The sequence below is a fragment of the Vanellus vanellus genome (genome assembly GCF_965231255.1).
Source record: "Vanellus vanellus genome assembly, chromosome: 5".
NCBI classification, from domain to species: Eukaryota; Metazoa; Chordata; class Aves; order Charadriiformes; family Charadriidae; genus Vanellus; species Vanellus vanellus.
Window position 1 is genome coordinate 24,679,250 of NC_138910.1, and position 72,089 is coordinate 24,751,338.

At 40.6% G+C, this 72,089-nt stretch overlaps 1 protein-coding gene across 1 annotated transcript; it reads right to left on the reverse strand.

Moving 5' to 3' along the window:
• Positions 1-20,178: 20,178 nt before the first annotated feature.
• SP3 (Sp3 transcription factor) lies at positions 20,179-57,176 on the reverse strand. Its single transcript, XM_082484191.1, has 7 exons — positions 57,015-57,176; positions 56,557-56,681; positions 56,262-56,378; positions 44,594-45,956; positions 31,894-32,086; positions 24,196-24,392; positions 20,179-21,942 (listed from the first exon to the last, which is right to left on the reverse strand). Exons 1-7 carry the CDS (start codon positions 57,019-57,021, stop codon positions 21,626-21,628), a joined length of 2,319 nt encoding a protein of 772 aa, XP_082340317.1. The 5' UTR covers positions 57,022-57,176; the 3' UTR covers positions 20,179-21,625.
• Between the last annotated feature and the right edge of the window lie 14,913 nt (positions 57,177-72,089).

Here is a 72,089-nt window from a genome sequence, read left to right on the forward strand (position 1 = left end):
CACAGCTGTGCTCTACAGAGCTTCAACAGCAGCGACGCTGGCATGGGAAGGAAAAAAACAGGGAAAGATGACCATTCAGACCATGCTTTTGAGGCTATTATTTTATCTGCCATGCAGCATATCTCCTACTACAAGGACACCCTACATGCAAAGGGTAGTTCGTCACACACAGACTCTTCATGGAACAAGCGTATTCACCCAGGTTTGCAGAGGCAGTAAGATGGCAATCACTGGCGCTAATTGCCCTCCAGCCACCACTTCCCCTTGGGATTTGGCATGATGATGGTCTAAGCACTGCCAGAAACAACAGAACCATGAGATAAATCTGATGCTACAGACGAATCATTTCTCAGATTATTTGGGAAAGTAAAAGTCTACAAAAACAACTAGTATTGGTAAACATTTTGCATTTGTTACAAGTACTGTGCACCAGATTTCCCCCTCTCCAAGTATCTCTACCCAAATCTCAAAAAAAAAAGACCAAAACATTTTAAAATAAATTACATGCATAAGCCTATTTTTAGCAATCAAGTTATGTGCCTACAAGAACGGGGCTCAGGGTCAACAGTGCTAATCAAAAAAATACTGCTTGCATTTTAACATCACAATCCTATTCTATTTCCACATTCTGGTCAGTAAGACTGTATTCTGCCACATTCATGTAATTAAATAACAGTGGATCTCTAATTAAATACGAGGTCTGATTCTCATCTCACAGGAATTGATGGCAAAGTTGCTAGCTGAAGTTTGGAACTGATCACACTCTATTCATATCTGACATACTAAGTTTTTTGGGTTGGGTTGGTTTTTGTTTTTGTTTTGTTTTGTTTTGCTTTTTTTTCCACAGGAAAAAGATCTGGCAGCGTACATCTGTTTCACAGTAAAAACAAGATATTAATATTACCCAGAAATTCAGCTGCTTCCCAGCCTTTGGGCAAACTTTGGTGAAGTGAGCAGACTCCCTGTTTTCATACTTGTTAATTCTGCTAGCTTCCTCTTGAGGAATTTACATGAGAATATGTTCATTTTCATGTGAGTTAGTCTGGGTTGGTTTTTTTTCCAAATAGATTTCCAGAGTAATAAATATAATCTAGTTGCAGTGCAGGGTGTAGCTTTACAAGTTGGGTGCTGAGTGCCTGTTTAGTAAAGAAAATATAGTAAACCAATATCATAATTGCACAAAATGGAATCGAGATACAATTCCAGCAGGTTATATTAAATGCTGATCACTGGGGAAAAAAAATAAGACTTTCAGATAGTGTATTAATAACTCACAGCAACACCGGAAAAAATAATAGTCTGTAAATTGCTTTTTGTACTGAATATGTTCACCACCAAAACAGGAGGAAGAACTTTCTTGTTATAGAAACTTACACTCGTGCAGGAAATATACCTTCTGGAATTCCAGCTGAAAAACAGAAAATGAATGATATTGTCTATTTCTTGTGGGAGACCTCTTTAAATTATCAAGGTAGACTCTCAGTAGGAAGCTATTTAACATACGAGTTTTATCGATCATATCTGTCTTTGGAGTGAAATTGCTGTCCTCAGCTGCCTTGATTTCAGCCATTCCTGGCTCTCCTTTTGCCACTTACCAACCATTCTTCCAGTGTATCAGCACAGGTTAAAAGAGGAACATAGGCTTACATGCACTATTTCCGCAATTCCAGTTCAGAACAGGCTAAGTAAATGCAACATTCGTGCTGCCAGGGCACTGGAAAAGGGCCTTTGTGTAAATTAAATGCAAGTCTTCAAGTTATGGCCTAAGGAAGACTTAAATAGTGCTGACACCTTTGAGTTACCCTCCATGTGTACTCTCAAACTACTGACAGAACTCCCGATGTCTTTTCCCAGCACGTACAGGATTCAGAGTTAACCCTGGAGCTGGCTGCCTGAGAAGACAGTTGTTTCAAGCTCCTAGTCAAGAATTTGGAAGTGACTCTGAGACAGTGACAGATCCTGAGAGCCAAAGGTTCACTCTTTCAGTTGAATGGATGAAAATCCCTTCTTGAAACCAGGACTGCAGATAACCTAAAACATTCATCTCTCAAAGCAAAAAAGAGTAGTGTTCTTCCCTTAAATATGAGAGTGCATACAATACCAAAAAAAAAAAAAAAAAAAAAAAAAGGAGAGAGAAAGATTGTGAAAGATTGTGAGAGAGAGATTCTGGGATATGCAGAGTTAATTGTTCAACAAGAAATTCTATCACTATTCAGAGATGATCTACATAGTTCAGCGTATAATGTAATATGCTCCTCTTAAAGGAAGTTGTCAGTGTCTGATGGGTTTTTATTACAATTGCTCACTATAAAACGCACTATTTAATTACTAGCATGAAAGTGATTCTAGCATAAAGGAAGAAGGGGAAATGAGACCTCTCCACCTTTTCAACAGTTAATGCACTTGTGCACCTAAAAATACAATGCTTTTTCATATGTATTTTTAATGATGCGTTGCATTTTCTTAGATCTATGGGATGTAATTTCTCTGTTGATGTCCTTAGATATGATGCAATACCTAAAGCAATATATTACCACAATATATAATTTAAATAAATCTAAAAATCGTAAGATCTTGGTCAAGAAGAGATTAGAGATTTTGTGCCCAACTTGACAGTCCATTAAATGGCACATGGCTAAGTGCTCAGCTTCTAAAATATGCTATCTTTCCTAAGACATTTCATATTGAACTTCTAAGACACCTAGTTCCAAAATGTTGAATTAACACTTCTGCAATGCTGTGTCTAATCTGGAACCTGGCATTTTTTTTAACCAGCCAACCACATTTCAAAACATCCATTCTTGAAGATTATACAAATACTGTAATAACGTAATTGTCAAAATAAACAAACTAACGCAGAACATAATGACAGAAAACACAAATATTTTTAACAGTTTTTTTTTAACAAATCAGAGCACAAGTCAGAGTTTCTGACAGAGTTTTTTGATGTGCATCTTAGAATCTACAAACTGTAAGTGTACATGGCCATTCAATATTTATATGCACTATCAAAGAAACAACTGAACATAATGGGAATTTTCCTTACCCTGACTGAAAACTCTTGTAGCAGGACAACCATATCCATTGGGAAAGCAGTATTATTTGGAAAGAGGCCAGCTCAGACAGATGGCAGAGAAAAGGGGATCAGTGAAATGTTCAGTGTTGGAAAGTTTCAGTAGCAATGTAACATTTTAAAGGACAACAAAATTGGTCAATCTCTTCAGCTTCTGATATTACTAAAAACAAAGACAGGTATGGCATAAACAAAACACATTATTGGGTTTAATTTAGAAAAAATATAATCACCTATGGTTTAGAGAAAAAGATCTGAAATATTCAGTGAAACAAGGTATCAAAATATATACATGCTCTTCATATATAATCCAGAATATTTTCTTGTGCTTTCCAAATGAGTACACAGTGTATAAAAAAAAAAAAAAAAAACAACAAACAAAAAACAAGCCTCTTAGCTTCCTTAATTTTTAAGATAAAATTTTGAAACTAAGATAATCTGATTCTTATTATTTCTATGATCTGTATGACAATCTAACTTTCAACTTTTTAAATATGATAAAAATGTGACAGATTCAGTTCAGGCGTGTGATCAATAGACTATGCACTTCAAGTCACTGCTTTTTATATGATGTCGTGCTGCTTACAAAAACCTGAGATAAACAAAAAGACACTGTCTGTTTTCATGTTTCATGCACTGAGTTTACGGATGCCCAGTGAAACCCTAAAGTAAAGATTTAACCAGATCTAATCAAGCTATCAAACAACGATTCAAGCAGATCTGTTTCTGTTGCCAACAACACACAAAATGTTGATGTGGCTCCATCATCCATCCACTTTGACTCCCCACCTGACTGACTCCAGGAGACTGATAAATTTGGGAATGAAGTTCTGACTCATATAACAGCATCCATAGTGCGCAGAGAGATATGTGGCAGTTAATAATGCAACAAGCATCTGCTGAGACATTGGGGGGAATCCTGGTGAAATCAGTTATCTTTTTCAGCCTCTCTGAACTGTTCAGAGGAAATATTTTAGGTAGCCACACTACCAGGGCTCCTGCAAACATTTTCGTAGTAAACCCAAGTCATGTATATGTACATATTCTCTGTATTCTCTGGCTCCTATCCAGCTCAAGCACATGGGCAATATTGATCCCACTGTGCCAGTCATCATGCTATACAATTATTTTCATTTGTGCTGCCACAAATAAAGAATTAAAGATATGGTACCCCTTGTATGAAATCTAGCTTTTGTTGTTATATTATTTCCTTGCCCAGTGACATAAAAGTGATCAGTATGCCATTATGTGGATAAAACAATTAAAAAGTTTCTCGGAACTAACTCTGTCATCTTGGACAGCAAAATAACTGCTGCAAGGAGCCACCAGCACATTTGTTTTCATTACAACCAAATTCACTATCCTCATAAAAATGATAATTTGACAGGGGGTTTTTTTGTTCAACTCATGACAATTTATCCACGTCAGTGTTTATTACCTTACTGTCATGAAAGCTCCTATGCAGACTGCCAGTTCATTGTCTATGCATGAGTTTAAGGGAGTATTTTGCTTGATCAGAAAAGCCAAGCTACTTATCATTTTGCATTTGCCAAAATTATTTTGTAATAGGTCACTGTTTTTTTTTTCTTTGAAAGCAATATGTACTGACTCTTTTCTTAAAATAGTAGATAGGCAATTCATCTACTGGGTTAGTATATTTTCACTGGAGTACTGTGCCATAGTTTCAATGCAATGTATAGTGGAACAAAACTTTTAGCTAGTTGTAATGAAAATAAGTATCAATTATTAACTGTATTTTCTATTAAACACGTGTATAAATTCTTAGATGTCAGTCCTTTGTCCACTTACAAGAATATAAGGCTAGGAAAAAAGTGTGTTTATTATTAGCAAAACACCAAGATTCACAAATCTGAACATTCTACATACTACTATGGGAAAGTAGCAAAGACACAGCAAAACATAACAACAAGGATATAGCTGTGTAAAGAAATACAGGAGACTATACTAGTGACCAGTGTTTCAGTTATGAGGGAATTGGATTTCTGTCTGCAGCTTTTTCTTTCAAATTTTAAGATCTCCTATCTTCAAAAAACCCTCTCATCATCATCTCTGTTGAATACTTTCCTAACTACTACCAACCCTCAGTATGTTCACCTTCATATGATGTTGGTATGTACTTTCTAAAGTTGATTTCATCTTTCTTTTCTGCCTGAAATTTTTCTGAGGTACACCAGCCCCTAAGTCATTCACTCAGCCTCAACAGTCAGAAACACTCTTCTTGATGTCCCGTTCTTTCTTGACTTGAGGTTTAACACTTTCTTTTACTTCTGATATCTGCTTGCCTTTGTGGGGGGTCTATGAAGAAATCCCTGTAGTTGTGCCCTCCAGCTTGCCAGCTCTCTGCCAGGTATTTTGTTTCCCTGTGCTCCCCTGTCTGCATCTGAATTCTCTAATCTTATACCTACACTGCACCTTCTATAGGCCTCTCTCCTTGGTTAGTCTTCCTGCACTGCCAAACGTTACCTCTTTTGACTTCAAACACAGATCCCTCTAGTGCACACACGCCAACACAAACTAATTCGGTTCCCCATCACCTGCTTCTTTCTGGACACGCATCCTCATCCACTCTCTGACACCTCCCTCTGGATCACTAGCTGATGATCAGTGTGGCTGAAATATTGTTTCTACTCTCCCCACACTTCTCTCTCTCCAAGTTAACCTTGCACAAGGTCTCCTGTCATAGCCACGATGGGTAATACTGCCATGCTGCCCAATGCTCAAAGACATAATCCAGACATCGTCTGCATCTTAGACTTCCCTATAGGTCCTCTTCTAACAGCTATACACAACTATTACAGATTGTTGCTGCTTAGTGCATGAGATAACTTTTTCCCAACCATCCATATAGATAAAAGTCTTCTCCAAGCTCTCATCATCTCACGTCTCGGTTATTCAAGTACTGTTTCTTCCAATCCCACCAAATGCCACCTTGTTAGATTGTCAAATAAGAACACATACACTTTATCCTACACTGCCCTTCACAGCTGGAAGGAACTTTTCAGAAATACTGCACGGGACCCAGTTATCTTCAAGTCCTTCCTTCAAACTCTCTTTTATCCCTGTGCCAATTAAAAGCTGAGAAAACTGCTATGCTGTGCTTCCAGATCCACACTGTCATTGGGTCCTTCTGCTTCCCTGTCTCCACCTCCACTCTGCTGTCACCTCTTGTTTTACACTTACGCTGCAAGGTCTTTGGACCTGGCACAGCTTCTTGTATTTGTATAATGCCATCCAGAGCAAAGTCCACTTTATGACTAGGACTTCTGGAGAACATAGATCAGTACTGCAAACCACAGCAAAGCATTACTGTGGTAAGAGCAGCTGTCTCTGTTAGCGTAGCTTTCCTTACTGCAGAAGGGAGAGAAACCCCAGCAGACCTTTCTTCCCACGCTTGTCTGCTTGCAGCTTCTCTTAACAAAACAGTGTCTGCTTGACTTGGAGGCAGTCTCTCCGAGGGACCCATCAGTGTCACACACTTGAAGCCTGTCTAGCAGTCAACCAGCCCTCTTTCCCTCCTCAGAGAAAGAATAAGGTAAAGCTTTAAGAGATACAACAAACAAAAATAGTGTCAAAACAAACAGGAGCCAGATCCAGAATCTATTATATTTAAAGGAAATGCTAAATTTACTTTAATGGGCTTTGACAAATGTCCGCTGTTATAAAGAAAAACAGGCCTTTGCTGAAATTGGTCAAGTCATCACAGTAAGAGGCAGAGCTCTCTTCCAGTCCCACCACTGAGTTATTCAGCCATTCCCAGCCACCTGCTGGCAGTTCACACTCCCTCTCCAGGCTGTCTTCCTATAAAACTAACATATTCCAGCTGTTCTTTGGTCCCAAGCCTTAACCCTTGCCTCCCCTTGCTAAGTACTTACCATCTTCTTCTGTCTTCCCTTTTCTCAAGCAACGTCATGTCACACTCTTTATGCAACTTTGATGAGGCCTAAGAGAAAGGTGAACTGTTTAGATTGCAGAGTAAAACAAACAAACAAACATACAAGACCTAAATTGGGATGTTCTTCCTTTGAATTCAAGCATGGGAATTTTGGAGGGGTGAATAAGATAAAAATAATGATCCGTTCTGGATCTGAATATTTTGCAACTACTTTGTATTCTAATTCTAATTAATTCTAATGAGACCATAAAAATAAGAGGTCTTCAGCATTGCCCTTTCAAATTTATATCTCAGGAAACAAAATTAGTCCTTGCCACCCAAGTTTTATATATCTACTGTATATATACTTTTCATGCATATATGGATATACACTTCCTTATTCTAGTTCTATAGGAAAATTGCTGCCTTGGTATATTTATAATATGATATAGCAGATATACGTTAGTACCGTTGCCATGCGTTACTGGTCATCACGAGAATAAAGTTGAGGAAAAAACTCTACAGTTTCTTTATGAAAAGAAAAAAAAAGTCTATTTTGATTTCACTAAACTAAACAAAAAAGTATTATGAGAAATTCATATGTGTCTTCCTGTCATCCTCTTCTGTTCCCAGACACTGCAGTTTATACTGATAGTCAGATACAGCACACAAAATGAATACTTCAGCTCCATCCATGGTTCTCACCTATTAGGGGAAGGGTAAGCTCCTACTGCCATTAATTCTTCAAGAAGATTGCTTTACTTTGCTGCTTTTCAATACACACATTCACATCCTCAGGCACTGCATGTGGCCAGCCATTGTAACTGTTTCAGTTGGAAAGAACATCAAGTAGAATCTGTCAATAAGTCAAACGCAGAGAAATAACTGAGGTTCTAAAATGTGAATCTGGGAGATGGTGGAGGGACGATACTTACACTTCTGAAAGAAACCTCTCAGCAATAAGAGGTCTACAATGACTGTACAGAGACCAAGATAACATTGTATCATACACTTAAACCCCACCTCACATTCCAGCTGTTCACATATAAAGAGTCAATTTATATTCTGCCTATATATATAATGTCTGTTTTGTGAGAGGATATACACAGTTCCTATTCCAAAGTCATTAGCTGATAAACCTTATTGCAGGAGTAATGTAGTCTATTAAATTCCTACACGCGGAAGCACTTTGGGCTGAAAGTAAAATATCCATGAGCGATAACATTGACTCGCATCTTACTGGAGGTATTTACATACGGCAAGCCAGCTGTTAAAAAGAGAAAGCTGATTCAGTGTTCTCTATAAAGAGTTAAGACAGTTTGAGAAACAGCCTTAGTTATTAGGAACAGCAAGGTTTTGGTGATCATCTAACATGCTAACAGAAGGCTAAAGCACACCTGGGCCTACTTCTGAACTTTCATGTAGTTGAGAGTCCTTATCAATAAAGGAAAAAGGATTGGAATATCATTTTTTACTATAGAGAAATAGAGCAACAAATAAAATTAGTTTCAGTTTTGAATTTTTTGCTTGTATACAGTGATCTATATCTACATTCTCAATCTTTGAAAATACTCCTAAGTGCATCAGGAACTGTACAGCATGGGAAGTAATTAAAGCATTGTGTATCCATAGGAAGTACTTCAACAGATAGATGTAGAAAAACAGGGATGAGACAGATTACCCTAAAGCATGCAGGAATAGGTTGAGAAATCTTTCAAAATTTTGCAATTGAATTTTGAAAGAAACAATGAGCAAACTGGAAAATCCTATGCAAACCACACAAAAAAAGAAAAATTCCTGTGGATGAGGACTCATCTTCACTTCTGAGCCAATACCCAGAGGCTTTTTCCCTGCCCCTAAGGAAGGCAATCAGTGAGATATGGAATCTAATTTGGGTATTTATTTCTAGATCAAGTATAAGTTATTCCTTGGTTCCTTTTACCTTTTTTAATTTGGGGGGTTTAGGTCCTGCCTCTTAAGCTCTCTAAACTCAGTAAAAAAATTAAAATGGACTCTATCATCAGAGTATCTTGTGAAAGAAGGGAGCCAGAAGTGTCTACCAACCCAGACTACAACTGACTCTCAAGACAGCTAGGATGGCAGTTACATGGGTTTTGGTATATGCTTCATTTGAAGATGCTAAATTACATGTCTGAAAAGCGGGAATTTAAGACATATTAATTTTAACCCTGAGCTATAAATCTTGCCAATTTATTTTTCTATTTGATTCTTTAGGGAGATTTATAGGGAAAGTGAAAACATGAATTTCCTACCCAAACTACTTCTTTTTATGGAAAATGGTATGCTAGTAAAATAGCCTTTAATTGCCACACTCTTAAAATGGTTGCAGGAAGTCCAATGTATGGGAACACAGGGCAAGAGGCATAACTTTGTCTGTCTTCTCGTTACCATTTTGAGTAATTGGTGCCCTTACTATAAGTTAGGTTTATGGTGATGATTATAACCTTCCAATATACTGTAAAACAATGAAGTTTAACAGAGATGCTTTAGCAAGCTCTTGCAAAGCAATGTATCTGCTTCCAAAAGCAAAAGCCAATCAGTCTTTAAAAGCATAGCAATTTACAATAGCAATCACTAAGTAAGGTGTTTAGAAGTATTTAAAAGACCTGATCTTTGGGCTAGCTGGCATTTTTCTGAAGATATTTTCTAATTTTTTTCTTACTCAGATGGCTTCAAATGGTGATTTGGGCATCTGGAACCTGGGGGCATATTTGCTTCATTACATACGTTATTTTGTCAGCTGGAGCTGATTTTTTGTTAATATACAGATGGACACAGAAAACCTTTAAAGACCTTACAAATATATTTTGTTTTAAATGTAAATACCACCCTGGTATCATTAATAGCCAAGCTAGCTTGTTTCTCTTAGCATTCTATGCCTTATATGCCAATAATCTCAGGGCTTTATTTTGCCTCATATAAATTTTCATTAAGCCTGAGGAGGGCTCTTTCTGTCTTTCCTGACTGATTCAGGTTTAATTGGCCTCTAAGGATAGTAAGCTGCTTGAGGATTCTTTCAGAATCTGTGTTCCTCTGCTTCTTTGCCAAATATTTTTTTATTTCATCTAGCAATTTGTTTCTATCAGCTTCTTTTCCCCATTTGCCCTGCCAGAGACAAAGCTGCTACATTTTTTCTCTCATTATGTTTATAAGCATTCCCCCCCCACCAGTGTTCTCAGAAAAACATTGTTTCTCAGGTAGCTCAACCTTTTCTTTCAAAGAAAAAGGTCCTAAAAAAGGTTTAGTTGGAAGATTTTTGCTATTTGTCTCCACTCCTGTCTAACTGAATCTCCATAATAGATGTGTGGGCTGACCATGCCATTTAACCTCTTTCCAGCAAGGCCAAACTGAGTGTAAGGAAGTCAGCACATAATTGAATCTAAGATAGAAACATCGTGCAAAAAAAATTAAATAAATAAATTCAAACCCCCCTCTTATATAAGGAATTCAAAATTATACAGAAAAGTACTTTCCTGTCAACTTTCTCTTTCTTAATAATTGTATAGAATTCTTGGAGCTTCTTCACTTCTTTCTATCAGGGAAGACTAGGATTCTTACGTGATTTCCTTTAAACTGAATTAAGAGTTTTGATATCATTGTGCATTTTCCTGATTTTTCATTCTCTTCTGTGTGGGTACAGAAGCCTCCATTTCAGCAATATATTATTTCCATAAGCAGTGCTGAATCTATTATTTGCTTGCCATACCTCTAATTGTGCTTTCAGGGTTTCAGAAATAGTCCCATTCTGCAACAGCAATTAGCAGATTTCTAAGCCAGTAGCTCAGTTTGCTTTTTTAGGCTGCCTTTGTAGCCAGCACTCCTCTGTTCCTCTATGCAGCTTTATTTACTTAACAAATTTCCAACCATAAAGTTTGTGACAGTCTAAGCCATCTCTCTTTTCATAGATGATCATAACATCCAAATTAATGGCCTTTTCGTATGGCTGAGTACTTGGAGAGCCAAGCTTAGCCTGAGATGGATTCTGATCTCCCACAGATGATACTTGGGTTTTGAGTAGTGTAAACCACAAATTTTGAACCATGACATTCTCAAATATGCTCTCATGTTCACATCATATTCTGATGTTCAAGAGCTTTTAAAAACAGAAGAAACACCTATTCCAGAATTTGGTGAAGTTCTGGATAGTAACAGCAGAAATTGTATCAAGAGGAGTCTAGCAAAAGTTCGTAATCTACTGTACAACATTTTTTATGTCTAAGAAAAAATGCACAGAAAGGCTAAAAATGTATACTTTGTACTTTCTATAACAGGGAGTGAGGACAGAGGAAAGACTCCAGAGAGATAAAAAGAATAGTAGAGAAATAATAGGGAGGGGATACAGAAATAAAATGCTAAGACAGAGAGATGACTGACAGAAGCAGTCTGTTTCTGACTCAAATGTGGTGGATGCTTCCCATTAAAGCAGCTGTCTCAGATTAACACCTTGAATGAACTTCTGCATTGAATGAACATCAAGGGGGACAAGATTCCACCACAATCTTTGAGATAAAACTACATAACCGGATAGATGTTTAAGATTGCCGTTAGAATGCTTTCTGTAGTCTTTCTTGAAATGAAGAGAGTGAGAGAGAATAGCATGGAAGTAAATAATTGAACGGTTTCATGCAAGTATTTATGCTTACCTGGCTGAAGAGAAGCAGGAAAGCATGTTCTCCTAGCTCAGATGCTTGCTTGTAACTAGTCTCGGACCCTTTCACTACCTTTGTCTTCCTCTGAATGTGCAAAATTTTCTTGCTCCAAGAAATAGGAGTCTAAGATAATAAGCAATAATATTTCTGTCTTAAGAAGTTTGCATGTACAAAGGATATATATCAAAGGATACAAGGTCTCTTTTATAATCAATGAAGTCCCACATTGCCCGATAAGCATCAAATACTGTACCTGTTTCTCAGCCTGTTTTTGAAGTCTTGGGATTGCAGGACCACATTTCACTTGTCTGCTATGCACAAATCTTCTGCATACACTAAATTGACAGATCACAAACTGTGCTGCCAAAAATAGAAACTAAACAACAAAAGTGTAGAAAACTTTTGGCCTCTGTGGTCTTTTCCATTTATTGCTACTTCAAGTGTTCTTTAAATTAAGCACAGGTCAAAATATATACTCAAAGAGAAATGTCATTTTAAATTGCAGGGACCGCTAATATGTACGGAACAGTGTACTTGAAAATCAAATCACATTTTGCATGAACACACCAGTCTTTAAACATTCAGGTTGCAAACTGTTTATATTTGGCATATCAAATGTGTGTGTGTGTGGGGGGGGGGGGGTTGGTGTTGTGTTTTTTGTTTTTTTTTTTTAACTTATGTAACTTTATTAATTTTTTAAAAACAATTGTTCTAATATTTTACAGCTCCTTACATGATTTTGTCCCGGAATCTGCAATCTTCTTACAGTATCTGGTGCTGAATTTCAAAAATAGTATGTTGCTGAAGTATGAAAGAATTCACGAACATTGGGAGACAATTTGTTTACTCAAAATAAGGGAAGTGTTTCACTTGACTCATTTTTTATAGCATAGCACTGAACATTTACTGTGGCAATCCCTCACTTTTGTTATAAAAGTAAATGTGAGCCTTACCAAAACAAAAGCATAAAACTTATTTGTATTTATGACTTTGTATATTTAATTATATTTTTTATAAAAGTGAGATAGAGGGTTTTTTCCTAACTGTATAGGCTTCATGGTATGAATTTATATAGATGGGATAATACAATCCTGCATAGATTTTAAAATCTATGCGATGACTGGACAAGAGACATTCACAAATAGCTTTTTTACCTTACTTAACATTCACAAATGTAAAGGTCCCTTGCAGTGACATCAGGCCACAATTAACTCTTTGCCCCCTTTTTACATGTTCAACATTCAAGAACATTTTTTTCACACAATCTCTCTCATAAGCAGGACAGAACAAAGCTTTTACCATTTCTACGCCAAAGCTTTCTGCCTCCCACAAATAAGCAGACAGGAAACATCTGTTGCTCTTGCTCAAAGAGGCAAGAGAAGCAAAGGGGCTTCTAAGAAATTTGGAGAGCTGCGGAAGAGGTGTGCGTTAAGTGAGGCTGAAAACAAAGGTGGTGAGAGGATTAACGTTGGGTTAAGTTCAGGTCCCTTACTCTGCTCCTGAAGCTGGAGCTCATCCATGACTGTTCTGTATTCCCATTCACTAGTGTTTGGTATCGTACATGTACTGAGAGGGAAAATTGTAAAATATGCCAGATCCTCCAATCCTCAGAAATATTTCTTATAGCTGTTCCTTTCTCTGAGGACTGTTAAGACTTCCAGGGAAGACAGAAAACACCTCCTGCTCCAAATCTCAGATGAGCAAATACATAACTGGACATATTAAAAAAGCCAATTAGCACAACTGAAAATGGTACTATTTTAATTCTTCAGGCAAATCCTGATTGGGGGGGTGGTCATTTTTTTTTAAAGGAAATAAGAGAAATCCCAAAATGATATTAAATATTGATATAATTTTTAAAGGTGCATTATTTAGAGAAAAGACTTGAATAGCTCCTTTGGAAGCATTTCAAGCTGTTAAATAATTATGTATTTAGGACACATTACATTTAGTAAACACATCTACAAACGTACATGGAAAAAAACTACGACTAAATCCCGTTATCTCAGACGGCAGCTTTGGCACAAATAACCCCAGATGGAATTACAGATTTAAGCCAAGAACATAAGGCACTGCCCTGCATAGGACACCCCCTCGCAGCCGCAGTGACCCTCCTCACTTCTCACTCAGAACACTGACTGAAAGTCACTTAAAAACAAAGCCCAACACTGACCAAACGTCACTTAAAAATGAAGCCCAACACCACACCCCAGCCACGCTCGGCCTCCAGGCGCCCTGGGTGAAGGAGCCAGGGGAAGCTTGAGGCCATAGTGCCTGCCCTGCTGCTAGGCCCTGGATCCCCCCCACTGCCAGGAGGACCCAGGGCCAGCTCTTTGGACTGGCCTCCAAAATAAATAATATTACTTGTATTGTGCTCTGTGCCTGTGTGTGCGTGCAGGCCTGTGAAGGTGGGCACAGCAGAGCCATGGCCAGGGAGCCACAGGGCTGTGGCAGTGTGTGGAGGTCTGTGGGTCTTCTGCCCAGCACAAGTGTCCCTGTGGGGCCTGGGTCTGCACTGCCATCACAAGCTGGCTGCAGCCTTCTTACGTGGCAAGAGACCGGTGTAGACCAGCTCTAACCACAGCACACAAAAATCATAACCTTTTTTTCAGGCAATAAATAAAGCTAACATGCAAAAGTGCCATGGAGGCAGAGAGGCAAACAAGCTTGATTTTGCCACAGGACCAAGCCACCCCCCGCCCAATTTCATTTCCAATTCAATTCCTAAATTGTGGCATCCCTGTGTTTAAAATTAAAGGACAAGGTTCAGCCAAAACACCACTCAAGCAGCAATCCACAGTTCAATCTTTAATGCATATCTAATTTTCCCCATGGTAAATCACCTTCAATAGTGCATATTGCCAGATACAAGCTTTATTAGTCCTCAAACAGTAATGCCTGTTTATGGTAAACCTCAGTCTAGCGTGTGCTCTCTTGCTGGGTTTATGGTATCTGGTGACCTGGCAGGAGAATTATGACAGGAAAAAGGGGTGCACAAACTAGTAAAGAACCAAAAGGCAGTAAGGGCCGCTATGAAAGTATAATGAATGCCAGAAAGCTCTATGAAGCACTCAAAAGTAGCCTTTGGCCCCCTTTCCTCACTTTATCACATTTCATCTGATCCATCTACAGCCCCCCTGAACGGCTGCATTCACGCTTCTCTGGAACCTGGACCCTAGAAGGTTTCAGTGGGGGGACCAGGGATTAGGACCCATAAATTATATTAACACTTACTGTTGCGCGTCTCCACAGCTTTCTGCACCCTGCTCTAAGTCACTTGTCAAGCCCATCTGTCCCTACCTCTTTCCCACCATGCTCACTTTGTTCTCTTGTTCACAAGTCTTCCTACCAGCCCATAAGCTGTGCCACCCAAGCACTCTTAATAATTAACTGCTTCTTCAGCGTCTGATACGAAGAAGCTGCTTGTTACCAGCTCACTTACCTCAGTGCTTCTCATCCACTCCCCAGCGCTGCTCTTGAAAAACATGGCGAAATGCTGCCGCACAGCCCCGCATCTGCTCCAAGCCCACTTGAACATTAAATGTTTCTTTACATAAGGCTGTAGCAGAGGTCCCAACAGGGGTCCAAGGCTTACATAGTGAAGGATACAACTGTGCCAGATTAGCCTGTGCTCAACACCTCCAAAACAGGCAGAGTGTGACCAGAAATATCAGGAGCTCAGAGAAGTGGAAGGGCTGGTGGAAGGTCCCAGACCAGGTCACAGCCGAGCTAGCAATACAAGACATGGCTTCTTCCCTTTCAGAAGCATTGTTTTCACCACTAAACCTTCCAGCAGTACTATTTGTAGTACCAGAACTGGACTTAAGTACCAGGGAAAAGAATGGTTTACAGAATAAAAAAAAAAGTCTCCAAAACCCACAGTGAGCAGAAGCAATAGTAATTTTTTGTATTCAACTACCTTCCCTATGTACTGATAATGACTCATGCAGTGGCCTAGACAGAGATGATACAAATCAGGACTCAATTTAACCAGTAAATGTAGATCAGTCCTATCAGAAACATCATCATGATGTCTCCACCATGGGGTGAACACGTGCATAGAATCCCAGCGATTTTTCCCTGCAAACCTCTACTATGGTGTCATTTCTTAACACAGCAGCAATGGTTACCTGCAACATAATGGAGTAGACTGTTATTCTCCTAAGTGTTTGTCTGTCAAATCAAAACACAACCTGATGGAAGAAAAAAAATCCAGTTCGGAAGCATCTGTGATGAAGTAGCCATTTGTGGGGTTTTTGCATAAATTATGAATAAAATTCTGTGAATACTTTGCACAGGGGAGTAAGTTCTGTAGAAACAGAAGGAAAAACTTAAGAATGTGGGTGGGTGGCCCAGCACACACTGTGAAAATCAGGGACTCCTTTGGATAACATGAGATTTCAGGGATATTTTGTCCATGCCTGGAACTCAGCTCAGTCATCTCTCTGGTGGTCCTTTTCTTGTCAGGGGCCAAGAGGTCCTTACTTGAAAGGCCTTTCTGGAGAAAGGTGTGTTGGATTACAAGACACTACTTATCAACTAATCGTCAGTGCTTGAAAATTACTTGCTACGGTGATCTAGCAGCCTATAATCCTTGCAAAGGTATTGTTCTTCAAGTAGTTTCGTGAAAAATGCAAATACGCTTCAAGGTATATAGAGAAGTAAATCTTGTTCTAGCTGTAGGCATGCCACTAGCATGCCCAAGATTTGAGCTTTCAGAGGGAACAGGAAAGCTGTGCACAAACAATAAATAGTTCTGAGTCTTGCTTTCGAACCTTTTCCTGGTGGCATCCATCTCACGTTGAGTTCAAAACCTGGGCAACCGGGCTTTTTGAATAAAGAGAAAGCATAGCAGGGTACATCCTCGCAGATAATTTTCAGAGCGTTCTTCTGCAAACTTAGCAAGGATAGAGCTTGAGAATGTGTTCCAACTTGTCCAGATAGGGGGCTTGGTCAGTGTCAAGATGTGAAACTGAGCTCTGGGGTTACATAGAGACTCTCTGGTTTGAGTCAGAAATGGCTTGGCTTTTCTTTTCTTACTTTCAAGATTAAAGAAGGAAAGGTGTGTAGAACCCCTTGTATAAAATGTTTCCTTTTGATACGATCTTTCAGATACTAGAGAAGAGAACAATCTGATGCAAACCACCAGTACCCTACTGTTGTGGAAAATGGATACAATTCCTTCCTGGTAGACACACTAAGGGTAGCACAGGGTCTTTCTCTGCTGGGTGATCAGAGAAGAGCAGCTGCGTATTATTACTTTAGAGACTATGTTATGTTTTCCTTAATTTCAAAATATGCAAACTTTAAACTTTCCTTCTATGGGTAATTTTAGGTACCAATGACCACCCGACTACGGGATTTACTATACATAGTTTATAGCTAGATATGACTGTCAGAGATAGCAGACTCACCACTGAAGAGAAAGGCAGGTTTTCACTGGCAGGAACATTTATGGTTCTGGGTGAAAATGAAGACTCTTCAAATAACCTTCCTACACACAGATATACAGAAAAATGTACGCAAATCTTACATACAACACAGTACATCATGTATTGTGTACCTAAAAATTAAATTATGTACACATTTTATAAATGCTTATTTTCCAAGCACAAAGGCAGAGACGCTGTGCGAAAAAGACACACAGCTCAATTCTAAACAGAGACGACTTGAATCTTTGGACTGCTGCAAAATCTCTTTTTACTCTTACCTCTTTTTTTTTTTTTTTTCTTGCCTGTGGCCTCTTGGACAACTCAGGAATTGGGAAGGACTGACAGTGACACATATGGACAAGAGAGGTGGAAGGCTCCCACAGGCCACTGTTTCATTGCCAGGAAGAGATGCAGTCAGAAGTTCTTGTGATAAATTACTGAATCCCATTTGGAGCAATACACGAGACTGTATAAAGCACCTACACATCTGACTAAGATTCTAGCAGACATCCTACAGACACAGATTATAGGAAAGATGTACCAGAATATACTGAAGTAGTAATGAATGGCAATTCTGGAGCATCAAATGGAGGTGGTCTTGTTATAGAAAATACCATCTGCCAGGTAAGATCTGAGTCAGCCACATCAGCTTCTTCTGCTGTGTTCTACAGTGCATGCTCCGCACTTCTGGTGGTAATGGTGGTGGTAAAAAGTTGGAGGAAAAACAGCCACCGGCTCATTACTTTTTTACTTAAAGGAACTAAGAACCACTTGACAGGTGACTATTAGCTCCATTCCCTCATTCCCCAACACCCAGAACAACTTGTTAAAGAACATATCAGAGCTTTCCTGAAGCCATTGGGAAGGCTTATCTTACCGATTCCAGCATCTGAAAATGCCTCAAACCAAAGCCTGTTATTTCTTGTTCAGACAAGCTGAAAGAAGAGCTCTGTGGAGTCCCTTCCCAGAGTGAAATCTGAATCTTCAAAACAAAAATCCTGCTCCTCACAAGTGTTTCAGTGATTATATCATTCTCCTTAGTCATATTGCCCCTCGGCCTGGTAAGTAGGAATGATTAAAACCTCTTGTTCTCAGCAAGAATTGATAGTTGTTTGTAACGTGCAAGGATTAAGCCATTAGTTCAGTCAAGAACGAGCCCAAGAATACTTAGATTACAGCAAGTGTATGTACAGGCCTTATACTTACTGAAAATAAGTTCCCTGACTGTTGAAATTGATAACATGGGCTGCTCTCAAGCTCATGCTCTCTTGCAGAACCAGTTTTAAGGTCTTCTTAATTAGGGATTACATAAGACTGCAAGAGACACAAACCATCCAAAGATCTAAAGGCTAACATACCAAGAAACTATACAAGCAAGGAAGCCTGACACGAAAATAAATATGTAAAATGCTCCAGATTGCACCAATAAGAAGCAAGAAGCACACCGAGCAACCATCGTCAGGAACCCATGAAGAACTGCTTCACAGCTAAACTCAGAAAACCTACAGAGCGCAAAATTTTGTCTTGGTATCACATGAGTTGCTAGAGTGACCACAAAAGCAAGCCACGAGGTAGCAACAGTCCTAGACATACCAGAGAACTCATAGTCGGGCTCGTGAACCTTGGCCCTGGAGGTGAGCAGAGATCTTTCAAAAATCACTGTCACTCAACATGTGAACACATGCGGCAGCATTCTCAAATACCACAAACACTGTGGCTGTGAGCCATTAGACAGACAGCCCTTAAACTGCAGGCTTTCCATCAGACTTTTTCCTACAAAACTTCTACCTTCTGAAGCTTCTTAACCACAAAATATGCTTTTGAAAAAGTGTGCCACCTAAACATTCATTAAAGTAACCACTTGATGTACTGAGCATTAAAGTTCTGAGGAATAAAGCAATCTCATCTTCAGCAGCGAGGCATCAAAACCTTTGGCACCAAAGCACCTTCATTCACAGATGCACAGCAGTGAAATGGTTATGCCATAAAACTTTTGTATTGAAAACCAGTTTCATTAAGAAAGTAACCTTCTTCCCTTCCTCTTAAACTAATGCACTAATACAGCTACAAATGGCTGGAAAGATGACAAACAGAACCTAAGTATTACAAACGGAAGTAATTTACACAAACGTGCTCTATGAACTAAAACAGCTTTTTGGAAACCATGCCCACTCACCTGTCCAAAGGAAGTGGATTCAGAGTATGTTAAAATATTGACAACATCCATGGAATGGTGCACGTACAAGCAGAACTGTCTTCTCTCTCAAGCTGCTGTTCTTGTGCTTACCAACCAATTTCACTCTCTTATTTTATTAAATAGAAGATTATGCTGACGGAGAATTAACTCCCTTTTCTCTGTACCTGTCAATTCCTGTTGCTCTGAATCTAAAAAGATTTGCCTTAATTTTTTTTCCATCAAACTGCAAATGCAGAAAATCTTCCCTTCATGACTTTTTCCAGTTCTCTTTTTTCTAGGCTGAACTCTACCTGGTTTATCCTAAATTATCCTGGTTTGACTTCTGGCCATTTGAGACTCCCAAGACTTTAGACTTCACAAATATAAGCTTTTCATTTTCATTATAGTATCATATACAATCATCAGTCTCTAATTTCACAGTTTTCACTTGTCTTTCTTACCGCATCTAAAACCATCACCTCACTCTTGCAGTCATATTTTCCAAGTTCACAGCTTTTTCCCACTTGTACCTGTTATTTCTTCCAATGCTTTAAGCAAAAGTCCATTATCCCTTTTAGCCACAGTTCCCTATCAAGACTGTCTGCATTATAGCATCTAAATGTCAGGGGACACGCAACTTCATTTTCATATTCTATAGGATAAGTTTCCTTTGTGCCCTGCTCAGCATAAGGTCAAAAAAATTACCACTACACCAACATAGTATGTAGTACATGCCCATCTGTGCACATATAGATAGGGGTTTTTTTGAGAGCAAGGACGTGGTGTATTACCATCTCCTTGCCCATAAGGAAAGGAAACACCATTTCTACTTCCCACCATCTAGTGGAAAATAATAAAACATTCCAGGCTATCAAGATGTATTATGACATTACACCTGTTTAGTTAACAAGAAGTACAGTAAACTCATGTCAAAAGAAAAAAAAAAAATAGTGTTTTATTAACTACCACACTGTTATAATACACTTTAAACGTACAATAAGGTAGCCTTTAAATTTGAGGTGGTTTTAAGAATAACAAATGAACAGATTTCCAAATGTTTTGTAAATAGGTGAACTGCAGTAATTATTGTTGTACATTTTTTGAAAATGGTATAGCACTTACAGACTGGCTATATAACTTCATTTTGTACATTTTTCTATAATTGAAAATATAAACAGTAATTAAAAAATAAAAAGAAAATTCAGCATAATAAAAAACATATATGTTTATCAGTTAAATGTACTGGATACATACAATTTTTAAGGGAAGAAGCAAAAAAGGAAAGATGGCTGATATTTAAATGCAGATTGACTAACCAAAAACTAAACAACAAACAAATAAAAACCTCATAAAACCCCTAGTTCACTATGACTATATCCATATGTTTGGGAGTACTGTCAATATGGAAGTGATTTTTCTGTTGTATTTGCATATGTTATATTTTACTGGTAATTTACATGATGGCTTTTAAGGCCCTGGCAGACAGATGTTTTTTGGAAAAAGATTTGATAAAAATCACTGCTGAGACGCAATACACCTTATTTTTGGTCCTCCAATGTTCAAAAGAAGGGATATACTTCACTATAACATTTGCCTTACCACCCAAATGCCTCAACCTATACATATTATTTTTTTTTAACATTTTAAGCTTTTTAAACATTGGTTATATTGCCCACCTTGGTTATTGAAAGAATATTAACAAGACATCATTTTGGCAAATTAAACCTTAAACATGGCTTTTCAATAGGATTTAAAAGGTGACTATCCCTAGAGTTCCATGTTAAAATGTAGTTTTCAAAATCTTACAAGAGTAATGCTTAAAATATTGTACATAGTTAACCTAATTAAAATAATTAGCTTCAAAATGACAAGTTGATGAGCTAAGTAAAGCCTACACTATGTAACATTTGCTTGGAAACTTGATTTGTCAGTTATGCATAATAAAAATTCCAGTCATCAAGAAAATTACAAAATTTCTTTTATCATAACATGATTTCTTTTCACCCATCAACTTCTTTTATCTTACAATAGATAAATACCAACATGTTCTCATTTTTTTTTACACTAAACCACACAGGATTGATGCATTTGGTTAGACTACCATTTCCATCGTTAAATTCTTTTTTTTTTTTTTAATATAACTTGGTAAAATTTCATCTCTTCTAGATTCCAAAAGTACCTACAAAACCCATGCAATTTTACCATTTTAATATACTATGGAATATCATACAAAGTAAGGCATTTCAGTGTCATGTATAACCAAGTTACTGTCAATCCAAAAATTTTTGCACATCAATAAAAAGATATCTAAGAACTTAGGAACAATATTCTTCTCACTACTGTATAAAAATAACCACAATTAATAGGTATCTTGTGTAATATTTACTCCATTGTCTCGTTTCCCGAAACTGTGACAAGCTGTAAAGGTATTTCAGTGTTGGTAAGAATATCCTGATTGCTGGTGCCAGATGTATTAACAGTTCCTATTCCTGAAACAGAACCTTGTTGAATATTTGCAAGGATAAGTGTTGTTCCTCCTGCAGTAATCAAAGTATCATCAGGTGTTGCTTCTACTGATGCCAGCACTGTACTGCTAGAGTGAATACCTTTTTTGTTCTGATGTGTTTTAATGTGTTTGGCAAGGTGGTCACTTCTCATGAAGCGTTTTGAACATTCTGGACAGACAAATTTCTTCTCACCTGTCACGGAAGATAAGAAAAAAAATGTTTTCAAAAACATTAAAAATAATCACATGTACACAAAAACTGAGATAACTTACTGCCAATAAGAGTCAGAATTCTAACAACATCTATACTGAAGAAAAAAGAGCTCCAACATGATGAACTTTTGTGTTAAATTTCTAGACACCTACACAAATCCTTTAAAATAATTGATTTATTTTTCTGTGTCTCACTGAGTACAGGGAGATGTTTCAGGCAAGCTAAAGAATATTGCCATCTCATACCCTTGGGCTGCTGAGTTTCACTGCAATTATTACCAATAAATAACTTTTAAGAGGAGAACAAAACCTGCCAAATGATGGACAAGGAAGACCATATGAGCTCCTGCAGAATCACACTTGAGACTGACAGACAAGATCATAGTGTAATTCGGGTCTGAAGGGACTTCTGGAGGTCTCTAGCCTCATCTCTCTAAGCAGGGTCAGCTATGATGAGGTTGCTCAGGAATTTATCCAGTTTGGTCTTAAAACTTTAAGGATAGAGACTGCAGAAACTCTCTGGGCATCCTGTTTGTGCCTGGCTGTCCTCACAATGAAAAAGTTTTTATTTGTATCTGGTCTGAACCTCTCCTGTTCCAACTTTTGTCTATTGTCTCTCATCCTCCCACCAATGCACCACCATGAAAAGTCCATCTTTGTCTTCTTAACGGTGGCCTTGCAGGCACTAGAAGGTTGCGATTAAGCTCCTCCCTGCCCCTAGTCTTCTCTTTGTGCAGCTGAATTACCCCAGTTCCTATAGCCTCTCCTCATAAGGCAAATGCTCCAGCTTCCTGATCATCTTGGTCACCCTTTAGTGAACTCAGTCCTCTTCATCAATGTCTTTCTTATACCGGGGGCTGAAAACTAGATGCAATATTCTAGACGCAGCCTAACCAGTGCTGAGAAGGGGATAATCACTTCCCTAGAACTAGTGTCTCTGCTTCTGTTGACACAGCTCCAGCAATATATTTGCTGTTGGCTCTCGCTCATGTTCCTGTTATCTGTCAAGACTCCCAGGTACTTTTAAGGAGAGTTGCTTCCCAACTAGCCAGTGCTTAGCCTGTGTTGCTGCAAGGGTTAATTCCATCCCAGGTGCAGTACTTTGCGTTTATCCTTGCTAAACTTCATAAGGTCCCTGTCAGCCCATTCCTTCAGCCCAGGTCCCTCTGAATAGCAGCCCTGCCCCCAAATGCATTGACCAGTTGCCCCACTTTAGTGTCATCCACAAACCTAAGAGTGCATTCTGTTGCCTCCTCCAGGTCAGTGATAAAGATGTTAAAACAGGTAAAAGGATATATCCCTGCAGTTCTCTACTTTTTATTGGTATGCTGGTACACTAGGAGCCATTAACCATAACCTCTGAGCTGCATCATTCAACTGGCTTCTTTTTTTGAACCCTGTCCATCCAGACAGACGGTAACATCCCAGCTTAAGTTCAAGCATCCAACACGCCTAACAAAAGCGCACCATTGGGATCAAAACATGAAATATTTTTCATAGACATCGCAAAGACAGTTTTCTAAGTAATATAAATGCTGATGAATATGTAAATTATTATCTATTGTCATTGGGGTTTTCAAATAGTCAAACTTTAAAAGGTCAGCATCCCGTAGTTTGAACATTCTAGAATGTAATTCGGCGTTCAGTTTGTAGGAAAACAGGTAATACAGACAATAGATTTGAAACAAACTGTTCCTTGAAAAGGTGGAAGATTTAGACTAACTTCTTTTCTTTGTAGACACAAGGGTAAATGTGAGCCTGGAGTCCCTAACGGGTGGTCTAACCATGAAACTAGAAGATATAGAATGATCCACCATTACATGGTCTTCCCTGATTTTGTGAATGACATCTAATATCTTGGACATCTAGCCCTGTATTTTTCTTTTTTAAAGTGAGAGAAAATTATTAAAGCTTTGAGCTGGAGCAACAGTTCTAATCTGGTTCAAACAAATGAAATGCATTGCTGAATCTGAATCAAAGTATTCTGATTAAGCTAGTTTAAATACTACCTTAAACATCAGTTCTGAATCAAAAAAGGTAGCTGGTTTCCCTCCTCAAACCTACTAAAGAAACCAAAGTATACATAGCTCTAAGTATTAGCTGATCTTAGAAAAGTCACACTACATTAAAATCAACCCAACACAAAGATCTGTTCTCCTCTTAAAAGTTATTTATCCAAGCCCTCTCCATGACACTCCTTTAGTTAAATGCACCAGAATCAAAGACTGAAAACCTGTGTGCGTTCTTCGGTGTCGCTGAAGCTCATCGCTGCGAGTGAACCTTTTGCCACAGAACATCCAATTACAGACAAATGGACGCTCTCCAGAATGCCAGCGGAGGTGAGCTCTCAAATGTGAAGTTTTCCCATATACTTTGCCACACCCTGGTATGTGACAAATATGTTGCTTCTTTTTTCCCAAGTTGGAGCCTCTATTTAAGAAGGAGAGGGGGGGAAAAAAAAAAAAAAAAAAAAGAGAAGTTATTAATTCTGATATATTCCTCCTAAATACTGGTCGCGCATATCAGTGGGGTTACATATACCTATAGATCTGCAAACAAACCTGAGCAGCTTCCCATTTTTGTTTCAAATACAATCAGAGTCCAATACACTCCACAAGAAGCTGGAACTAAATTCTATAATGCTATCCCAATTCTGCAACAAACTACAAATTCCACAGCATGTGAAATTCAAATGTTAGACGTGTAATCTTGGGCAAGTATACATGTATATGAAGTTGGAAATACAGTCATCACAGCAGTTTGTACTACTTTGACGCTGAAGTGCCCATATTTTAAATTTCTCCCAGTTTCAGTTTTTACCATACTAAAAACAGTTTTGGCAAAGAAAAAACACAAATGACTGCAATTGCCCAAACGGAAACTGGAGATTTTGGCAACTGGGAAGATAACAGATGGGACTTTTGGCATCTTGGGGAAACCTGAGAAGCATTCTGGGGTTGGAAGACAAGCATACTAACTTGAATAGTTCCACTAAAAGGAGTGGCAGTGAAACAGCTGATCTTGCTGACATTTAAATTAATTCCTTGATATTTCAGAAAAAAAAAAAAAAAAAAACCACAACATCAAAACGAACACATAATTCACAGGTAGTATAATCCAGACTACAGAGCTTGATGCCTATTTTCAGATGCTTCCTCACTGAAATGGTAGGTGATTGATTCAGGGGAAGCACCTAACACAAAAGCCTAACTTTTTTGTTTTTCCTAATGAAATCACCAGACAGAGATAAGAGCCTCTAAAGACCCAGAGAAAGAGATCAGTTGGGCCAGTGCAGGGCATCATGATTGATTTTAGCCAATTTAAGTGTTTGCTGCTGCTGAAAAGGGCACTCCAGGGAACAGATCTGGCTGGCAACGCAGCTGTATGAATGGTAAATGCTGGTACAAGGGAGGAGATTGGAAAATGCGTCCAAGCATCAGGCCACCTTATTCATCAGCAATGTTGACTTAGAACAGCTTAAGTGGATTCTGAAATCACAGTCTTGGGCACTCCATCCTCCACGACTGATTTTACAATTTTAAGTCGCCTCCTCAGGGCAATTTTTACTTATATTGGGTGCTCCACTTCTGCTTAACAGTCCAGTGGCTGAAGGATTTGCCAAGCAACTGTTAGTCCAAGATTCTCATCCCTGCATTCAGAACGATTCTGTTTTACATCTAACGAGGGTTCAGGGTAAAATGCATGTACACTTTAAGGAGCTAGCACTTGGAGCAAGCATTTCTGAACAGGCGCAGAAATTAACTCACAGCATCTAAAAGGAATTCCAACCTAAGCACATATGCACCTAAAACATTCCGGACAGTCCAGAAAAGGAGACAAAATCTAATTAAGTCCTAGAAAACGTTTCTAAGAAGTCTCAATATAGAGCAGTCTTCATAGTGCTTCATTAGTCATTTTGTGTGAGAACAAAAACCTAACACTTTTACATACTAATTATTTGTCATGACAATGTAGTTTTTGACTTCAGAACAAATTCAATGGCAGTAGAAAAAGTGTCCAGGTGGCTTTTGACGCTGCTGTGGTAGCAGTAGACTTCTATAAGCCTATGGATATGGTGACAGAAGAGATTCTGCTTATCTTTTTTGTTGTACTGCCACTCCTCAACCCCTTCGCCTTACAGGAAGTCGCCTGCCTGTTTTATCCAGCTTGTTTATAAATTTCATGCAAAAAATTCTCTAACATCTGACCTGACATCTTAAGCTCTTCCATCACTATTAGTCTTGGCAAGAATTAATTTGACTTAATTGTCCTTTTTCAAATATCCCAAAAGAAGACCACTTCTTTGGACCAGGACAAATACTGCCTTTTTTACATCTCCTACCTCAGCTGACACGTCCATTTTTGGTACGCTTTGCTACATCTAAACTGTTAGGTAGGTTTACACTCTTCCACAGCCTTCCCTCAAGCCAAGATTAAAAAGCGAAATTAACTGTTATGTCAGGCATTTAACTTTGTACTATACCACCTACAGAAAAGCTCGATATTCACAGGTTTTTAACATTCAGCCAATCTCAAAGGCATTTAGCAAAATGTCTTCAGATCGCCCCCTTTATTTTCTAGTTTCTCAGCCTCTGCAGACAGCTAGGGCACCACATAAAACTCACTGTACCTATAACACTTCCAGTGTTATACTGGAAGCACCCAGCTCCCCAGACTCCAAGGAAGACATTTTCTGTACTCCTCCTTTTGCCTTACTGCAATCAGTTCCACAGTGCTTGGGCTCCAAGTTCACCTTCATCTAACGATTCGGTTCTAGACAGCTCTTCTTCAGGTCCTCTTGTTTTGTGGCTCAAGGCATCCAGCAATTGCGGTGTACGGCAAAGGAACACCCATGGCTCTTCCCCATTATACAGTCTTGGTAACTGAAAGAATTCTCCACAGGACCTCGCTATCCCTGTGTCTTTAATTGCTTGTCCAACTCCATGAAACACTAAGAAGTGCTCAGTCTCTGCTTATTATAAGAAAATGTATTTCTGCATTTGAAAATATATTTCTGTATCTAGAATAATTTTTTTGTATTTGGTATTTCATCCTCACACCTTTTCCAAATATATTAGTCTTTGCATCCATGATAACCACTACAAATATCTTGTAACTTTGTGTGATACAGTACATAAAAGTGATACAAAAAATAACATGAAATCACATCAAAATTCCCTTAGAATAATTTTAAGATTCCTAAGTCAATCATTTGAAGCTGCTTAACTGCACCTTTAGTCTAGACTGAAGGAAAATAAGGTTCAACTCACGGCCACCTTCCTGTGCATAGGTGGTATAATTCTAAGCACCTCACCTAATTGGTGACAGAATTCCTTAGCGGACTCCGAAGTTCAAAGTAAAGGGGAAAGTTAGGGATTCACAGAATGAAATCTGCAAGACTACTGTGAATCAGTAACGAAGTGTATTTATTCTACACAGCTTCATATGGGCATCTGCATGCTTGGTTCATGTGTGCTCTAAACTGACTGGATATGAGCCAAATTCTATCTGGACGCTTTGCAGCTGTGACAGTCTAGCACTATGCTCTAACACATCATGCTAAGAGGCCTTTCTTGCTGCATTGGCCAATAACCATCATCACTGAGCAAAAGGATACTCAGGCCTACTCCTTGACTGGAATCTTCAAATCAATTAATATTAAAGTATTTTCATAGTACATTTTAGCTTTATAAAGACTGGAAACAATGTTCCTCACTAACCATGCAGAATGCAATGGGTTCAGGAGACATCTTCATCCACTGAGAAAATGGACTTCCAGTCCAGCAGTACTTCCAGGAGGAACATCAAGTATTTTAAGGGTAAACATACAATTATTAGTTATTTTAAGAATGTGTATTTCAGAGTTATGTACCTGAAGTGGTACTCAGGAGCACTGTTCCTCTATATATCCAGACAGAAGTATTTACATCTCAATATAATTCCAGATGTAACTGAGAGGAGGGTGAAGCCTCCAGATGTAACTGAGAGGAGGGTGAACTTTCCACCTAACTTCAGACACCCTATCTAGAAGCCTAATACAGTCTGTTTGGGATCAGAGTCATCCTTTGAGGTACATATCTCTCTTGCTCTCCACTTGCTTATCCCCCATTTAGTATATAAGCTTGAGGCTATAAGGTTTTAATTTACACATCTAATACATCATCCTCTTCCTTTCCTACCTTCCCCCTTGCCAAGTAAAGTAAAGATAATAGTGGCTTCCTACTTCACAGGACTGGTACAAACAGAAATCCTTTGAAGACTGAAATGTAGTCTAATTACATATTAAGAGTCAAAAAAAACCCAACAAAAACCAACAACATAAAACCAGAAAGAATCCCTCAACTCCCCTTCGCATCCAGAAAACAGAAAAGACAAGAAATGCCAAAATTAAGACTACACAGAAGATTAAAGTATCAAGTCTGCATATGTGAAGCCATGTACTTCACAACTGAAATGCTATTCAGCTTTTTCATACTCTTTTAATGCACTTTACATAGAATAGTTTGGGATGGAAGGGACCTTTAAAGATCATCTAGTCCAACCCCCTGAACCAAGCAGGGACATCTTCAACGAGACCAGGTTGCTCAGAGGCCCCCGTCCAACTTGACCTTGAATGTTTCCAGAGATGGGGCATCTACCACCTCTCTGGGCAACTCGTTCCAGTGTTTCACCACCCTCAGCATAAAAAATTTCTTCCTTGTATCTAGTCTAAATCCACTCTCTTTCTGTTTAAAACCATTGCCCCTTGACCTATCGCAACAGGCCCTGCTAAAATGTATGTCCCCATCTTTCTTATAAGCCCCTGGTAAGTACTGAAAGGCTGCAATAAGGTCTCCTTGGAGCCTTCTCTTCTCCGGGTTGAATAACCCCAGCTCTCTCAGCCTGTCCTCATAGGAGAGGCGCTCCAGCCCTCTGATCATTTTTGTGGCCTTCCTCTGGACCCGCTCCAACAGGTCCATGTCTTTTCTGTGCTGAAGACTCCTGAGCTGGACGCAGTACTCCAGGTGGGGTCTCACCAGAGCGGAGTAGAGGGGCAGAATCACCTCCCTCATGCTGCTGCCCACGTTTCTTTTGATGCAGCCCAGGATACAGTTGGCCGCCTGGGCTGCGAGCACACATTGTTGGCTCATGTCCAGCTTTTCATCCACAAATACCCCCCCAAGTCCTTCTCAGCAGGGCTGCTCTTAATCCCTTCATCCCCCAGCATGTAATGACACTGGGGGTTGCTTTTCTTGTCTTACTAGTTACATATTATTTAAGTACTAGCTTAAATACAGAATTATTAATTTCCCCATGGTTCTTTTCCTCATCATGGGCACTCACAACAGTCACAGTGTCCAAGCAATTCACAAAGATTCATGAATTTATCATCCCGCAACACTCCTGTGTACTGAACCTGAACTAGTACAATCATTTCATACATCCAAATACGAGGTAGAAAGAGATTAAGCAAAAATTGTCCAACACCCACCAGCCTGAGATGCCAAGTTCAATATAGCAGAAGCATATTTTCTTAGAGTACTGTAGATGTTCACAATTCAGGACAATCGACTGTTTTAAAGGTATGAACTTTGTATTTTTGCAGTGGAAAAGGTGGGGTGGGTAGACAAACACCTCCAAAACTTCAGAGCCCTGTTGCTGCAGTCCCGTATCTCATTCCCTAAATGCCTTCCAATTTCTGCAATAAGTGAAGCAGGTGCCAATCATTACACAGCCCTGATTCGCTCCCTGTGCATCATCCATCCCATCCACTGAATGGCACTAGTGTCATATGAAAAAAAAAAAAAAAAAGTATGCAGTCATGTAATTAGAAACCAAATGATAATGTATATGCAATGGGATTAAATTAAAGTTGCCCAGGATATCTTAACTTTGGCATTTGCGAACTTCCGAGTTTTCAATTTTGCAACCTTAATATCATCTTAAGAATTGTGAAAGCTCTCTGAAGAAATTTATAAAAGCAAATGTCCTATCATCTGAAACTCCACGAGTCATCAGCAGAGTTGAAAGACAAATCAAAACTCAGAATTACAGCACTAGAGATAAACAAGTAACTGTAGCAGCTAGGGAACGCGATCAACGTGTACCAGAGGGAGAAGGAAAATATTCCTCCAAATGGGCTTACTCCTTTATGCTGGACTCTGAAGGAATTCTACATTCCGGTGGGAAAGTTGCTCTAGCAACTGTAAGCACTTTCACTCTTTTTCTGTTTCCCCACCATTGTGTCCTTCATTATCCTGTTTCTATTCCATTCCTAATTCTTCTCACATCCTGACTTCCTGTCCTACTTTTCCTACTCAGTTTGTACATTTGATGTGCCCAGTCCTTTCTTTACAGTGGATTTCAGATTCTCACCTATCTAAACACTGTCCTAGCTCTTATCTCAACTCCTTCCCAAATGCCCATATCTCAGTTTCAATAAGAGTACATCCTTCTCCAGACTTCAGCAAAACCACCTCTCAAAAAGATTCTCTCTTGGGCTTTGACTTTAAAATTTGGTGTTATTTATTTGGTGTTATGCCTCAGGAGGAAGAGGATTTTAAAGTACAGATGTCTTTAAATTAAAGCCACTGTAGTTTGGAACAGATAACAAGGAAGATAGAACACGTGAAATCTCTGTGTTTCCTAAGAGTACGGCCAGTCCAAATCACATTTCAGAATTTTCTCCCAGACTGAAGCAAATCTCAACCCAGGGTGTACGTTGGGCAGATCTTCATGGCAGAGCCAAGGTTCACCAAGAACTTAGAAACGTCTGTGCCAAGTTTCAGTGAACTACACATAGATTTGAACAAGAGGAAGCTGATGGACAAAGATGCTATATAACCTTAACTGCTGATATTATCACTAGCTTCATTTGTGATGTAAATGTAGTAAAGTGTTTCTGTCTTAAACACTTAATATTTACTCAGCATGGCTGCTTAAGATGTTAACTATCCATGCTTGCAAAGAAGGTATCTAGAATATACGGCAAAAAAACACAAGAGACTTGTGAATAGGCATATTCAGGCAATACTCTTAGAGCCATAGAACGCTGACAGATTCTTTAAAGAGACTCAGTAATTTACACTATACTTCTCACATAAATATGACTTCCACTTTAGAAAAGAAACTATTATCAAAATGGACAAATTTTAGTGTACTGTAAAGAAGCCCCTGCACAATTATATCAAGCACAAACACAGCTAAATATTTTCACTTATAAAAGGCAGCCTGTTATCCCCACTTCCTCTCGTATAACCATAATCGAGATGTCTAAAAGGAAGTGGTTTGGAAAAGAATAAAATCTTAATAACAAAAAGTCTGAAGAATACTTTTATGAGATGTAGAACAAAACATGGTTCTCATGCAGCCCTAAATTTTTATATGAATTGGAACTTAGTACCTCTTTGTTAGCCATATCTCCACTAACTTCAACCGAAAACAGTATTTAGAGTTATTATACAAACGTTGTTTTTCTTAGGAAACCAATGAATAAGAAAACCAGGATAACTGTATTTTTATAACACTCTAAAGTAATCAGACTGTGGGGAAAAAAATGCTCAATCAGTGAGGAAATGCGGGAACACAGGATTTAATCAAGTCCTTGACATATGATAGGAAGCCAATCACGGATGTTCATATTCCAAAATATTTCATTTTCATATTATTTAGGGCAATGTTCTATCCCCCTCACTTGTACTAGGTGGCATCTAACTCCAGATTTTTCCAATTAATCTCAATGGAGTAACTCAGAGAGGATGGAATTATCTGCCCATCCATCTGCAAACCCAGAAATATAGGTGGCAGTCCTTTATTGCATAAGCATTTTTTTTTTTTTTTGCATAAGCCTCTCATTTTCTCTCACTGCAGACAACTGCCACCTTTATTTCTGGGTTTGCTCGTTATTTGTTTTCATCATTACATGCATTGTATGACACTGAACGTTACATACCTTCCACCACCTTCTTTGCAGTTGGGACATGTGCAAGCTACTCGTCGCAGTCTTTTTCCCTCTTGATGTGGTTGGTCCCCTTCCTCATCTACCACCTGTACTCTCAAATGTGTTAGATCATTGGTATTCAGTGTAGAATCACCACTGAGCTGCCACTCTTCTGGATCAGGCTCCTCTTCTTTAATCCTAATATCTGAGGAAAAGAACAAACACAGATCCATAAGCAGCCCATTAAATAGAGAGAAGGAAACCATAATGATCAAATCTTTTGACTGTTGAGAGCACTATGTCAGTCAAAAGTCAACATCCTTTAGTGCATACTGACATTGCTTCTGTGCCCTTCTAACCTGTAATGTATTTTAAAAGTTTATCTTACTATACATTTCAAAGTTGAAGACAAGCTGTAACGAAGTATTAAAGTTTAAGTCTGAACTGTTCTTGGTAGGGAATACTGTCACCAGGAGGATTTTGCTTGCTTGAAACTTGGGGAAAAAATGAAGAACAAGAGGTTGGACAGAGGTTGAAAAAAATGTAAACGCATGTTTCAAATGATCCCGAGTAGCCATTTATGTTTCCACAGGATTTCTCAATTAGTGTGACATGCAGTAGAAACAGCATTCCTCAAGGATCTTCAGAAGTTTTCAAAATGCAGTGATACATAAAGTAATATAAGAAATCGATTAAATAAAAGGTTTTGATCTAAGAAAGACCAAGATATCTAAGGAAAACAAAAAAAAAAAAAAAATCACGTCCTTGTTCCATTTTCCCCCTCTCACCTCAAATTTATACCTCTTCCACTATACATAGAGCAGGAAACATTTAGGGAAGAATGTTATTCAGCATTAGAGAGAGGTAAGCAACACACCACTTTAACGTTTTAACGAGGTCGTAGTCAAAATAAGTCTCTGCAGTTTCATGGATGCAAAAAAGCCTCCTAAGATACCCTCATAGGATGGACATCTGCAAGTATGTGTACCCTCTCCCTACAGAGCATTCTTTCAATCTCATCCAAGAACTAAATACAGCATCATAGTACACTGTGACACAACGGCTATTTTAACAAATTTACATGTTAATAGGAACATTTTTCCCCCTCAGACACTATTCTGGATTCCCAACGGGCTGAAAGTCTGCAAGTCTGGATTTCAAAAAAAGACAGTTTCTTTATATCATTTTAGAAAGCTGAACCCCCATCCCTTCTTTAGTTCAGCCGAGCAGTTTACTCTGTATTTTTTTTAGTGAAAATGATTAGCCACTAGCACAAACTAACAAGCAAACCATCATTTTTTTTAAATTATTATTTTTTCTTTTGTTGAAGCTTCAAACTAAGCGCTATGTGTCTTTCTGGATATATTTAAGAGACTGCTTTCTCTGCAGAACGAACTCAGTTATCATGTAGGATTTTAACCTTAACTCAAACCCCACTCAAACGCTCAAACCTTAACTGACCACTGTGGCCATTTTAAATTCTTTCTGGGACTCAGCACATCAGCCATCATCTGTATAATGAAGACAAAGCTGCAGAGATTGCATGATAAAATATAAGAAAAACTGTGCTGGCTCAGATCATAAACAGCGCCCTATCCCAGTAAAGATCAGGAAAGAATTTAATGATAAAACATGTAAGAAGTAATAGTTACTGGGTCTACCTTCCGAATATCTCCAGAATTCATCTGATTAGAGACAAAGGATGTAGCTGCACACAAAATTTTGCTTGGTGCTAATAAAGTCTCAGTCCAGTCTTTTCCAACATCACAGATCGCCTTCCTTTTAGTTGTACACATATAACCATTTGTAGTTTACAGCACAGTCCTACATTACTGATGTAACTAAAGTTAAAATAATTCTCTAGGAAACCACTGCATTGGGAAGAGGATTCCAGGTCAGAAACAGGGAAGTCTAGAATATTTATCTGGTTTGGCTGCAAAAGTCAATGCTAAAAATTAAGCTTGCGTAGATATGACAGGCTCTGAGCTGTGGGAATCCAGGAACTAGCACGCTCATTTTGCTGACTCTTTATGCATGTGGTAACATCCAGCAGAACTACTGTGGTAAGCTTTTGCACTGTCCAAAGTCACTTGCATGCTCAGCTTCACTCTTACCATAAGAAGTTCAGAATTTCAGACAGCAACATAACAAGTATTTTTCATGTGAAGACCGAGAAAACCTCTGTGGTGACTTCTAGTCTTCTGCATTAGCCACCAAATTAGCTTTCCTACCAAATTAAGTAATTTTCTGATAGTCACCTATGAAATAATTTTATTATAGGTGATAATTTGTATATACATTATATATAAAATTCATTTTACATAAGCAAAGATTAAACCACTATACAACATGCAGTTTATAGAACTGATCTTTCCAATTGAATACTATTAAGTGTACTAATACATTCACTTACAGCAACTTTAGAAAAAGGCAAAAGCCCAATTTACTCTTATGCGTCTGGGAACACAATAGGAATTTAAACACAGCAAAGTGGCAAGGCTGCCAGCACGGGCCAATTCAAACCTCCAAGCAGCTCTTTAGGACTGGATATGGTTACGTACCATACTCAAAATTCTTTTACCAATCAAATGTTCCACAAAATGTACATTGTATAAATTCTGGTTTTATTTAAAATAAGAATTAAAGTAACCTTAATAAACACGGTATTAAGAAGATAATTTCATTATGATCTTACTAACATTAGACACTAGCATATAGTGAGTTTGTAAAGTCAGTAGCCGAATCGCTTAGCACTGCATACACTTACTTCTAAAGAGGTATCAACATGTCCTAGCAAAGATGAATGGATCAAATTAGAGTATAGATCTGTGCTCCATACTCACCCAACACCACTACTGAAGTCAAACATTCCACATAACATATGATTTCTCCTGTTATACTGAAACCCCAAAGTCACACTCTAATAACAGCGGTACACCTCACAATAAGAAACACGTCGAGAATGTCCGTTACTGCACGCCAGTATGCAGGATTTTCTACCTTCAACTCATGTAACGTTTGTTCCATTTCACAAACCTTCATCATGAGTTTCTTCCACTTTTTTGATCAGTATCTCTCTATTCCCAGTCCCTCCCAATTTCCACTATTACTGCAGCAACACAAAGGCTCATAATAGTTTCATAATGGTGGAGGCATAAATGAGAAAACTATTTGGACAAAAAAAAAGAGCGACAGACAAAACACTCCTAAGAGTTGAGGACACTGGAGAAAATAACAATTTGCATAGACATACAATACTTTATAGTACCATTAATAAAACGCAAAACTGAAATTAAGTCAAAGTAGTACTGCGTTCGTAGTTTTGTGCTGTGATTTCTGGTTATCTTGGTAAGGCAGACAGTGTGACTGTTGTTTTAGTTATTCTTCTGAAGGACCATCTTCTACTCCAGCCACACAGAAAAGTACAGTGTAAACTGACAATTTAGAGACAGGACTTTTAAATACTTAGTTATGTAGATTATACTCTAAATAAAAGAAAATTAAAAGAAATATCAAAAGATGAAGTGTTTACCTAGCCTCTCCAGGATGTAGTATAGCGGAGAGTGGGTTGTATCAAATCCCATAGTGAATCTGATTGCCTTAACAAGGTCCTTAGAGTCAATGAGGCTGTTGCCCTCCAAGTAGGTTTTACATTACAGCAAGAGATGAGGGAAAATTCCATCACTATTTTTGGGGGGAGGAGAGGGTGCCACTGTAATTTAGACAACAGTAAGCAAATTAAGGAGTATGAAGGGGCAAACCATGGAAAAGAGCAAAAGATAAGAGTCTTCTCCAATGCAATGGAACTGGAGATCATGCAAATTCATATAGATAGCAACAACTCCGCATTTCTCCCTTGGTATTCCTCTGGACGTGCTCCATTTTAATTCAGTCTCAACTGACAGAATACTAGGCTTTACACATACTCTGCAAAAAATTGGGCCTAAAAAAATTTGCATAATCCCTAAAGTCACGACAAGCTGATACAAACACTGGTAAATTTGAGGCAACTTTTGTTTCCTACACTTTCTTTACTACTATTTTATTTCCATGCTTTCAGATTTCTATATGCCCTCAATTAAAGTTCAAGACCCAGTACTAGGTAAGTATGAAGGGAAAATTCAGACAAAGATACTGTTTCAAACTGCCTACAGATTCTGAAAACCATATATTCTGTTCAACTTCTTGGTATCTAGTAAACTAGATTTGTTGTAAGTTTTGCTTTCCTGTAAAGGACAGAAATTGGTACCGTGGTATAGAATTTTGTCCCAAAGGTAGTATTTCATAGTCACAGAAATCCTGGAGCTGGCTACAATATGGAGCAAGTTTAAGTGTATTTGGCAAATAAAAACAATAACTAAGAGATTTGTGTAAAGCACTTCAGAGAAGAATAACTAAACTGACAGGATGAAACTATGCAGATGTAAATGCAGCTTAAACTATTCTTGAGTAAGTTTCAACTATAGTATGGACAGAATTACTGCTGCCCACTGATACAACCAGGTCACTGACCTACTTCACCATGTATCAGATGAATCCATCAGTTAAGCTTCACATTCTATCTTGGTCTGTTTCAACTAGGACTTTAAGAAAATGCTGGTTTCTTTATCTATGAGAAAAGTTACTGGTTTACCCAACAGCCTTCGAAACAGGGATAAACTGAGAAGGGAGGAGGATGCAGTGCAAAAACGCTTCGTTTGAGGACTACACCACCACTTTAACATTTTATATATCTGCCTCTGCAGAATGTACCTGTTACTGTCTCCAAACTGAGGGCTTCTAGTTCACCTGGTTCTCCTAGATGCTGAAAGCCACCCTGCTTTCTACTCAGCTAAGCTTTACAAGTTCCTGATCTGAAAAGCAGAAATATGGTCTTTCAACTGAAAACAGATTTGCAGCAGCACTGCACATACCTTCACACCAATTTCCTCACAGCATCACAAACTGACTGTCTGCAGTTTCAGTGTCTTGTAATCAGTCATGCCTATTCATTTATTTTTCCAAATAGATGCTTCCCTTTCCAGCCTTCCCAAGAAAACAGATGTGAATTCCCATCTCGTTTCCATCTTCTCTTGTTAATTTGGTTTTCAGTTTTCTCTACAGGGCAACCCACATTCCCTCAGTATCTTGACTCATCTTGCCTTAATCTCTGGATGTGAAGAAGCTTTAATAAAGATGTTCAAATTTCTTACACACTATCCCTGTTCATTCCCATCTAAACTAAACTTCCTAAACTAAACTACCTAAATTAAACTCTCCCTACTAGTTGGTCAGCTGTCCAAGTTTTTCAGACAGGAAACTCAACAAGGTTAGTGATTTCTACTCTGATTTTCCCCCCAAAACTTACATGTGAATTCAGGCATTTTATTATGTAATAAGTTACAAGGCAACAGAAATAGGTAATGAAAGCAGGAGGACACACAATTCTGTGACCAGCGGGTTAAGTATTCCTACACAAAAGAGTATTAGATTGCTGCTAGGGTCAAACAACAGAATTGTCTGCAGTAATTCAGGAACCGTTCAATAAGTATTTCTGTTCCGTATTTAGGTAAAACCAAATAATGGTCCTATCACTATATAAGAATGAAAAGCTTCCCACTGACAGTAAGTCAGGAAGATGTAAAAACAGCTACTGAAATAAACACTTAATAAATCAACAGATTAGGATAATTTTCAAGCAGTAATTTTAAGAGAAGGCTGAAGAGCTCTCTGCAGTTTTAATGCTGCAAGCCTGAGACCACAGGAATTCTCCAGTGGGTTAGAAAAAAGCCAGCAATGCGATAATAGTTAAAAAGGGTAAACAAAGACTCAAAGAAATACAGAAAGAATTAATGCCACTCAAAATGAGGTTATGGGAACAGTTAGATACAAAAGTAATTTTTTTTTAAATCAATGATGACGCCATTGTTGATATACTTGAGAGTTCTGCACAGCAAGTGACTTAGTAGGATACAGTAAAACACTTTGATTAATAAAAATAAAGTACAAAACACACATGGAATACACAGATTAAAAACTGGCATGAAGTTTAAATGCAGATTGAGAACTATCCTTTCTGTATGATAAATAATGAGGACATGTCACTGACAATGTGTATTTCCCCCCTCTTTTGTCCTTAAAAATTACTACCTTTTGAAAAAAATGTGTCTTCTACAAGTAGTGAGAGACAACCAACACATCTACAACTCAGCCTTATCTTCAAGCGGGCAATCACAACCAGAATCCTGGTGAGCATTCCTGGCATTATGAAAAGACTGCCGTTGTCCTTGGTAGAAACTTCAGATGCTTTTTATGAGCAAGATGCACTGACAAGCTAGCTTGAGAGATCAGAACCGAAGTATGGGATCCTGCCAGGAGGTTCAAAAGGCAAGAAAACTGCACAGAACTGAAACAATGGACGTAAAGTGCTGAGACTGCAAAAAGACAAAAGGTGAGTTTCCAGCCTTCTTTTTAAGTTGAAGCAGCACTGGAAATAAAATCCCTTGCCTCTTTCACTTCATGGATACTTGCCATACATCCCCCACAGGGGTAAGATAGTTCTCCTTTTGCTTCGGGAGTATCTTGTAAAAACGGTATTTGAAAAATGAAAAAGGAATGAGTACCTGAAACTGGGTAATATATTCTTTTGTGAACATCCTGAGGATATCTGAGCCTAAGACAACTCAGGCTAACCTCCTTAACCTTGAAAATCCAAGTTACATCACCAGACACTCAGCATACATGACAGAATATTCACTTAAGAGTAACATACCTACAACAAAGTTTTACCTCACCACCATGGCCTGTACTCTGAGCTGTTTTGCAACACAAAGCAGAAAAGCACATGAAGCATAGACACAGAGGAAGGATGCAACAATTCCATCTTTTCAAGAATTTGAAGAAAAAAATGTAAATCTATTCCATGGCAGTAGATACTGCATTAAAAAAAAATAATCAGACTAACTGAAGTTATGCAAACTTTCTTAAACTTGAAGTGAGATAATTTACTATACGCTGTTACAAGCAATACTGTGAAACACATATAAGCACGGTAGTCTAATTCTTCCACAATTTATTAATTTCCTTTGAAAATGATGAGAAAATAAGGAATGTAATTTAAGCATGTTGAAAACAAACTATTTTCACATAAAGACATATATGGCTATAATTCCTACACTAACAAATTTGTCAGAGTTCCTAATTTTTCATATAAAAAATAAAACAACAGGGGAATTGTTTTTAACTATTTTGATTTTATGACATGAAAACTAAATGCCTCAAATGTAAATGGGATAGCCAAAACCAGATGTTGTCAGATGAAAATACTTACTTAACATCATTGCTTCAGTTTATTTCCTGCATTTTTTAATTCAGTTTCTTAATAACGCCGCTGTCCTGGTTTCGTCTGGGATAGAGTTAATATTCTCATAAGCAGCTGGTACAGTGCTGTGTTTTGGGTTTAGGATGAGAATAGTGTTGATAACATACTAATATTTTAGTTGTTGCCAAGCAGTCAAGGACTTTTCAGCTTCTACTACTGGTCTGCCAACAAGAAGGTGGGGAGCACCAAAGAAGCTGGGAGGGGACACAGCCAGGACAGCTGAATCCAATTGACCAAAGGGATATCCCATACCATATGATGTGACGCTCAGCACATAAAGCTGGGGGAAGAAGAAAGAAGGGGGGATGTTCAGAGTTACAGCATTCTGTCTTCCCAAATAACCGTTACATGTGATGGAGCCCTGCTTTCCTGGAGATGGCTGAACACCTGCCCGCCAATGGCAGGCAGTGAATTAATTCCTTGTTTTGCTTAGCTTGCATGTGTGGCTTTCGCTTTACTTATTAAACAGTCTTTATCTCAACTCACGAGTTTTCTCACTTTTACCCTTCTGATTCTCTCCCCCATCCTGCTGTGGGGGGAGTGAACAAGCGGCCGTGTGGTGCTCAGTTGCTGGCTGGGGCTAAAACACAACAGACCATGCCCTTCTCTCAAAAGCTCGGTATAAAGAATGCCTCAGAAGGAAAAAAACTGCAAAACTGAAAGTAAAATTAATAAGGTTAAAACCTGGAACGTAAAGAGAAAAGGCTAAGTTGTGTAATACTGAAAAACAGCCAAAACTTTTTATAAAGTTCTAGATGCCAGAAGAAAGCTGTGCTTTAAGTAGCATTCTGCACTACCTCCCACAAAAGCATTGAAATATTGAAACAACCATCCCTGCAAGTAAAACCGTAAATGTTCCAATTTTAATTTTGTTTGTTTGGGGGGTTAGACTGTTTTGCCTAACAGATGTTAGGCCAAAGCCTCACAAGGTACCAGCAGATGAAAGGTAAGTTGTGAATTGGGCAACTATTTACCTTGAAAATTGTCTGCCAATTTTTTTGGTCAAATTAAAATAGCTAAATCACTTCAGCATGACAAAGACTTCAGGTCCTGGCAGGAATGGAATGAGGTCCCCACCACAAATAGCCAACCACTCCCACTCTCTATCAGCTGGTATAAGTTGATCAACAGGCAAGACTAAGCTTCAATGGCAGCAGGCAGATGAGTCCATAAGTAGCTGCGTATACTCCTCCTGCAGAGGAGGAGCTGGGAAGAAAGATGTAGAGATGAACACCTCAGTTTCATAGTGGCACTTTGAGTCAACTCAAAGGAATCTCTCTGACTTCATTCCAACTACAGACCAACCTGGAAAACTGTTTGTAGTTTCTTTATTTTTAAATAAATGAATCTTCTGGCTGACTGTGTTTGGGTTGATAAGCAGCAAAGTCCCTTCTCAAGCAAATGCTACTTTCTTTCAGGTCAGTTGCTAGTTTCTTCATATGCTACTGGAATAGTCAAAATAAGTATAAAAAAAAAAAACAAACATCCAGCATCTTAGAAAAAGATAAGCAACCTAGATAAGACCTTGTAAATTTGACTTTTTTCAGGAAATAACCAATCCAAACCTGTGATTCAGTGCATTAATAAATTAGCTGAGACACTATTACAATTAGATTTTGATTAACGCTCTTACGTCTCCTTTGTCTGGACAATGGCATTAGGGGAAAAAAAAGCCCAGTAACTTTAAAATTCTTTCAAATTGACAAAACTTACAGGATCAGAAACATGGAAACCAAGTTGGTACATTTCAGTATTCTGTATTTTTCCAAAAGGAATGTTACTTTATAGGAAATGTTTGAAGAAGAAATCTATAAACTTGCTAGTAAAAACAAATACCTTTCTTGAACAGGTAAGCTCCTAAAGAGTAACAGTGCATGCAATAGCTCTTTTTGTTACACACACCACAGTATTTTATTACAAACTGCCAGCAAAAGGAGTAGACTAGTACAGAACTTTCTCAGGTTTAATTTCCTCTCAAGACCAGAAGTCCAAAGCCAGAGCACAGGTGAGAAAGATCTCTCTTTGCCAGTGTTTAACACTTAGATATTATTTCATGCAGCTTTTTGTGTTGAAAAGCAATGCTGAAGAAAGTTTCAGCTGTGACTGACCAATACCCTTCCCTTCTTCACTGCAAGACAACACTACACACAATGAGGAGGAATATGAGCTCTAATAAACCTTCTAATATAAAACAAGCTCAGCCAAAACTTTTCAGAACAAATTCAGTGCAATGGAAGTCTCTGTGTATGTACACCTGGTAAAGCAGACATTTTGGTAGAAGCATAACTGCTGGACATTTCTCAAAGAAAACTGTACATTTACTGGACAAAGCTATTAGCTTTGTATTACAGTTGTGATTACTTTCCAGTATGTAATCAAAACGTAGGATCTAGGTAAAGACATCTTTTCCTCTCACACACTCATAACAGCAGTAAAGATGTCCTCTGCTGCTTACCTGGACAGTGAGGCTTGGCAGAACATCTCTCACACAATGGACTGTAGCTACCAAAATCCAAAACCTAACCTATGGTTTTCACAGCTACACCACTAACAGAGCAATCTATGTTATTTGGACTTCAGATAATTACCAACCATCTCTGATCCAAGACTAGGAATATGTTCTTTTTATTTTTGCCTCAGGTAGAAAAGTTTTGCTAAATGAAAACAGAAAATACAGCCCGACTGTATTTGTTATGGAAGGAAGTGCATTATCTGGGCTGGGGAGGGAGAAAATATACCCTCTTATCTTGCTTCAAAGCTTGTTGGTAGTTTGCAGAAAAGAGGAATCAAGTAGCCTCTCACCCTTTAGCTTTAACTTCTCTCATTCTGCCATCCCTTCCACATACCTTCCTCTTTCAGTTTAAAACCAAACTGGTTTTCCCTATTTGCAGATCAAAAGAGCAATGTATTTTTGACTGCAAAAACATTTTTTATAATTTCACTATCTGCTTTTAATTGCATATTTGTTCTTCAACCTACGAAAGGGTTCCATACCATATTGTAAGGGGTTATAAATAAGAAGGGGAGGAACATCACTGAAAAAGATCAACTTCGATATAGAGAAAATACCAGACACATATGGAAAAGACACTGAAGGTCAATCAAGATAATTCAGTCTGATTCTGTTCGTTAGAAAGGGTTTCACATTGATCATTACTTTGGAAAAGTGAGTTTCTTGTAACATAAAGGAGGGACCAATTAAATTCTCCCCAAATTTAGGGGATGGCAGTTTTAATACCTTCCAGTCCATTTACTATTCCTAGACAAGTAGGAAGAATGTCACTATAAATCTCCACCCCATCCTTAATATAATCAGGTGTTTATAGCTATTCACTTCAGGCAATAGTTTCTGCTACTTATCTACCGCTTCTGCCTATTTAATCACATTTCATATAACCCATTTACTCTCTTCCCTTCCCATGTGAAATCCCTCACAGGAAAACACATTTAAGGAATGCTTGATGAAACTCTCTTGCATTTTATTATGAAGCCCCATTAAAACACTCTCAAGGACCATCAACAGACAAAGTAATACACACAGCAGGCTCAACTTCCTTTTCATGTGTCTTTTCTTTTGGTTATTCTCTCCTTTTCCTTTCTATCTTTCTTCTCAAGTTTCTGCTATGTTGCCCCACAAGCAATAACATTAGCTACATGATCCTATACCAAATTTAAATCTCAGAAATAAAGAAGTTCTCATCCTTCTTCTATTACATATTAGCCACAGGGCCCTCTTCCCAACAGACAGGTTCTGACATCTGACTTCAGCTGTATTATCATGCACAATGCACACTTTTTGTTACTGATGTCTACACCCACTGTCCTCATCGGTAACAGGGTGTGACAGAGTCAAAACAAGACTTTCTGTGGTCACTGGAAATAGAAAATTTAAGAACCAAGATTACCCAGCAGAGCAAACGCTGTGAGCAGCACATTCATCTATTCAGTGCTGCTGCCTACAAGCCAATGAAGAGCAGGCTTATCTAGGCCTGGGTAACTTCGCCTTAGTAAGTCCATAACATAGAAGTCATCTCCAAAACAAATAGAACTAGAAAACCATTCCACCTTATTATTTCAAATTAAAATTTTAGATTCCAAAGGGAAAACAACCTTCCTGACATAGAATATACCAATATTAGTAACTATGCAAGTTATTATAATCAGGAAGCTCTTGAAACAAGCCAAATTCCTTCCTCCTCTAGGCATTTTTCACTTAACATTGTATTCTTTTCACATGCTTACATAGGCATACAATACAAAACATTTATGTTTTACTTAAACGTTTACGCTTCAGTATCTTAATGAACCAGAGCCCTGGATAACATGATTATAGAAAAACAGCAATTCCCAAGCTACTTTGTGCAACAGTTCCCTCCCAAATTACCTCTACTGCTCACTCTGCCCCTCACAACTAGCCTGGGCACAACTCCACAATGATGAGATTAAACAGCTTCTGGTGCAGCAAAATGTCTTGAACCTCTGCCATCTCTTATTCTTTCTTTTAGGTAGCTATGCCTTGAAATTTGGAAGGCACTGTATCGAATTTACCAAAAATAAATGTCCCTTCCAACTCTAACCATTCTATGATATGATATATATTTTTCTCACATTAAGAAATATTTGTTTTAAAAAAATTGCCTTTCCTCTCTGCTCACAGAGATAAAACACACTGCGAAATTTATCATTAACTGTACATTCTGAAAAATAATGCAAATAAGTAATACAGGAAATTCACATACGTTCTTAAGCACAGCCTCCATTCTTATATTTACATGCTTGTTTCACTTCTGCTTAGGTGAGTTCTGTACACGGTAGTTACACTGATATTAAATCAGTAGGAAACAAATTTACAAAACAGCAGATCAATAACAGCACCTCAGGGGGCCTCAAAATTTTCAGGGGAAAAAATACTGTATCAACAGAAATATTTGGATTTTCCATTAAAAATTCATCTATTCAGGACTGGGAGAATGGGGTATGCTAATGACACTGCTGTCTTAGAAGAGCAGTAGCTGACAGTCAGATTTCCCCCTCCACAATTTAGTATGCAGATCTTCCACATGGTTAAGACTTATAAGCACCGATAAACATTGTATTAGAAGTGCTGTTAATTAGTATGACCAGTTAAGAGTTACAGAAGCCTATACTAAAAGAAGTGAGGTGGGACTATCTTCTACCACTACAGCAGTTTCTAATGGAACAGCAGTTTCAAATAAAATCTATCGTCACCATGTTTAACCCACTGTATTTTGTAGGTGTCTGCAGCAAGACAGCGTTACGATTATCACCATTCAAACCAATCACATGCAATAATAAACAACATTTTTTTTCCAAAAAGAGTAAAATAAATACCTGCAGGACTGCCAGCATTTTCTCCTTGATGCAGCTGAATACCAGCAGAATCTATAGAGTTTACTGTAACTGTCTGTAGATTTGGCAATTGAGCAGTGCTTAGACTAACTGGAGTTGACGTCAATGCCCCACCTGCTGCCACTTGACCAAGAGTGAGAGTCTGCACAGGGGTTAGAGTTATTTGTTGACCAGGTGCATTCTGAATTTGCAAGTTCTGCAAGTTCTGAACTCCTTGCACTTGAAATGTTTGCCAGGTTATCTGCCCAGAAGGGGTCACTGTTTGTGCCTGAATTAAAAAAGTTCCAGGGTTCAGCTGCAGTTGAAGATTTTGAAGAGCCTGTTGAGATATACTTTGACTTGCTTGCACACCGTGGATTGTCTGTTGCGCAATACCTTGTACAATCTGGGCTTGACTGGTTGGCTGCTGAGACTCTTGAAGCTGTATGTGTTGTACAATTGGCTGTGCTGTGGAGACCTGAATATTCTGAGCCTGCGTGTCATCAGAGACTGATGTCTGGATGTAATTTCCCTGAAGATCAGAACTGTGAACTTGGCCACTAGTTGTGGTCAAGTTGTTTGCATTTTGTTCCAATATACTTGAACTGTCTATGGTAACGGGCAATTGTGATGAAGATGACGTTGGCACAAATAAGTCATTATCAGTGGCGGTTTCTGTAATTTCAGGAGAAACTTGCTCACCAGTCCTTTCAGAAGCATCTGAACTATCCATGGCCTGTCCCGTATTTATCAAGTGCCCATCTGCATTAATGCCTGCTGTCATGGTTTGAGAACCACTGCCAAGTCCCAGAGAATCTAGATCAACACTATTGATGGGTACAAAAGTAATATTTCCTGGCAGTCCAAGAGGGACGTTAGCAACTACTTGTGCTTGGCCAGGAAAAGACGAACCGCCAATCGCAACTCCCTGAACCTGGACTTGACCAGACTGTGACAAGATATTCTGAATATTAGCTGAAGGTGTTCCAGAGGCAATGATGGTTTGATTAGAGCCAGGAATGATCTGAATTTGACCAGTTTCTTGATTTATACTGCTATTATCAGAAGAGGCTGCAAAGCCAAGTTGAACCTGCTGACCATCCGCTGTCTGGATCTGGGGTATTACTTGGTATTGTACGTTAGACACTGTACCATTCGACGAATCTGATCCTGGTGCAACAGAAAAGATTTGTTGATTTTGCAAACTCTGAATAGGAAGGACATACTGCCCACTTGAAGTTACTGTGGCAGCACCTGGAATCTGTACTATATTACCAGCTTCATCCTTTATAGTGGCAGGAGCTGCAGACAAGACCTCCCATCTATTTGGAGTTCCTGTTAATTGCACAGAAGCCAAATCCCCTGTCTGAATAAAAAGAAAGACAAAAAAGACAAAATTAAAACAGAAGACATACAGACTATATGCTAGAACAGTCATGCAATTCAACGCTAGAGATTGATACACTATTGGAAAACATGCAGTGCAGCCCATATGAACAACAGCAACTGGATTAGAACTACGAAATACAGATTTTGTAAGTGAGCTAATGCCTAAGTCAGGGTAACCAACCTGTGGTTTGTGAGCTGCATGTGGCTCGCGAGCAGGTCAAATGCAGCTCCTGTGCCACGGCTACGTCAGGTGACCAGCAGCAGGGTTATTCTGGTGTGGGGGCTGCTGGGTAATCCAAATCCCTGGCTGTGGGAAGAAGGGAGCTGGCAGGGGCTGCTGGAGCTGTCATCACCAGGTTAGCCTGGGACTCAGCTACGCTCTTTACCTAGCCCAGCACCTATTGCACAGAAGTGGTGGAATCACCACGAAGCTAGTGTCGCCTGTACGTCCTGGAGCTCCACTGCCTTTTGACTCCGTGTTACATATGGTATAGATGTACGTGTTGTGACTCTCAGCAGTGTGGAGAGTGTTAAGAGCTGACTTAGTCACATGGTTTGAAAGATTGGATAGCTTCAGTTTAAGTTACGCATAATACAAAGTCCTAGTATTTATAAGCTTGTATGAGTTACTCTTTGACCAGGGAAGAGGGCCTCTAAACGAAGGTCTTTTACACTGAAATCACAGTTAGATTAGTCATATGTATCCGCTGGGGGGGTGAGGGGGGGAATCTATTTTCATTAAGTTGGAACAATAGAAAAGGTCAATGTTTCAGAACAGACCCCCAAATAGTTGAAGACAAAAGAACCTAAGGGCTGATGTAGTATCCTTTTGTTTCTTATTCAGCAAAGAAAAGGTAAATTGCACTTACCTTTCCTTACCAAAGCAAGCTTTTTCAGAATAGAGTATTAACAATTAGATTTAACATCCTGCAATGCTTAGCACAGATTTGTGTAGTCAACCAACTTGATACTGTAAATAACCATTAATCTAAAAAAGATGCAGTTAAGTTTCTCCTTATCTGTTTTATGGCACTGCAGTAAACCAATGGAATAGCTTAGTATTTATCAACAAGTAAGTAACTGTCTTATAACTCGTTCAGCTCTGTGAAACAAATTTTGTCTCTTTGGCAGAGTCCACAGGACACAGAAAGAAAAGCTCTAGTTTGTCCTTCTGCACTGACCCTGTGATCAGTCCTAGTAGGGAAGTTACCAGAGCATATCGCAGCTTCCTTCTGATGCTGCGCTCTGACTTTCTTTAGAATAAAACCTGGATATGCAAAATATAGCACACAGTTTATTCTTCTCTAACATGGCATTGAGACTTAGCCAGCCTGAATGAATCCTGCGGCATGCATCTGAGCGAATTTAGTCCGCAGCGTAGGCTGGGACTTTGCTAGTTTCACTTTCTTATCCTATTCTGAGCTGCGACACCAAAATGTTTACACGTACAAGAAAAATACTCTATTTAAGTCTGAGTACTTATTAAAAAAAATAGTTTTACTGTGCTTGGCAAGCTTCATTTCCAATAAGGAAACACACATCTTGGCTCTAAATTCCTCTCAGGAGCTGTACAAATAATAATTGTGAATTAAAAAAAAAGAATGCTAGCCTTCTTTTGCCCTCAAACTTATATATAATCTTTCAGGTAGTTCATTAGTAAATAGATATAGCATCACCAGAACAAAACTAATTTTATGGCACGAATGCTTCAAGGATCAGGAAAAGAAGTAATAGTAATTCCATTTTATTTTCTTTTCCTCTTATACTGATTAGCCTTTTATTCAAAGAACATATTTAAATCCTTTAGTCTTTCAATCTTATAATTTGTGAATTAGAAAAAATTATGCAGTATTCCATATAACACCATCTTGTCCAGAAAAAGGCAAGAAACTACATTTTCCTCTGCTACCACATTAGCTTTATACTCTTGTGTTTAATATTGTTTACTCATAGGTACTGGTTGCCGAAATGCTGCTAAGAAAGTTCAAAACTACCCAATTCACTAGTATAGAAATACTTATTAACTGAAGGTCTTATAAAGTATCAAAAGACCCATAAAAGTCATAGGTAACCACCAGTCAGAAAATACCAAAAGCAAAAATATGACTGTTGCATGTTTAATGTGTGTCATTATGAAATAAATGTGTAATGTAATATGCTGATAGTATCTACTAGAACAAGAGAGAAAGAAAAAGTAATGGGAACCATTACAATTCTGATAAATTCTCACTGATTTACGACTATGTACAAGCAAATGGTGAACCTTTAGGCTGTAACTGGACTGACCTAATACACAGCACTATGTCTATGTCTCCTCCATAGAAGTAGTTCAAAGGGAACCTGTCTCCTTCACAATAGGGAAATGGCCTACATTATTCTTCTCCTCCCTAAACATATGTTGATTTCCATATCACCATTCAATGGCCTTTGACTTTTTCATGTTGGACACACATCTCTCCTCACCTTTTCATGATCTAGTGAAATCTTCCCTCAAATCCTGCTCTGTAAGGGTTTTAGCTCAATACAGCCACTTTTTTTTTTAGCAGATGAACTTGTCAGTCCATGGAGAAGTTCAGGGTAGCCATGCACATATGAAGCTATTGCTACACACAGCACATGAAATGCCTGTTATTCACATGTTGCTTTTACAGCTGGCTATATCAGACACCACCAGATGAATCATGAGGAGGGAGGGGCAAAAAGAGGGCGAGGCTTTCAAGAAGCTATCTGGCAGCTATCAAAACTACTGGTATTAAAGCATGAAAAAATCCTGTATGGTAAAGTATATTCAAGGATGATCTCTAACCTCAGCTGGTGATCAACCTGTCATGACAAGTTTGTTATACCCTTTCTCAAACTCTGTTGAGCTAGTAGGACTTGAACTCCTTTACCTACTAAAAAGAGTAGTAACCTTTCACTGCATCCTCAAGCAAGTAAGCACTGTTGTAGTAACTCAAAGTTTACCACTGATGCATGAGCAACATCTACAGCCCACTCGATTACTGATCTTTACAGTGCAGTCCTACCAGACCAGTTTGTTTGCTGCCCTCTCAGTCATCCGTGAAAAATACTTAGGAGGTAGAGATAAAGCAACAGTTCTTTTCCTTATCAACTGATACTCAGACGGCAGTTCTTTGGAAGCTGCTCCTTTAAGAGAAGGCTGGACGGTTGCAATCCAAAGGCTCTGTGTCAAGAGGAAGGGACAAAGATCTGAGGAAAGTTCAGTGTTAGCACTACTCAGCCAAGAAGGAGAGAACAGGAAGCAACGGGGAGTTCACTGGAAGCAGTATCAGGAAACAAGAGAAACAGACAGGAACAGAGCAAAGAGAGTAGCTGGCACAAGGCGCTGGAAGGATTAAAATCAAATGATACATCCACCTGAAGACTGGTCAAGTACCACCAAAGCGTGGAATCAAGAACGGCTGTTCAGCCTGTCTTTTGATTCTTTAACAAGCCGTGTACAATTTCCAGTGGGTAAGATAAAAGAGATCTCTCTCAGCTGAAATTCTCATCCCTGAAGAATGAAGGGCCATGATAAATAAAAATCTAATAATTGTCTCGTTCAATTTGTTTAAAGAAAATTAAAACAGCATTAGGTCAAATGTGGAAGGAGACAAGAGAAACACATACAGAAGATAAAAATACCTTTAAAAAGTGCATTAAAGCATGTTGAGGGATGGGATTTGGGTCGAAAAAAATAAAATACCCTTCGCAAAGTATAACTGGAAAGGACAGAAGCACCCCTGTAAGAACCGGTATATGTTGAAGGCACCTGCATTTCAACATGTCAAATGTGATCAACTGGACACATACCATTAGCCTTCAGTATTTTTATTGCTAAAGAACTACCAAATGCTTATTTGTGCCAGTCTATTGTGGACTGCTTTTTGCTGCACTTTTCAGAAAGTCACTTTTGCCCCATTTAGTCCTGGAGCAAAAGCATCAGCAAAATGAGCAGAGGTGGACAGATAATGAGTCACGAGCTCCTAAACATTTAAAAATCACATACCTAATGAACAAGATTGGCCACTGCCTCATCCAAATTGTTGTTTTATGAAAGAGTTAGGGCTCTAATGCAGGAGTTTAATACCATGTGTTTACCAAGCTACAGTAAACTATCTGTGCATTCTTAGGTCATTACAAATGTAAGATAAAATGCACTTGCTTCAACTCTTTCATTAAGGTATGAGCTAATACATTCTATCTTGTATTTGACATAGGTTAAAAACATGTTCAACATCAGTCACTGTGGTTCAACTGACACAAAGCTGCTTGTTAAGGCAAATTAATTCTGTAGCATGTTTCAGACTTCTGCCAATGAAGTCACTCAATTCAGAGAAATACATTTGCCCATATCAAAAGTTTAGAGAATCAAAGAATGTTTCAGGGAAAAAGTATTATCTGGGGCTGCTTAAAATGTTATTTTAAAAGACAATTCCAATCTGGTGAAACGTATTTAACATTTAATTGTGTCTCATTTAGGGAACATCTACATATTTTTGCTTGAGATAGACAACTGGACACAAAACTTTAATAGCTCGTTTTTAATCAGCAGAAGTTCTGGACCGGTCTAAATTAAGACAATACAATGTCCGTGGCATTAGTAGAAAAAAGAAAGCTGCAATATTACGGAATGGGACATGGCATCAAGGAGGCATTTTTAACCAGATTGTATGTAACTTCATTTGTTTACTAATTTTTAATCTATATATGTGTATTAATCTCTACATGCATGCCAAATGAGACTTTTGCACAGAAGTTTGTGTAAAATGGTTCATTTTTCTTGTGCCTTCAACTCAGATGCTGAAGGCTCTACCAATCAAGAAGGGCAAGAAAGAGGACCTGGGACCTGAACTTGATCTTTGGGAAGGCAGTGGAGCAAATAACCTTGAAAATAACCTTGGAAAAAAAAAATAAAACAACATTGCAGAAAAAGAAAAAAAGGTGTTCAGAAGTAGTCAGCCTAGACTTAGGAAGACTAAATGATGCTTAATTAACTAACCTGACAACGTTCTGTGATGAGACAACTGGCTTGGTAGATGGGGTTAGGCAGGGGACATTATTTAGCACTAATTTAGTCAGGCTTTTGACTCTGTCCCACATTACATAACAAAAAACTCTCTCTCTCTCTTTTTTTTTTTTTTTTTTTTTTTTTTAATGTATGGGTGATCAAACACTGGAACAGGCTGCCCAGAGAGGTTGCAGAGTCTCCATCCTTGGAGATAGTCAAAACCCACTGGACACAGTCCTGAGCAATCTGCTCTCGTTGACCCTGCTTTGAGCAAGGGTCAACCACCTTACCAGCCTTAACCACTCTATGAAATCTTATACTTTTTACTCATGTTTAAATATCAGAGAGAGAACTTTTTGTTTTATGCTGTCTTTAAATATGGAATTCTTTTTAAAGATATATTTTCTTACTTTCTCTCAAACTGTAAAGAGAAATGAAACATTTTTTTTTTAAGAACATCCTTAAAGCACCAGTAAAAGAACTTCTACACTTGGTTCTGACCCAGCACTAGGAACACATAATTGGAATGCAAAAATCAAGGAACATTTTAAAAGGTGAGCTTCTGGACAGCAGCAGGGGAAACATACTGTTAGGCACTACATTCTACCTGAAACTTCTCTTTTTTTGCAAAAGTATAAAATAGAGAGATGCAAGACAATCCCAGACTGACTTTTCTATGATGGCTGAACACATTTTGGTACATCTGTTCACATCCAGAAACTTACCATCAGGAAGCTATATTATCACACATAAAGGAGAAAATGGATGTCAAAATAACTTTGACCTTCATCAAAACCATCATGTAGGCCAGAGAACTCAGACGTATGGATAACTCTGACACAGGGCATTCAACCATGTTTTTGCCTAGAGGAAAACATGAAATTTAAAATGCCTCCATATTTCTCTATCCTGTCAGCACTATTACGATTTCCACCTAAACTAAGGTTAAGGTAGTTGCATCTCAAATGGTTAAAAGTAATGTTCTGAGGCATAAACAAACTGGAATTACAAATTTTCATTAAGTTCTGTGAAGCATTGATACTCAATTCTAAAGCTCAAGATATGCCAAAATAGTCTTATAACACTTCAACCTTTATTTGTAAAAGATACAAACAAATGCTTTGTCTACAGCAGAGAAACGACACTCATCTGCCCCACATTGCTAATTATTAACCTCTCCAAATGTTTTCCACATATTGTTGGTAAGCAGCAACACAAATAAATCATTCCCCCTTGCTTTTTTTAAAGACTGAAGAACCAGTGCAGCCTGCAGCACAGTAGATGCAACTCCATACCGCAACTGGGGCAGTCATCTGACAGCTCCCATTCTTTGGCAGCTGTCAGAGCCAACAGCTTTCTCAGCCAGCCTGCCACTTTTCTCAGTTCACCCACCTTCCAGTCCTCCCATCCCCCCCACACATCAGTCTTGCGCTGTACCCTCACCTATCCCAGCCATGCCCACCAAAACCATAAGAATGGCCCTTGGGAGCATGATAGTTCAAGCGAGTGTCTTTAACTTTGTGTTGCAATGAAGTAAGGGAACATAAACAACTGGTTATCATCTCAACCTTGTAGCTTCTTAAACAACCATCTGATCGTGCGACGACCATACAACTGACCATCAAGACTCTGTTGGACCTAAATTTTAGAAACTGTTTCCTCTTTTGTTTTCTCCCCTACGCACAGCTCTGCCACCTTCTGCTTTGTTTCTCCTTTTCACTAATGCCAGAATCTTTGCAGATGTTTAAACTGGAATGAAACTAGAGTATTTATAACTAAATGAAAAAGAAACCTAAATATGAAAGTTTACAGTACAATTATTAGTCAGTGTTAAACAGTTAAAAAGCAAGACCCAAACTAAAAACTTCTCAGACTTTAAATTCCCAAGAGAGGGAAAGATATCCAGAGGTCATAACATATGAGCTGTCATTCTAGGTCAGGCAGCAGTGCATATCCCCCAGCAAGGCTTTCATACATACCAGCAGGCAGCAATATTCGAGGGGAAGTTTCCATGGCAAACATTTGAACCAACCATGGATGCAGCAGTATGGCAACCAAGGAAAAGATTCTCAGGTAAGAAAGCCACAAACTCAAGGCCATCTACATTAAAACCAAGCACCAGCAGGCAAAACACAAAGCACTGGTGTTGGATGATCGTAGGCAGAATAAATCACAGTGTCAAAGCCTAAGCTGAAAGACTGCAATTTCCATCAATGCACAAAAGAGATCAGCAGTAATGCCTGCTAGTATTTTGTCATCCAAAAGTAAATATAGCTCTAACCAGAATCCTGGGCCGAGCTGAAAACCCTGTGGACTAGAGACAGCCTGCCCCATTCATTGACAGGATGGGAGAAGAGGGTTGAGTTTAGTTCTGTCAACTTTTTCACCTGCTTTCCATACCAAGCAATTGCCACGTTCATTAGTCTTTTTATTTCCACACTCATCCTTTCAGTGGCACAAAAGTGGCATCCACTCAAACAGCAGGCATGGATTCAGATACCAACATAGAACCATAGAATAATTTCAGTTGGAAAGGACCTCTGAAGGTCATCTGGGCTCAAAGCAGGGCCAACCAGATCACAGTAAACACAATCACGTTTGCTCCAGCTCTTCCCCAAATCTCCAACACACAATATTCCCTGCTTTCCTATGGGAGTTTTGCTGTTGCTTTTAAATCATGCTCCTGGTCTCTCGGGGAACAGCTGCAGCATACCATTTCAGCCAGGAAAGCAGCGTGCAGTAACTGGCTAGCCTAGCATACTGGCTCCAGCCCTGTCAGTTCCTACCAAGCAAACATCAGTAAAGCAGTAACAAAATAACCTCAAAAACACAGCACTACTATCCTTATACATGCAAGCTCTTCAAATGCTTCTGAAAGGAAACGCCTAATTTAACTTCTACTATCCATATATATAGCTTGGTAGATCTACCAGACATTCAGCAGTCAGAACTGCAGTCTGGGTACGGAAGATACTGGGAAAGGACTGCCTCCCCATAGCTACATTAGGCACCATCACTCATAAACAGATACCAAACTGATTCATCTATACTCCTGGGAAAGGGATGAGCATCACAAACCCCAGGAAGACAATATGTCTGTGTCCATGCATATAGATTTCATTTTCCATCCACCTACAATTTAAGCCCTTTTAGCTCGTTCCTCCCTCTTCCACCCCCCCAATAAGATACACTCAGGGGACCAGAAAAAGAAAAAAAACCAAAACTTTATTGCACTAAATCCCTTTCAGCATTCTATTTTTCACACAGAATATATTTCAGGGACTTCAGTCCCTCCCTTCGCTTTACTAAGGTCATCTTAATGAACTCCAGTGTCTAGTTCAGCCACTGTAGGTATCTCCTCCAATTTATATTTAGTTTCCACCCAAAATATTCTGAATCATTCAAGAGCTATGTTGTAGGAGTGTAAAAATTAACAGAATCCTATAACCTAACTCCCAGCAGATATGTAGGAGGGGCCTATCTGCATGTATGAAAAGTAGTGAGTGAGTTTATATTCATATTTAGTTTTAACTAAGTTTTTGGCTCCTCTTGAATTGCTTCCACCTTGCCCTGAAAAGCCCCTTATATGTAAACATAACAACAGATGAATTTAACAGGAATAAAGAAGTACTATTTCAAAACTGCTTTGCCAATTTTGAACTATCAGGAACCATTTGTCCTGTACCAGCACTCTAGCACCCTGTCGGACCTAGCACTGCTCATGCTAAGAGATCAGCCCATTCTCAAGATGCACAATTCCAGCTTTAAAATAAGAACATCCTTAAGGTGGATATAGGAAAGCAAGCTATCATTCACTTTTCAATGTGTATGTTTATGCAAGAGACAGATCCAACATTCCACTTTTCAGCACTGTATGCATCTGGTATTACGACACAAATTTTGGAGGTATCAGGCACCTAATGTCTAGAAAGGTGTGCAAAAGTATACTGCTTCAGAAAATAAACAGGTTCAGCAGAAAGGACACTTGAAAGGGGGTCAGGATCTTAATACATTTTCAAGCTCTGTCATTAGTCTACAACCTGCTGCATGACCTCAGACAACTATTTTGCTGCAGCTTCCCTTTATGTAAAGTAAGCTGAAAAGTACAGATGAAAAGTATTTTAAAGTGTAGCACTCGACCATTTAGTAAACTTAACATTTTAACATTCATTAAAAGTTTGCCAAAGCCATTTCATCCACCACTATAACACTTTGAAGTTTTTCCTATTTGCAGAATCCTAAAAACATACAAGGCTGTTCTACAGCAAGCTTAAAAAACAAGGCTCACTTTAAAGGCAAAAAAAGGAGCTTTTTTCACTTGTTTTAAAGCCCTTTTTGTAACAAAAAAAAAAAAAATCAGAGGTAATATATGCAATTTCCCAAAGACTAAGGCCAAAAAATACTTCATCATGCCATTTTAAAAGGTATTTTGGAACTCCCTTTTAATATACCGATATTTTTAGGTATCAGATATTTAGAAATGCCCCATGTCTTTCAACTTTAGGAGCATAAGTCAAGAGGAGAGTTTAGCTAGACCAATTATGCAACGTACGAGTTTCCATTAGGCTTTTGTAATGGAGACGGTTAAACTAGCTTCAACAAGAATACATTTCTAGTCCACAAGATCCATCTCATCGCACAAGGTCCCAAGGTCATCAAGGCTCCTTTCAGAGCCGACAGCGCATGGGAGAGATAAGGTCAGAAATTCAGTCTGCAAAACGCGGGACCGCATGATAACTGCGCCCAGAAAAACCAGCGTCGCTACAGGAAGCAGCGTTCCACCACCGCGTTCGCTTCTAAACAGCCATTTTACTTCTAACTACATCCTTCCCTACAGCCAGCCTTCATTTTGTGCTCCTGCCCGGGTGCGCGGTTCCGGGCCGAGAGCTAAGGAGAGGATACCGGGGGTGCGCTCAGGTGGAGGTGAGATGCCTCCCAGCCTCGCCGGGTGCCGAGCGAGCCGCTCCGATGCCAGGGCCGGGGGAGGAAGGTTTCCCGCCTCCCCCCATTTTTGAAAGTAAATGAAGGCGCCGCTCCCAATGGCGGGGGAGGGGGGGAGCTTGGCTCCCTCCTCCTCCCGGGAGCCCGGCTCCTCCTGGAGAGGCAGGGGAGCCCGGGGACCCCTCTCCTGGCAGGTCGGCCCTGCTATCGTCCCTCCCCCCGGGCGGGCAGTGCCGTGTGTCCCGTCCCTCCCCCCGGGCGGGCGGGCTGGCTGGCTGTGCTGTCTCTCCCCCCGGCAGGCCGTGCGAGAGCGGCGGGGCGGGCACTCACCGCTCCGGCAGAGTGAGAGGCAGCGGCGGCGGCGGCGGCCTCATCCTCCTCCGGCGACGGCGGGCCGATCTTGCTGCAGGTGGCCGCCAGCAGAGCGAGCGGTGACGGCTGAGCGTCCTACCCACAATGGGCGGGTTCAGGGAGAGAAAGTGGGTGGCGGTTAGTGCGGGACAGCGACCGGGCTCCTCGCAGACGCGCACACAGGAAGCGGCGGCGGCGGCACCGGCTCCCGCACCCGCTCACAACGTGTCACCCGGGGGAGGGGGGGAAGGGGCCCGGCCGGGCCTGCGCTTACCTGGGGGGCGGCCGCCCCGGCGGAGGCCGAGGCGGCGCCGTTGCCGTGCTGGAGATACTCGCTGTGGCTGCTGCTGTCCACGTCTAAGGCAGCCATTTCCTCTTGTTTCACGGGCTTCTCGGGAGCTGCGGGCACAGCGGGGAGGGGGAGGGGAGAGTCACTGACGGGAGCGATCACCCCCCTCCCTCCCTCTCCCTCCCTCCCTCTCCCCCCCCCTAACCCCAGCGCTCCCCCCGCCCTCCCGCACGGAGCCCTCCTCCTCCTCCTCCTCCTCCTCCCCGTGCTGCTGCCCCTGCCCCTCTTCTCCCTCCTCCCCCTGCTCCTCCTGCTGCTGCTCTCAGTGCCGCTCTCGCCTCGCTCGCACACGGACGCTCCGGGGCCGGAGCGGGGAAGCGCAGGGCCGGAGCAGGAGCAGAAGCAGGGAGCCCCGCGGGGCGGCTCGGTCGGTGCGTACGTACCGGTCATGGTGTGAGTGCGAGCGGCCGGCTGGCTGGCTGGCTGGGCGGGAGGCAGGCAGGCAAGGCTGGCTGGCTCGCACACAGGCCCTGCTGGCTGGGGCTAGGCGGCTGCCGCCGGGGACATGCTTATTGTGCTCACGGGCTGAAGCGGCGGCGGCGGCCCGAGCCTACTCCGGGTTTTTTTTTCCTATTTTGATTGACGGTGCGGGAAAGCCGAAAGGTGGGGCTTGCAGCGGGAGAGGGGGCCCGGCCGACACCGCCGCCCGCCCGCCCGCCTGCCAGCCCGGAACTCCCGCCTACGCCCGCGCGCGCGTCCTCATTGGCTGCGCCTCGCCGTCGCTGCCGCTCGCACTGGCCGCCCGGCCTGCCAGTCACCCGCCAGGGGCGGGGGGGGCGCCCCATGCCGAGGCGGCTTCCTGTTTGCCAGGGCTTGTGCGAGGAACAATGAGCGGGAGCCGCCGAGGGCCCGCGGCCTGCTCCGGCCCGGGCCCGCGCGGCCCCCGCGCCGCGGGGAGGCGGCCCCGCCGCCGTGCCGGGGCGAGGCGGCCCGCGGGGCCTGGCTGCCCGCCCGCGCCGCAGGGGTCAGGCGCAGAGGCACAGCTGCGCGGCGGCGCTCTCCCCTGTTGTCCCCCCCCCTCATCCCCTCCCCCCCCAACCCAACCCCGTCCCCCCGCCGCGCAGGCGGCGCGGTGCGCGTGTGCCCGGGAGGCGCCGGGCTGGAGCCGCGCTGGTTTGAAATCTCCCTGGCGGGGGTGTCACTCAGGGCTGGCGACAGCCGCGGCGGCCGAGCAGCCAGCCCCGCCGCGCTTTGTCCCCGCCGGCGCTAAGATGTCGGCGCGCCGTCCCCAGGGGAGCCGGCCCGCCCGGGCAGGCCCTGCCTGGCGGCGGCCCCGCACCGCCGCCGGGTTGCCGGAGCCGGCGGGGCAGGCCGCCCCCCTCCTGCGGGACGGGGGATCCAGGTCAGCGCCGGCCTCTGGCGCCGCACCGCAATGGCCGATCCCGCGGGCCGTTGCATAAGCTTTGGGGCCGTCGCGGGCTCGCAGCTGGCCGACCCGGGGGGAGCTCGGATCTACGAAGCCCCTCTGCCTCTGCTGTAACACAAAACCCACGGAGGATAAGGCCGCGAGTAGGATTTTAATGCCCCGCGTCCTTCCGACGGGAGCGTGGATGGTACCAGCGTGCCCAGCGCTGAGCCGGGCAGCCAGGCCTCGGCGCAGGTCGAGCATTTGTGCCAGCAGATGTTATTTTAGTCATGTTAAGGGGAATTAATAAGATTCCCCTAAGCGTCGGTTTGCTGCTTTGCCCCTCATGTTACACAACACAAAGGAAACCGGGAGCTCTTGGGTTGCTGAACGAAGGCAGGAAATATGTTTAAAGCATTATATAAGTATACGATGATACAGAAATGATTATTAGTGGGGCCTGTTTCTCTGTTACACCACGTAGCTTGTGAAGGGTTCCTGTAAAGGGCAACAGCTTTAGCTTGGCCTTGCCTCACGTCCAAGTGCACGTGCAGAGTGGTAGGACAGTGTGTAGGCGGAGGCAGTGATGCTGACCCTGAGCTTGTGGACCCCCCTGCCGAAGGAGTTTTTTGTAGTTACCTTTCATGTGGTGTTCCAGGGAGTCTGTGAATGAGGCTGAAAAGCATTGGACTGGAGAAGTCAAACCTACCTTCCTGTTACAAGATTTAATGTAATTATCACTGAGAATTACCTAGGAGATACAGTGAGCATAGTCTCATATGTCTGTAGTTGTGCTGAGTGAAACCACAGGCTACCCAGATAAACCTATGGAGAAGTTAGTGACTAGTAAACAGAAACGTGGTCAGGATTTTCAGCAGCTTCTTTGAGCAGAGAATAAACAGTGCTTTTCAATCAGCCCAGCGCTATGACCTTGCAGTAACTGCCCAGGCTTAGCCTAGAAACTTATTACAGAACAGGAAAAAACGCATTGAGAAAATGTGTATTTAATATCAGGAAGTTATGGTGGAGGAAGACTGCAGTATCTTCCCTGTCAGTGGAAGATTGCTGTTACTGTGTGATGTGTAGTCTTATTTTAAGCCCATTTACTTTTGCTGGTATGTTGAGAGTGCCTTCAGGTGACTTTTAATAGCAAGTTGTAAATTAATTCCAAAGCCGTTCTGTCACAATTCATTTTTTCCAGGGTAGTAAAAAGACCAAACCCCACTTCTGGTTTTAAAATGTCTATATTTGTTTACATAGTCTCTTGTGATTCTACTTTAGAATCAGTTGTTGGCAAGTTAAGTAACATATCCATAAAGGAGAAGAAGCATTTTTGCAATTCATATTTTTTATTTTAATAACAACACTGGGAAACAAAAGCTGTAACTAGGAACAGAAGTCACATTTATTCTGACATAATAGTACAATAATGTCAGAAATAGTTTTTAGCCAGTAAAAACTACAGTTCACAACCTTTAAAAATGAGTATATATACATAAGCAAATTTTAGGAGAAAAACAAAAATGCAAGATTATGTGATCCACAAGACTACAGTAGTATCTAATAAAAAAGTCTTGTATAGCTGGTGTAAAATCTGCAATTTGCTTTGTCATATCAGAAATTGTTGGTGAAACATATCATAGCCTGTCATCCTAGAACCAGAACTGTTACAGATTACTTTGGACTTCCAATAACCTAGGAAGTGATTAATTTAAAGATTGAGCTGTAAGAGAAATAATTCCTGTTCATATGCTGGGAAGGTGGGAATGACAGTAAAAAACTGGCCATTAGCAGGGTATAGCCAAATATTATTAATGGCATTTTGCTTTAGGAAGGTTATGTTGTCTAGGACTAAATATGAATGTTGGTTTGTCTTCTACAGTTGGATGTACGTTGAGAGCTGTATGACTTCAGTGAGGTGTTGTCAGTAGAGTAGTTTACCTGTACGGATCTGATTGTAGGATTGGAACATAACTGCAATGCTTTAGGACAGAAGGATTTGAAATATCAATAAAGGGACTGTATTTTATATATTAAGCAGGTTTTGACTGCAATAAAACTCAGATGTAAATAGGCTTCACAACACTAGTTGAGGACCAGCTTTTTCTAGTCGAGTACCTAAAATTAAGGGGACATTGTGGAGAGAATATTAAAGTCAGATAAAAAAGAAGCAAAACAGAATATTAATAGACTATCATAAAAATAAAATCAATTACAAGAAAGTTGAAAAAAAGGTAGGCTATTAGGAAAAAGGGTTGTAAGGAAGAGGCTCAGTCAGAAATGTTAAATAGAAACTGATTGGTAATAAAAATAAAGTGGTTTTATTTACCACTTCCCAGTGGAGTTTAAGAACCCATGAGAAGAAAAAAAAAAAAAAAAACAAGGAAAAAAGGAAATGGGGAAAGACATTATTTGTTTTCTTTTTTCTTTTTGTTTATCAGTATACCAGCATCAAGATGTTCACTAGAAAAATCCTGTACGCATCAGGGAGATCGTCGTATCCACACTGGATGGAAGTTCTGTTAGGCGGTGGTCTTCCTGCTGAGTTAGCACTGTGCCGATATCCCCACAGAGATTGAGCTCCATGCCCAATTAGAGGAGCCATTGTTTCCTCTTTCTTGAGATTACCCACCAGATGTACTGTATCAGTATGTGATCTGAATAAACTAACCATGACCAGTTTATTATTAAAGGGCCTTGTCTCTTTAAGCCCTTGCCTTCTGCTTCTAGGCTGCCTGTGGTAAACTGCAGGTCCTGGGATGAATTCTCAATCCATTCGCTGAAAACGGTGCCTTGTCATTTGCGCTATGTAGGTACAGAGAAAGCAACGCTGGTCTATGCATAATGAGAATGCCTCCACCAGATAGCAAAACGCAGCTATTTCAGAACTGAGATGCAGCCTTTGCGGTAAGTAGCGGTAGAGTTCAGGAGAGGAAGTGATGCCTACCAGCTTCTGATGAAACTTCAGGGAAGGTTTTGAAAGATCAAATAAGATGCAAATTGGAAAGAACACTAAAACTCAACAGCTACCCTGTAGTTCAGTTGTAAGCTCAATGCTGCCTTTGCCCACTGTAACTTACATCTCATTGGTTTAAGTCTTGGAGCTCAGTCTCTGCAAGGGTATCAGTTCAGTACAAGTTCAGGAGGAAGTGCACAGCCCAACAGAACTTCCATCCAGTACAGTGCCTGCTGTACTTGGAAATGTACATACTGCCTGTATACTCCTTTGAAACTTCTGAGTTATGACATATTATTTCTGTCTTTAGTAGTCCCTTCTATTGGTGACCCTGCATTCATTTAAAGGAACATATTATTTAAGGGTCGCTGGTATGTGGTCCAGTTCAGTTTTCACATCCGTGTTGCTCCATTCCTTTGTAAAAGTGGTGGTTTTGCCATGCTGAAGCCTAGAATGCAACTGGAGAAGACGGGCAGGAATGCGTTCTGCCTTGGTGTGTTCTGTACCTCTGGGAGAACTCAGACTTGGGTCGCTTTAGTTTGGAAGGCTGGGGTTAAAATGGTGTTGAAGAATCAGTAGGGATTCGATTTAACAAGCTACCTTAAAATGCAGCTTTTACTGAAGGGACAATAGGCAGACTTATCTGTAAATCTTATGCCCGAAAAAGTAACTAGGACGAAAAACAACAATTCAGGGGAGGTATCCTTCTGAATTTGAGGTAACTTCTTTTACTTTAGTCATCTGTTTAAAATTTCAGTAGAATCTGGAGGGCCATATGTTTTTGGTTTCTAAGTGCCAAACATTTACTTGGTGCTACAAAACCCAAGATAATTACAAGGTTCTGAATCAGACCTATTAAGCTTACTAGAATCCAACTTCATGCTGAATTTCGGCCCTCCTTTCCAGTTTCTTTAAGTCTTAGCAAACAGGAAAAAGAATCTAGCTACTAGTCCTAAACATCACACTCTTAATTTCTGCCTCACATATGGGCCCATTTGCTTCAGAATACTGGAAGATCTTTACATAGGGCCGCAGGCAGGACTGACAGGAGGTTGACTTGTGAGGTTTCTTGAGTCAGCATGTAGTAGTTGGAGATAGTTGCATGACTGGAGTTCATCCCTTTAGACTTCAGCAGAGAAACGAGTCCTTGCCTGGTGTAAAATCAGCAAGGAAGCAGCAGTTGTCAGAGAAAGGTGTTGGCTGGCATTGTGTTGCCATCCCGCAGAAAGCACCTCCCTACACTGAGATGAGTGGCTATGAGAGCACAAATTTTGCAAGGCGGGAGCAGGCTTGAGCAGTAGGTGTGGTTTGACCAAGGAGAAGCTGAGCCAACCTAATAGCTCGTTGACCTTGCCATAATTTAATCAACTTACACAACTTCCAGAAAACAAACGCTGCAAAAATGCTGCTCCCCACATTGCAAGCTAAATTGAGTCAGACTAGACACAGTGGGGTACAGGGCTCCATGGGTGGGGGCAGATGAGGAGAGGTAGGACTCCCTTCAGCAGCAGCAAGTAGATTAATCCAGGGCGTCAAGCTTGCTAGAGTGCACGGGAACTTCCTTTTGGCTATGTTTGTGTGCAGATCCCGTCAGTAGCCCGGGATTTCTAGCCTCTAGAGGAGCACAAACAGTACTTGAGAGCATCGGAAATATCCAGGCATTTGTATAGTCTGCTGCACAAGTGTGATGGTATCCAAGTATAACCATATAAAAGACAAATAATATTTATTAAAGCTGAAATTGGATTTTAGAAGAGGGATTTTTCTGTTTTAAACGGGAAGGCAATTCTAAAAATACTAAGTAGTTTCTGCCTGAAACAACTCCATTAAGGAGAGGTCACAGAGAAATCTGTGGTACCTGGATCCAGCTGTTAGCAGGGGAGACATTTGATTCCATTGATCTCGCGTCCCCCGGGAGCTGTTGACAGGATAAAGAAAGGCCTAGCAAACTCAGGGACAGCGCTGCATTCGCTGCAGGAGCACTCCAGCTCCAGACACTTTCTGCACTTGACAGGAGGTCTGAGACACGCAACTTTAGCCACAGTAAGAGGAAGAACCTGTGGATAAGTAGCCTGCCAACCCAGTCGGTGCACAAATCTAAAGGCTGTGACTCTTCACCAACACAGATGACAGATCTTCAAAGAATGGGGCCAACAGAAAATCTATCCAGGCTTCTACACGTGCCAATGTGTGAGGACAGTCCTCGGGAACATTGTTTCTAGCCTAGTCATTGTATTTATGAATTTTTTTAAGCAATTAGGACAAAATAAGTCATGTTCCGTTTTAGTCAGAAATTCTTCCTCGTTTTTTACAGCTGCAACTCTCCCTAGGTGATATATTTTTGTATATTTTGCAAATTGTCAAATTCCATGGGGACATCTAATATTTGACTGGTAAATAGGCTCTGTCCTTAATAACATGTTAGAGAAAACTAATTCTGCTGTTTTTTCTTTCTCGTGTTAAACTATGTGACTAAAACAGAATTTTAATGTACTTGCATGAGAGAGGTTCTTTCCCATTAATTGTACTGGCTTGTTTTTAGTTGTGTACACAAATAAATAAAGAGCATGTTGGTTATATGTCCTCTGTAAAATTTGGGTGGTTTTTATTCAACTGGCAGCTTATTCCATCTAAGGAGGAACTTGTTTAATTAACAAAATTTGTTTCTTACAAAGAGGAAACGTTCATCTTATCTCTCTCCCATTTGGCAAGAGGTGGCAGGAAAAAGCATATAGGTACATAGCTGAAAACTTGCCCTTTAGCAGGTAAATCACTGTAGACAACTCTTTCATTTCACCTTGCTTAAATGAGAAATACATATCCCTTTTTTTCAAGCTTCCTGAAAGTTACTGCCTTTGGGCTCCATCATTATCCGGTTTGTTTATGCTTCGTTCCTACCCTCAAGGTCATCACAACAGATACAATTTAATTACAGAAATAATTGGGAAAAAACCCATAGATCCTTTAGGTAAGGCTAGAAAAAATGTTCAGAGAAAGAAGTCTGTAACCATGACTTGAAGAATCGGTAATATGGCATCTAAGGATCCTTCTCCATAGCCTGACATAAAATTGGAATGGAAATAAATAAATAGATACATAGATAAATTCACCTGAAAGAAAAAAAAAGTGTCTTGTTATGTACGTGTTGTCTAGCGTTATTCTGTCTTGCCGTTTGGCATTTTACTTTTAATAGTACTTCTAGAAAAGTAGGCCATTGTGGAAATGAAAGAGACTGGCAAATTATATACATGCACATATGTTTACTGAAAAATTGAAAACTTAATAGCAGGAGTTATGTACTCTGAAAGGAAATATTTTTAGAGGGATGAAGTGACGTATTTTTTAGGAATCTCAGTCTGAATTCCCATTCCCAGAGCAAGAGCAAGCAGGACTCTCTGGCTCCCTCGAGGAGAAGGAAGCCTGGGGCTACAGTCCAAACCAGTCCCTGCTCTCTCTGGCCCATCGCAGGGTGTTGGTGAGCAGCCCCAATTCCAGCAGCCCAACGGCCACAGGGTTACAGTGGTCTGAACAGTGAGGGATCAAGTGAATGTCTGTTTTAGTATGCAAGAGTTTCATAAACCTGGATAACAGCTCTATGCTCTTACGTATCTTTAGGTGAGGGAGGGTTTTTTGTTTGTTTCTTAAGAAAAACAACACAACGGTCCTTGACAGGGTCTTTGAAAGAGAAGTTGGGGGCAGTGACTTCCAGAAGAGGGCTGGGGGCCATGTCTGGGAGGAGAACTTTCCCTGGGAGGTGCCTGATGAAGGAACGACCTGACCTTGCAGCGGTTCTCAGCATTTTGTTTTAGGTGGCAGTAGGGGACTACGCGCAGCCCGTGCCATCTCTCGACTGGCTGGCTTGGGTGCCCCCGAAGTGTCTGATCCACTCTCACTCCCCTGTGAGGAACCCCAGTTGCTGAACAGAGTTCTGGCATGTCCGTGGTGGTACGTAAAGCCTTTGTGGTTTTTCCTACCAGCATAATTTCATTAAAGGAGACATAAGCATTAAGAGCAACAGAACAAATTAGGTTTGTGCCTTTCTACTTACGAACTATGAAAGAGGAGGTGGAAAGTTCTGGGGTTCGTTTCAGGTTTTTCTGTGCCTACGTTGCAGAGAAGTCAAAATTTAAGATTTGGACAAAACAACAGTAACGGATACATTCACCTTATCTTCCTGCAGTGCCACAGACAAGTGGAATTGCATCACAAATACCAAGGAAGAGAAAGCCGAGTGAGAGTTGAAATTCCACTTCTGGTCATAGAAAAAAATGTTTTCTGGGGAAAAAAAAAAAAGATACTAATTAAAATTTATCTAAGAAATGCCTCAGTAAAAGAATCATCAGTCTATTTCAGCTTATGTCTGAAAGAGGCACATTTGAGGCTTGAAAATGACAATAATTAACACACTGATGGTGCTGACATAAAACACCAATAGACATTTTTTAACTGCTAATTAACCTCTGGCTTCTGTAGACATCTTTAAAAAATGCACATCTTCATCACATCTTTGCAGCTCACTAACAATCACATCGTTCACGCTACTCCGCAGAGCATGCTGCAGATCACTGTTGGTCCTTTTGACCTGTTTTCGTTTCAGAATTACTGCACAGCCTTCCCAATCTAATGACACATGCAAACGTCTGCACTTGCTGCAGGTATCCTTCCTATTTCTAAAAGTTAATTAACGAAAGTTAATTATTTTTTAATGTATTGTCTCTCACTTGTGTCAATTAATATCTGAATTATTGAAGTGGATCATTGCTATTAGTTTGTTTTCACAAAGTTAGAAAACTCAGAAACTCCACTATCATCTTAATTACTTACAAATGAAGGGTAAAATGCCTTCCTTTCCGTGGCAAAACTCCAAAAGATGTAATGGAGACAGGATCTCACGGCAAGCCTGCGTTCCCTGCGCATTCTTCCAGTCTCAGCAGGACCACTCCGGCACCGGAGGCGAAGCGTGCGTGCCGTGCAGAAGCGTGAGTATGCAGTTCCAGGACAAGGATCCCACTACATCTTTTACTTACAATAGTAGTGCCAGATTTTCAGCCACACGTTATGTTTAAACAGAGTGGTAATTGAATATTCTGTCTGCTGCGTAGAAAAACAAAACAAAAAAAAAATCAGTTCATCCTCATTTTCCTCTCCCAAAGAAAAAACGTTACAATACTTTTTTTTCCTGGATTTTTTCTGGATTCCTACAGAAATTAAAAGGGTTTTGAGATCATTATCTCTTCATATGTATAAGAAGTCTGTGTGTGTGTGCGCATGTGTACACACATACGTGCATGTACATACTTGCACGTTGTGCAAGAGAGAGAGGGAACAAGAACAAACAGTAGCCAATTTTAACCACATCTGACAGAGCAATAAAAGGCTAAAAATGTTACATTCCTATACATTTCATGAAAACAGGCTGCTAAGTGAAAGAAGAGAGACCCACTGCAGCTTGAGTTAAACCCTTATTAAACACCAAGAAAGCTGCAAAGATGAAAGATGTTATGAATACCCACCCACGGGAAAAGCTGCAGTTGGAGCTTTCAGCTATGTAGACGTAGGAGAATCCAAACAAGCGGTCGTCCAAGGGAAACCAAGGCCCATCAGATCTCATAGCCCACGGGACTACTGGTTTGTGCTGGATTTCTATTCCATTGCTGACCACCTCTGAAGATGACAAAGGCAACATTTGCCCTTTCACTCTGGGAAAAGATTTTTTTTTTTTTCCATACAGATTTCTCAAACCTGATGAGCTGAAACCCAAGATGAAAGGAAGGACCAGAATGTGTTCTCAAAGACCCCATGGGATATCCTCACCAGAGGCTCAGTGATCCGCATGCAGCGCACTAGACAGAAAACGGCATCTTCAGGTTCTCGAACCCTGGAGACTGGAGGAAAACTTCATCCCCTAGCAGCTCCCTGGGAAGTTGGACTAGATGATCTCTAGAGGTTCCCTCCCAACTCTGAAAAATTCCGTGATTCCGTGGCAGTCAGGACTTTGGTCTTGTTTAAGTTAGCAAGAGATGGTGCTCTTAGAAGGCTTTTCATCCCCCTTTCTAACCTGTCGCGTCACTGATGCCCAAGGGTCTAACCATTCTCAGAAGTTTGGTGAGGGATACACATCTTTAGGCCTATCCGCTTTCCTGATTTTTCTGTTACAGAGGTGCGGTATCCACACGGGAGATGCAGCTGGAGGAAGGGGTAAGTCAGGCTTCTCAGCGCTGTTGTCCCTTGCCAGTGCAGTGCGGGGCCCTCGGCTCTGCCGGCCTGCGGGAGACCTGCACGCCGGTGCCACGTGTCTCTGACATCTCGCTTGGATGCGAAAGGAAAACTGAAAGCGAGAGAGGGTCCTACCGAGCTGCTGCATGACATACCAATAAACACGCCGTCTTCATGACACTTACCTGCTGTAGTGCGTGTCTCAGGTCACATTTCCTTCCTGTTCATGGCTGGGGCACGTTTGACAATGTTTGTTTACTTCACCCCAGAGCTGCATGTTCATCGCCTGTCAGTCACGCATCCAGGGACAAACTCTGGTACTCCAACATTCGCAATCCCCCCTGGATGACTGCCTGCCTTTTTATGTCCTAGTCACAGTAACTCATCTTTCATCTCTGCCTCTTTTCTGCACTGTACTGTTCAGACCCTCCTTTGCTCGGCACGTTCACGTCTCTAAAAATATCACCCAGGAACTTTTTATTCTTCTTCATGTTGCGTAGCAAGGAAACTTGGCTCTCAAGCTCAGCAATCTTGCTCGTAGGTGCTGAGGCAATCAATGCACATAGACCGCCTCGGATGCCTGTAGCCATATCTAGCGGTGCTCTGATTCACAGTCCTTCGTGCCCCACACAAAGGAAGGAGAGATAATGAAAGAATTCAGCAGCCAAATCCTGCTATTCCCCTCTTCTTCCCAAAAAGGTTAACTCCGAGAAAAACAGAAGTGCCCATTCTTGTCACAGGGTGACAAAGGGATGTGTGTGGCATTATTATCATTCCTGCTGCTACGCGTGTGTGAGGTTAGCCTGGGATATTTTTAATGAACTTTTTTTTAAAAAAAAAATAAAAATCTTTTGTTGCTAAGAGAATAATAATGACCTGGCGCAGTAATAAGAATCTCCAAGGATTGGAGCAATAAAATCAAGTTACAGTCTTCTAAATTAGCTACATTTTGCAATTTTATGGGAAAATAAATACCCATTCTCTTCAGTACATTATACCTGTCAGTCTCTGTTTTTCCTACACTGATCTAAAATAAATTAGACAAGTAGCTTTCTTTGTGTGCTCTGTCATTCATTACTTAAGGAGATAGAGAGGAAGTTAGAACAGCGTGTTTGTCAAATAAGTAAATATTTAACAAGTTGACTTTTATTTTAACAATATAAGGGAAGAGTATCATAAAACCTTAGAAATTTGGCAGTACTCTTACCTTTTTTTCTGTGATACTCAAGGTAGTCATTAGAGACGTTTTATTTCCCAGATGAATGATAAGTCCTGTAGTAAGACAATTCAACGTAAACATCTCTAATAAAACAGGTCAATTAAACCTGCAAGTTAATTCTAGGCCAGAGGGAGAAAGCTGCCTTATTCTTATTTACTGTTCCCTGAGAAATTAAGACACCAGAGTCATACTTGACTCTGCATAGACTAGAAGCTAAACATGTGCTTGATTTCGGAGTTTCTGGGACCCAGACCCTCACAGTTCTGTAATTCACGATAATGCCCTTAGTTGGAAGTGCCTTAATCACAAAATGTTTTCTTATTCCCATGGTTTTCAGGCAACGAAGGAGGCAGGTTTCTAAGGCCACAGGGGGAAAAAAAAAAATAAATCAATTTCAGGGGTCCTCAAATGATCTGTGAAACTTAGTAATCTGCTTCTGGGCTTGTAATCTGCTTTTTTGGGGAGAAAAAACTTCTTTGTGAAAATCAGCATAAAGAGACCCGATTTGGCTTGTGTGAAAAGTGTGAGTTAGATATCACTTTTGTCAGATAGAAATCAATAGGAATTAAAGTATGCTAATGATTTTTCATGGGGTCAGAGAAGCAGCTACTCGCGCATCAAAAACGAGTGGCCGCCGACAGAACAGTGAGCTAATGCTCCTTTCTCCCATTTCCTCATCGATTCGTCTACCGTTTGTCCGCATTTGATATGCAGGTCATCAGTATGATGATTATAAGCAGAAAAGAGACATCACAGAGAACATAACCTGCTGTATCCCGAGCGAAAAGGCCTCAACCTGCCCAGTATCTCATATTTAATTCAACTCCCCGTTCCAGTTTGTACCGTTTGGGAGGTATTAACAGAGTCTGAGAACTCCCAACTAGCGACTACGTGAAGTATTTTCATTGCTGCAGCTAATCTACAAAGGCAAATATTTTCTTGTTTACACTGCAAGAAACAAAATATCCCTATCTCCCGATATAAAACATTTCCTCTTTGTTGGATACCAACACCGTTCAACTCCAAAACTGTTTGAAATCCTGGCTTGTTGTTTATCTAATTCAGCGGTGCCCATTAGTGAAATCAGAGAACTCCCTTCGACACTGCTCTGCCTCCCTGCCTGAGGACTCGGTCCGTTGAGGATATTCTCCTCATCAAATCTCTGTTGATCATGGAAGAGATTATCCCCATTTCACAGAGATGAATGAGATGTGCAGGAGTATCGAGAGCCTTGCCAGAGGTCACGGCAGAACCAAGAACGAACCTCCTGTTTTTTGGATCCCAATCCATCCTCCCTTTCACCATCTTTCCACCTCAAAGAAGAAAAATGGAACAACGTTCTTGCTTGTCTTCTGTTTTGAGTAAGAGCCTAATTATTTGGCTACTGCTCCATTCTGTTCTTCGGAAAATGTTTTTCCTTCCTGTTGTAGATTTTCCACATACACATGCCTTCAACAATTTGCAAATTGCTGCCACACAGCATCACTTAACGTCCCGGGAAGCAGCAAGCCAGCTGCGAACGCAGCTCCCAGGCAGCGCCAGCCCGGGCTGTGCCTGTACCACGCAGCTGTAGTTATGCAGAAGGGAAACGACTCACGGCGTTAATGGTGGGAGCGGCTCTGAATTCATCCACAACTCGAGGTCCTCTTGGGCACTTCAGCGTCCGAGCGGGGAATCTTGCAGAGCCCACGCAGAGCGTGCTGGTGCCTGGTCCACGCTCTCCAGTTTGGACCATTTCATGTGTGCCTGTGCGTAGGAAGCGTATCATTACAGCCCCTGGGTGTTACAGCCAACTTGAGCCTTTTCAGCCTGACCGTTAATTGAAGCCATTCCCAACATTTTATCAATTAGTGCTATTACCAAGATACTGGGTGGAGATAGTTAGATTTGATTTTCCACCACTACTACTTTTTTTTTTTTTTTAAGGTTGTGCTGTACTTTAAAAAAAACCAAACAATTTTTTCAAGTCCACCTGTGCAGTATTAGTAACTGTTTCCTTGTAGGACAGTGCTCTTCTCTCAATCATCTCTGTACGGTTTTTAAGCCTTGCCACCCGCCCATCTAAGTTGTTAATTCTCTCTGACATTTCCCTGTATCTTTCTTCCAGAGAAGAAAGGGGCCATTGAAGAACATCGTGCAGAGTCTCAAGCAGTTCCCGAATTGATCCCTCAAGGCTCAGGCTGGTGAGAGGGCAGCACGGCTCAGAGGCAGAGCCCGGCAGAATTTGTTGAGGAACCTTTGAGCCAGCAGCATGCCGCTTGAAAAGCCTTTCTCCTTCAGACACGTTCGTGCCTCGAATCATTACCAAATATAGAATGTATTCTTTAAAAGATACTACTTTCCCCACATGAGGTATCTAAAATTGTTGGAAAAAGCAAAGCTGAAAAATACAATGATACCCCTTGCCAGATAGGAGATGTTATTAAACCAAAATACCCCCACAGCCTGACCTGGTGGCCATATGAGCCTCCACTTTACTCGCCCAGGCAGGCGTACGAGATACCACCAGACTCCTCAGGGGTCACGGTGGTACGCACGCACGCACACGGCCACGGGCTGGGCTCCTTGCACGCCGCCGGCTCTGTGACGGACCACGCTGGCATGCCTGTGGTCAAGCAGTGTGTTTGCGCATAGGAGGGGGCATTCAGCAGGGTATTGTTAATAACAGGAAGGTATTAAAATTAACCAAAACAAGGATGTAACATTGCCTTGTCCAGACGCACTGTGGGTCTCACTGTTGCCGCTCTTGCTGGCATCATGTCTGGCTGCCACAGACATGGTCTATCCCCGTATTTTGCCTCTGTCACGTAGAAGATAGCATTATCGGCTCCCCTCCCACCAGGGCTCCAGATCCAGGCACCCAGTGCCCCCTCGGCCCCTTGCCTTTCTGCCCTGTTGCTCTCTGGCTGCTCTTGCAACGCCGAGCGCGGCAGGGCGGTGGGTAAGGCAGTGGTGCGTGCCGTAGGCACATACACTCGCCCCAAGAAGCCCCATGTCCTGGTTTGAGGTAACCCAAACCACGACACCGAGAAAGAGCCCGGAGTGGCACGTTTGTTTTTGTTTGAAGTGAAATCATGATATAAAAAAACAATTTGCATGGTTTACATGACATAGCCTTCCATGAGGAAAGGTAGTTCCCAGGAAAAGTTTAAGGATGAGGATGAGAAGGAGAAAGTCCTTCCTCCTGCTACTTTTGAACCCCCTTCTTGCTGTATGTTTCCTTTTTCCATTCCAGAAAGCAGGCTTGCGTTTTAGTGGCGGTTCTTGATCTATTTTAGTTTATTGCACACAAAGAAGAAGAAAACATTCCTGGTTCAATGCTTACACTGGATAGTTGTTTTAGTCCCCAAAACTGTCAAAAAAAGCAGGGATAACTCTCCCTCCTTTTGTTTCTTTTCCTCTTTTACCCAGTCTCTGGTCTACTTCCCCCTGTGGCTGACCTCATCTCCGTGGTTCTCTCACCTATCTTGTGAGATTACTCACTCCATCTGTCACCTGTACATTTGCCACACATCTATTTTCTACAGTCTTCCATGCTGAAGTCCTGAGTGAGCTCTGGTACGGGGCACAAACCAACTGTGTATCAGGTGCCCGAGGTCGCGGTCACCTATCTTGTGTGCCCGCCCTGCTTAGACTGCTGTCTCATCAGGTGTGCCCTCGACGACCTTCCCTACTCTTCGGGTAGGAATACAGCTTCCCTTTCTTCTAGCTCTTCTTCCAGT

Excerpts from the sequence above, each read along its gene's own strand:
- SP3 (XM_082484191.1), bottom strand. Across the intron at positions 45,957-56,261 it reads CCTCTCACTCTGCCGGAGCG|ACAGGGGATTTGGCTTCTGT; the intron begins GTGAGTGCCCGC and ends CTTTTTATTCAG. Across the intron at positions 32,087-44,593 it reads AAATGCTGGCAGTCCTGCAG|ATATTAGGATTAAAGAAGAG; the intron begins GTATTTATTTTA and ends TCTTTTCCTCAG.